This window comes from Notothenia rossii, assembly GCF_949606895.1.
Source record: "Notothenia rossii genome assembly, chromosome: 1".
NCBI classification, from domain to species: Eukaryota; Metazoa; Chordata; class Actinopteri; order Perciformes; family Nototheniidae; genus Notothenia; species Notothenia rossii.
The window spans coordinates 55697875-55769963 of NC_136912.1; the positions used below are offsets into that span (position 1 = coordinate 55697875).

Genomic DNA, 72089 nt, shown 5'->3' on the forward strand with positions numbered 1-72089 from the left:
ATTACCAACAGATGGACATTAGAGTTCATAGAGCTAAGATGTAAACCATGAATGGAACACAGCCGATGGTGAAGCAGTTCACAGCTGCATGAGGCTGGTTTCAGTTTGCAGCAGGTCACTTTCGCCCATGACATTTGTCAGGGTCATGGAAAGATAACGTCTTAGAAACTAGAAACAAGGAATGGCGTCACTTCCTCAGGCATTTCTCTTGAAAATAAATACAAATCAAAACATGTTCAGCTGTTTATGTCACTACAAATGAATGAATGCAAACTGCTCCCCCCCTCCCCAATTCCTTAGCGTATCCCAGAATGCTCCTGTGTCATAGATTCAAATCAGTTGTTGCACATGGTTTTAGCTTGATTCTCTTTTTCGAACATTGACATATTAACACAGCATTTAATGTGAGCTCATCACGTCACAAGTCCCACCTTGAGGAACAGAACTGTGCACCACAGCTCTGATCTGAGCCTCTCATTGCATAACACTGACGGAGCCAGGCAGCCGGGTGTGTGTTTCAGGGGACGTCTGCAAACTAATTAAACGAGACCATCATGCCCTCATTAGCCATGAATGAACAAGGAATGTTCTCAAGTTTTATAAAACACAAAGTGGACATCAAAGCGAACACGCAGGGAGAGCATCAGTGGGCCGAATACCAACAAGACCACGTTCTTCCAAGAATGTTGTTATTATTTTTGGGCTAAGAGCGTTATGGTTCTGGACTGTTTAAGAATGGGGAGTGAATTTAAAATTCATCCTATATAATTAAAGGCACAACAAATGAGCATATTGTAAACACAAGTGCTGCCCAGCTACATTCAAACGAAAGAAAAATGTGCACAAAACACTGTTGTCCTCAGTGGCTTCCACAGCCTTTCATAGTCAGAGCTTTGCTGCATTAATGTGTATGCTGCATTGGACTGCTTTAATGCTGAAGGTGAATCTACAGCAGTGTGTCATGTGCTATAAGATCATCATGTTTGTGGCCAAGCTGTCCTCTCAGTTTGTCACCTCTGGACATCTGGAGGAGCCCCAGAGGACTAAGTGCTGACGTTAGTTTGTAAATTAGATCATTGGAAACCGTTCAGCTCTTGGTAACCATGGGTACCATTAATATCTGATAAGCTGTTTAATTACATTTATCTTCATAATGTGTTTTCGTGACTTCGTCTCCTCCTAGATAGAAAGTGTCAGGCCTCCGACCTACAACCTGCAACCAGCACCTTAAGGGAAATACATATATATACTCAGACGAAGCCGTTATCTTTAGGATATAAAGGTTTCGTTCAGATTCAACAAAGTCACACATTAACAAACAAAATGATCAAAGCAGTTTAGTAGATATAACAGTTTTAGTTCCCCGTTGGGAAGAGCAAAGTAAAACAGGAAACATTTTTTAAACATAGCGAACAATTGAACAAATATTGATTTTCATAGGTGGCTATACAGTAAGGTTTGCTGCTGCCCCTATCCATTGGCTCCACAGCAGCTTCTGTGCTGCTCTCCTGTCAGTTTCTCCCCATTGGGGGAGAGCCAACCTCCATCTACTGTAGGTGATGCTCTCACTATGTACCTTCAACAACTCCACAATCAGAACTATCTATTCAACAATGCGATGGTTTAATATGTAAAACCTCTCTTTTCTCAGCATCCGGCCACAGAGTCCCAGCTCTCGTATCATCCTCAGTTTAACCTGAGCCTCCACCTACTGTACAGTCTTGAGCTTCCATGAGGTTGAACACCTCTTTGAGGCGTTCAGTAGTGAATGTGAGAGTATTTCAGTGTGTGTGTTCGAGGTTAGTTTGAATTTTGGCCTACATGGCCCGTCATAGTTTTCCTCTTGACCTCTCCGGCACAGTTCCCGTGGCACGAAGCACTAAGTGGGGCTGATAAGAAAACCCCCCCGTCTCTGTCCTGAGTCCGACTGCCCGAAACCGGTCCAGCCAACGTGCACCCATCCCCCAAAACCCCACCCTGACTCAACCACACTGAGACGTTCGCATAATGTAAGAGACCTGGCTGGAGCTGGAAGTGGGACAAGGACGCACGCTCAGCATGTTCTCGGAGGAATGGAATGTGCAACAAAGAATGCATGCAGGCTGCAACAATAGTGGGAAAAGTCGCCTCATCTTGTTTAGGAAGTTCAGCAATTCATAAAGAAACGATTATCATTTCCCTAAAGGAGCAACAACCTGAGGTTGCAATTAGGTCACATCTCAGTAGGGTTGAAAGAGGTACTTCCATAGACTGTGTATTAATCAGTCGAGCCAGTTTGGAGAAGCATCTTTTGTTGTAACAATGTGTGAGTGCCAGCACAAGAAAAGCAGTGCTGTGCACGTCACCTGAAAACAAGAAACAGCCCAAAATCTAAATCAGTTTAAGTTTACACAATATTTAGAATATTTTCAGCACTTTACCTGCCATAAGACAGCCCAACAAGGCACTGAAGGCTCTCTTCTAAAACACAAAACTCTTTTGACAAAACCAGTAAATATACCTTACCAGTGTCACAAAAACCACAGAGGCAGCAGTACACCAGCAACCTGTGATCTGTATGATACAAAATACTCTTGTAATGGAGTCTGCTGTTTAATGGGAGAATATATGAATGTAATATCTCAAATTCCCTTTTTGAAACGGCTGTCTGAAAGCAAGGTTAAGCAATGAAAATTCCAACTACAGCATAGACTTAACTATTTTAGAGAGTACAATGCTTATTTTCGGTGCTGTACGTGTCTGTTGTCTTCAAACTGGGGGCAGACCTTTTACGACTGTACACACTGACTTTGGATATGTACCTCATACAACCCCACTTCCAAAAATCTCCATGCAGTCCCGGTTCCAAAAATCCCCCCCAACCTTCATCGCCAGTCTGTATTCTGCAGAGATAAGTCCTCCACACAAACAAGCTTTCTACAGTATATCCTTTTAATCTTTATTCCCATGACAAGTGTTGATCCCACAGATAAGGAACATTCCGCCATTCAATAACTCACATATTTACTCCAAGATGGGTTCATAATGTGAAGCTATACCCATCGACTTTTCACACACACTATGCACAATAATTATCTCTAGGATCCAGGAGCAAATGTAAATAAGTCACAAACCTAAGTATTCAAGCTCAAACATATTTAGCTTAATAGTATCTTGCTTTATGATTATTTGCAGTTATTTTGGCACCTTCCTCTTAAAACCTTGACATATCCTTAAACTGTTTAGTTTTCACAGGTTTTATTTTCCATATTTGGGTCAATGTCAAATGGAAGAAATTCTTGGAGCTTTTTGGTCTCTTTAACGAACGTTAAAAACACTGAACCAGCCTTAACTAATATCCCCCCCCCCCCAACTCAAACGTATGGTTTTACCACAGAATCATTTACTGCTACCTGTTAAACACTGGCTGAGTCTCACTTTAAATTTGAGTTGAAGACGCGTACATACAAACATGATTATGGGATGTCTCTACCAGTTTGGAAGCCTGCAGGGGTCAAACATTCACATTTCAGTGTAATGTGAAAAAGTCACCGGTGCCCATTCACTGAGGATGGACTTACAGGGGAAGATTAAGACATCTTGTATCTACAAGTTATACATCAGAAAATACAAATATTTGCCATTTTATATATTCGTCATGGATTTTTTAGTGAGGTAGGAGTATTCTTTTTTTTTTTCAAGGTCATTTAACTACTTTGTAGATCCAAGTTTAATCAAAAGCTGATATTTTATGTCTTAAAATACGATATTTTATATTTATAAATACACATTTCACAAGAAAAATGTCTTGGAACAGGACACATGTTTAACATTCCTCCTCGGACAAAAAGACTAACTAGCTAACTTAATAACTAAATAACTGTGACTGAGCACATTATCTACTAAGAAAGGCTAAGAAGGTGGGTGGAAAGCTTTGGAAAAATCAGTTAGTGGACTTATTTTGATTAGAAAACAAAATCTGATGTGTTATAAATCGAATTGAATATCGAATTGTGCAAACATTTTAAGGCTTTTCAAGATTTGGTTTAGGTAAATATACTCGATTTATTTGGAGATACAGAATGAGCATTTAGGCAGGGTCCAACTAAAGATACTGATGAAGTGCATCATAGGAAATGTATGATAGTGTTTTTTTGGACTTGACCAATACTTGAGACTTAAAGACAGAGTATCTTGGCCTCTGCAGGCCAATGTTGACAGTTCCTTTTTTAATATGTCTCCTGCAAGGTTGCAAAGGTAAGGAGAAGGTCACACTCAATTGCTGAAATGCCCCTTCAAAAGCATAATGTAATCATCAAACACAAAAAGAATAAGAAGAATGAATATGCCAGAGAATGTCCACATTTGCACACGTAACAATTATCCTGATAGAGCGTAATGCATTAAAAAATCAAGGGTGGCAATTACTCAATCATCCTGTAGCCTTAGGCCAATTTTTCCATAGACAAGGTTATCCAATGCCTTCTGGACTCAAACCTCCCTCACTCCCTTCCACTAGGCCCCCTAAAAAAATCTCCACATATAAAACCTTTCACCTCCCTCCAGAGAAAGCCAGAGGAATGCCTGCCAAATTCCTCTGTGCTGTTTGTTGGGGCTCACAGTGTTAGCAACACGGCTCAGAACCAAAGTGAGAAGTCACTGGACGAGCAGAGCAGAACTTCTGTGCTGTCGTTGAACAAGTATGACGGCAAAAATGAAGAACACATTTTTCTTCAGAATCTTTCCACTTTATTTCCATTCCATCAGTGTGCTTTATTAGGAAGCAGTAAAATAAAGTATTCTACCCTGGCTAGGGTTGAGTGCCCCACATGGTTGATATTAACATTCCATCAGCTTTCTAATGATGAGGACAAAGCAGGGGGGGGGGGATGCTCATGACAGCATTGGCATGGTGCACACATTCCTGCACCAGACTGGCCAGAGGGCCTCTGCAGGGTGGTGGGGGGTCGGCGGCTGACATGCACATATGTGGTATTCTCCCAGTTTTGCAGGAAGGACGGACCCTCCTTTGGCTCTCACAACAGTCTTTTCTCTGGATGTTAATGAAAATGTTTAATGCTGCATTCCAGGGAACTTGGACAAATTTAAAAAATGATGCAGCGTCCAACAAGAAAAAATGCAAAGGAACTCTCTTAATGTCAGAATCTCAACAAGTAATCCAAGAGGAACGCAGCAAGCTTCGTGAGGTCACATACATACGACAGAATAAGCCAGAATACATCAAACACAGCTGAGGCACATTTCCTCTAAGTTCTGATAATAAAACATTACTTGCAGAGACAGGTGTGTGGCAACATGGCGGGATCAACATTTTTTAATGTGAGTTCAGATTTGCATACTCCCATTCAGAACACACAGAGGCATGGACGGAATGCACATTATAAAAAATGTGTTGTGCACAAGAGCCCACAAATCCGAAATATTTACAGTTTAAATACTAGAGATTAGGGTTCCTGGAAATATTTGGCTAAACTCTAATTATAAAATGTGAAAGTCGTGAGCAGTCACTACATGTTAGAGCCTATAGTGATCTGCCACTACTCCTTCATAGAGAGCAGTGTTCATTTATCAAACTTGTATTTATTGTTCTTTTCCAGAAAATGGCAGTCTGATCAGAGCTGAAAGAGTTATTTGAATAATTGAATAGATTAGGGATATCACAAGAACCGATGCCACTTCCATGCCAGGATTTATTATTCGTTTTTTTTAAATTAAATTAAATTTCACAAAAACTATTTGGGGTTTTTAAAATGTCGGTCTAGTTTGTCTTTCCTTAATCTTTAGTTTTTTTGGATAACATATATATAGTGGAGGCTCTCTGAACAGGACATGTTCAGAGAGCCTGAAGCTGCTGAGGACCAGAGGAAAGGGTTCAGGCAGCCTTAGCTTGTTGTTTAGGATGAGCTGGAAGTGGCAGGACAAAACAATTTCAAGAGACAGATAAAAGAAAAATGAGACAGAAAACCCCCCCCCAAAAAACAGGTAACAATCAGAGCTCATTAGCAACGCAACACTGTCAATGTGACCTCAAAACAACTCTGTCTTCACTGTGGGGACAGAGGAGGGGACAGTGTGGGGACAGAGGGGGAGGGACAGTGTGGGGACAGAGGGGGAGGGAGAGGGACAGAGGGGGAGGGAGAGGGACAGAGAGGGAGGGAGAGGGACAGAGGGGGAGGGAGAGGGACAGAGGGGGAGGGAGAGAGGGGGACAGAGGAGTCTGGGCTGTATGAGGTCACAGCTTATTTGTTTCTTCTTTGATAGTGTTTAAGAAATCACTTTTGGGAATTCCAACTCTTCCTTGCCAATCTGAGTTAAATTGTGCAAGAATCCAGAAGGGCTCTGACAGGGAGGAACTTCACAAAGACCAATGATGCATTCAGGTGCTCCTCCGCTGCTGTTTCCTGAGTTTGTTCATGATCTTTAAAATGCCATGTGGAGACAGACCCTAAAAAGAGGATCTGTTGTAGTAAGTTGTTTATAGCCATCAACCCAACACCACAGTTATAGTTTGGTCTGCCATGTTTCTGCGTCATATCAACTAAGCAAGTCCTGCAACAAAGGGTCTGAAAACCACGAGTTGGATTTATTGCAACTCACTCCATCTCTAACCACTCTGCTGCCTGCAGTCGGTGGACGTGTGGGGGGACCCTGAGCCCCCTGGCAGGTACTTGGAGAGAATCCTTGCGTTGGTTTCTCTCATCCCCTGGATGTGGGAGTCCAGCTTCTGGACCAGCTCCTTAGCCAGGAAGCTCTCTTCCTGCAAGAAACGAGAGACTGTTTCGTCCCCTGGAGAAACCGACAGAGGCTCCTGAGAGGGAAGAAGAAAAAAATCTGTAGGATTCTCAAAATGATCTTTACGACAACTGTGGCTTATTCATTGTGATAAACATCACCATGGCAGAGGGAGACGGTATGGGCTTCTCTCTGGACTCAGAGTGTTCAGAGCTGGATCTTTGTTCCTCAGAGTCATTTGGACTTGGCACAGAGTTTCTCCTGGTGAGTCTGGTGGAGGAAGAGGACGATGCTGAAGAAGCAGGCCTGCTGTCTGGGAGACAGGAGGCCTGGGACAGGGTGTGCAGCTGCTGGAAGAGGCTCTGGATCTCTCCTGGGCAGAGACCACTGGTCTGCAGCTCAGCCTTTGTTGCTGTCTCTTGCCTGTGGTGACAGATAAAGCAAAAGTTGGATAAAAGTTTAATTTCCTTGATCTTTTGAGCATGTGTTTCTTTGTGTGGCGGGCACCTGTCCTGAGCAGGCTGTGGGGGGGCGGTCTTAGCGTGATGGAGCAGAGCTTGTTGGTATTGGTCAGGACAGGTCCTGCTGGAGGCCTGGAGTCGGGTTCGCAGCTCAGAGAGGTCCTTCCTCAGCCGCACGTTCTCTTGCTCCAGGCTGCACAGAGACGACAGATAACTGTCCCCGAGGGGCGCAGGCGAGGACTCCCCCCTCTGAGGAGACAGTTCATTAGAGAGAGAGCAGAGGCAGGTTTCAAAACAATCACTGAAGCCATGTTGAAGGGAGACACTACCGGAGAATACCTTCCATACTAATTACTTTAGGACAATTATTTTAGTATTGCATGCTTTCTGTTCAAATACATTTCCGAAACAATAATCTGAACAGTGGCAAGGCAAAAAGTTAAATTGTTAATGTTTGGGGAATAAAATGTGATATAGATTGGTCTATTAATGATAAATGAACGTAGCCCTTTGTAAGAACCTAAGAAAATATGTCGGAATAAACTTCAAAGTTTGGTGTTTGATAGTACTGTTGGTGCATATTTCTCGCTAAGCAAATACAAATAAAATGTTTGAGGAAAACAACCTTAAAAGATACATATTGTAAAATGTAAAGACACTGAAAATGGTAAAAACTAAACTTACTTTACTTTGGTTAACTAAAAAGATCTAGATTCATGAAGACAAAGCGACACAAACACCTACATTAATGTTTTCCTTCCAGTACTCTGAAAGACCAAACTGTCGAAATGGACATGATGCTGCATCATGTTATCGCCTGTAGTGTCTCGCTTTAATAATAGAATGCCGTGTCATGAGTGAATAACTACATCATCACCATTAATATGGTAGATTTACTAAGTTAGACATTTCTATAAGTTCTACACATGTCTGAATTAAAAGATGTAACATAATGTACATGCAACAGTAGCGACATCAAAAGTTACATTTGCACAGACCCCGCATTTCAGCAAGCAGGAGAGAAGACTGTTTTAAGACTGCAGTGAAAGGTTGTTTTTGAAATGCTAAAATAATGGATTGTAGCAGAATATTTCATTAGAAAACTACACATTTTGACTTTTGGAAAATATTTATTTAGTAAAATAATGAATGTAGGCCTATTATTTATATATTAAAACTAAATTTTTGGCCTTTAAACTAGCCCACCTTGACCCGCCATTCTAATCTAAATCTAGAAAATAGTATAATAGTTAAAATATTAATGTAATCTTATCTGAAACTCTGCAGAAAACAACACATACATACAGAATAAATATGAGTGGCTCTTTCTGTAAAAGTCCTATCATGTCTGAATAAAGACATCAAAAACACACTTTGTCAGAATAACAAAGAAGTTCACTTATGATACACATTGAGAAGAAGGCTCATGTTCCCTTACATGGGTTCATTGTGATCGTTGTGATGGAACTATGGAAGGATAATGTGTGTGTGTTTGTGTGTGTGCTCACTGTTAGCTGGGCTTCTTTCTGTGCTGCTCGCCCCACCCCCCCACAGTGCTGCCTGATGCTGGATGGAGAGCCCTTCAGTGTGCAGATGGTGGCGTCTTGTTGGTGCAGCTCTGAGGTCAGTTTGGACACCTCACTCCTCATCCCCTCCACCTCCCCACTGTGAGTCTGCCGCGCCCTGAGGAGCTCCTCGTTGACCTGTGGAAGGAATCCAGAGAAATCACAATACATAAGACAGCGTAGGGCAAGGCATGTGTTTGGGTTGTCACTATTGGTTAAAGTTGGTGTGTGTGTGCGGTGTGGAGGTGTGTGTGTGTGTGTGAGTATCTCACAACATTAGGTGACACACAATGTGGAAGTGTGCTGTTAATGACTATTTTTAACTGTTACAGCGGGAGGAAGAATAGGGAGTATTCATTTCTTCTGACGCCAACGCAATCGCAACACAACTGCTGATTTAAGATTTTGCTATTGCAAGAGCATCATGTACAAAAATGACTTTTACCACAATATACAATATTTACATGAAATTAAAAGGAACGCAACTAAAGAATCTTGTTCTTTTTGTTTGGATACAGAGTCCTCTCAGCGGCTTAAGTGATTTTTGCTACAATACACACAACTACAGTTTGGCCATCAAAAACTCCAAACTGCCACAACACGAGCAGACAGAGGAGATCACTGACCCTTTTCCTTTCTGCCACAGAGGAATCATATTGTGCCTTGATGCTCCTCAGCTCAGATTGGTCAGCTTTCTGCCGGCTCACCCTCTCCAGACTGAGCAAATCAGAAAGACATTGATGGCACCAAACAAAGAAATAGTCACATTACTGTCTGGAGAAAGAGTAATGTGGCCAGCTCTCACCTCTCTTTGAGACACGCCACTTGAGCCTTGAGATGATCCTCACATGCTTCAGCGCAGTAAAGCTTGGTGGCCGTCTTCTCCAGATCTTGTCTGAGGGTTTCCACTTCGGCACAGCCCTGAGCTGCCAGGCAGTCCTCCAGAGAGCTGAGGAGACACACAGTTCTGTTCAACCTTCTATAAAACTATATGTTATACTATATAACAGTACAGCTATAGACTACGATCTCAAAAAGACATCACTCCGTCCGTCCCCTCAGTACGCACGGTGCTTGGGAAAAAAGCCATATCATACTCTGCCCCCTCGACCTGGAACACACTTCAGCAGGAGCTGACCAGTTTGATACCCATCACGGATTTTAAACTCATTTAAAAAAGCTGGAGAAGTCATCTGTGGGTGTTTGCATCTGCTATATCTGACTGTATATGGATTTCGATGACTACTTTTTTTACGATGTTTTATTTGAGTGTTGCCTCTGTGTTTAGTATCCTGTCTGTCTGTAACTTTGTGTGGTAGTGTTACCACTGAACAGGTCTCTCTTGAAAATGAAACCTTGTGTCTCAATGAGATTTTACACCTGTATAAATAAAGGCTAAATAAAAAAAAATATATATATTCTATTGAAGCCCTGAGAGACAGCGCAGAAAAATAAATCTGGTGATCCACTTTCTATTCTTTTCTCTCCTGTATTTAAGGCGGATGGAGTTCACCACTACCCCGGTCCCAGTCGCGTGTTGCTTGATATGTTTATTAGAAATTGCATATAGTTTGAGTTTGGTGTCTAGGCTCGGGCCTCATCACTCCACAGATGTACACAGAACATTGAGAGATGATTAATTAACTATCCCCCCGAGCCTACAGGTGGAAGCTGGGGTGGTGGGGGGGCCGACCTGGCAGCTTAAATAGAGCGGCAGGTTTAGCAGCATGTGTTTGGTTGGTTGTAAGAGGGACGTCACGTGTAAATTAGGGATGTGTATCTCCATCACTGAAGCCGATGCAATGTGCATCTCGATACGTTGCCACGATACGATACATTAACGATACATTTGAAACACCAGGCCATGCGATAGATACGATTCACCCCTGTTGCGATACAGTTCGATACGATTTGATTCAACATTATGCGATACGGGGCGATACGATTCAACACGATGCAAAATAATGATACTTCAATATGGTACGACAGAGGATTTAGCTTTGTTCCTTATATGCAGCAAATCATACATTAACAAAAAAGTGCTTTACATATTTTGTTCTCTCTACTAGTACTGCACATCCCATCATGCTGTTTCTTTTTTACCGTACAGTACAATTGTATAACACCTCACAGTTAAACAATTTAAGGATGCATTGCCCATGATTAACAATGTGCAAATAACAACTACCATAGTGCAATGCCCATACAGCTGCCAGCCTGATGTGCTTAACACTCATAGGCCAACTCACCAGTGAGCAGAAAGCACTGGTTTCTATATGAACAATAAAGAATACAAATAACCTTTCACAAACAGCTCTTTCATAACTGCTTACAGTAAGGAAGACATTTAAACTATTATTGGCAGTCACAGGCTGCTGTAAACTAAACACCACTCTCTCTGACAGAACACCTCACTGAGTGATTTCACTCATATGTCTAACTTTCAGGTTTCTCTTTTCAGCCGCAGACCCCATGTCGCCTCTTTATGTGCGTCGCTAAGTTCCTCGTACTACTTGTGTACTTTAAAGCGGGTCGGCATCGTTAACAATTTGTGAACGATTTTTCAAGTTGACCGTCTTTCTTGAACAATCCGAAGTGTTGCCAAACGTTTGATTTGTAGGTATTGTTCGGTGCGCTGTGTTTCTCTTTCTCCTCGACTTCCGTGTGTGTTGATAACTGAGCCTCTCGTATGGAGTCAGATTCGGGTCAATATTCTAGCGCGCAAAACAAGCTACTCACGAGCGGAAAATGTGCTTTTACATGCACATGAAATGACCCTCGCGCGCAGATTAAACCCCCGCGAGCAGAGACAGCCCTCTTGCTCGCTCGCGGGAGTGTCAGCTTCACTCGCTCGCGGAGTCTGTCTGCGCGCACGTGAAAAGTTTCGGACACTTTGGGGCGGAGCCACTGGACTTTGATTGACAGCTGCCAGGAAGCCCAGAGTTGCCAGGTTTGATAAATGCCTGAACTACCAAGAGCCGAGGAGCGACAGCAGCAAGATCAGTTGGCCAAGATTGAATGGTAAAGATGTCCATAAAAAAAACATTACATTCGTAAAGTGTACAGCTAATTAATTTTATATAAAAAACAATATATTTTTGAGTGGGCTGTATCTGTCAAAAACTGCTAGCTACTGTCTGCTGTATGCACCTCTTACGAAAGGAACTATAAATGAACTATAGTATTACTATAGTATACTGTAAGAGTTGTATAGTGTCCTATAGTAAGTAGACAGACTCCGCGAGCGAGTGAGGCTGACACTCCCGCGAGCGAGCAAGAGGGCTATCTCTGCTCGCGGGGGTTTAATCTGCGCGAGGGTCATTTCATGCGCGTGTAAAAGCAAATTTCCCGCTCGTGAGTAGCTTGTTTTGCGCGCTAGAATATTGACCCAAATCTGACTCCATACTCTCGGCCTCCGTAGTGCAAAGCAAAGATCAGAGATTGTCTCTGCTGAGTGCTGACAGGATGAGAGGATATTATATGAATCAATCGTTTTTTTACCGATGCAAAGACGCTACAATCGATGCATCGCGAGTTCAACCCAAACAGTAGCCGATGTGCACTCTTTCAACCGGTGCACTCGCATCTTGAACGTATATGCCGGTGCACCGATGCGGATCGGTGAATCTTAACATCTCTAGTGTAAATGTATCATTGGTGCTCCTGTTGACTGCCTGAACTAGCTCGCAGGCTGAGCCCCATTTCTGAGGGATGATAACCCACAAAATAATTTACCCTGTGTTTAGTATTATTTTGAACATGCTGTTACACATTTAACACTAGAACCGCCAGAGGTCGCTGTATACCTAAAACCGCCAACGGCTAAAATGTACCCGCTATTGATTTGCAAGGTACAATGTTATTTTATTTATCATACAGAACAGTGAGTTCTAATCGCACAGGGATGACATTTATACCAATATAATCTGTGGACTCTCAGCTTTTCATATGACATAGTTTGTGCAGATAGCATGAAGTATAAAATATCGCTAAGAGTGCTGATTTAAACGCTTGGTGTTAGACTTGTGTTTTGTTTAGGTACAAATCTCTCAATCTCTCTCTATCTATCTATAACTATCTATCGATCCATCTGTAATGTTCTGTTCTATGGACATATTGTCTACACAAACAGACGACGCGGACTACTTCTCTCATTCCGAGTGTCCATCTTTATTCAACTGGCACGTAACCTGCACACATGCATTACGTCCTCAACGTGAGCTCAGTCATCCAAGATCTTGTATTCTCCAAGATGTTACACTATCTATAACTATATATCTATCTCTCTCTTTCTATCTATCTATTTATCTATCAATATATCTATCTATCTATCTCTCTATCTATAAGGAACCGCAGTAGACAAAAGGCGTTGTTATAGCAACACATCATGTTTACGCTGCATTTTCTATTAGGTAAATATTACCCGCTGGCGGATATGGGTATAAATGGCAATTTATTTGGCGATTTTTTTCAATCTGACTTCCTATTGACAATTTTTAACAACAGAGGGTGCTATATAACACACTCTCAGGAAAAGTCACAGACTGGGAGACTTTAATATGTTATGGAAAAAAAGTTACATACAATAAAAAAACAGCTGCGGGTAAAATTTACCCGTTGGCGGTTATAGTGTTAAGAAAGATTCTATGGCAAAACTTTTTTTGATATGTTCAATCAATGATTCAAGATTAGAAAATGATCTTGGCCAAATTAATTTACCCATCTGTTTCAGAAGGAGTTTTTAAAGGAACTTAGAAACATTAACCTGGCCAAACCTTTTATTTTCACCAGAGCATAAGAAGAAACTGGAGAAGTTAGTAAATGGATCACCTGGGGCATCATGTATAACGCCGTGCGTAGGATTCACGTGGGAAGGTTGCTTACGTAGTAGAAATCCGAAAAATAGGTCAACTCAAAATGCGGTGCAGCTTTTGCGGGCTTCACGTAACGCCCATATTTGCCTATAAATAGTCAAAAAAACGCCCATTCATTCATTCATTTTGACTGACTTTGTGAAGAAGATCGCAGGAAATGACGACAGAACAGCTAAAAAAGACATCTCACACCGTGTCAGATTTTGGTTATTTTGGGGAGGTGGAGATAAATCTATAGGTTACTTACGTAACCCCAGTTCTCAGAGTAACATGTAGTGAGATGTCTCACTATGAGATGCGCCTCATCGCGGAGCAAACAGAAGGCTGGTGATCTTGACGTCAGCGTCAGGGAATCCACCCACCCTATAAGTAGCTTGCGCCACGTCGCAGCGTCATTCAAAATAAGCACCTCTTCTTGCTTCACCTTAGCAAGGAGGGCCGTCTGGTGAGACATCTCACTACATGTTACTCTGAGAACTGGGGTTACGTAAGTAACCTATAGTTCTCATTCATAATACTCCGTTCGATGTCTCACTATGGGATATTGAAGCTCCCGTATTGCCAGACGAGCTTATCTCGAAAATCACCAAACCAACCAGAACTTAACAGGTAGAGCTCTGACTCAACACGGGGCTCAGCACTGCTCGGGCCACACTAGGAGCAGAGAGGTCTAACCTGTAAAAGCGGACAAAAGTGAGCGGCGAGGACCAGCTCGCTGCTGCACAAATGTCTTGGATGGAAACACCCTTGAACAAAGCCCAGGATGTAGCCAGACCACGAGTCGAATGAGCACGCAGACCCGTAGGTGCCTGAAAACCCTGACTCGTATAGGCCAAAGCAATCGCTTCCACAATCCACTGGGAGAGCCATTGCTTGGTAACGGGCTTGCCCTTCTGAGGGTTAGCCCAGGATATGAAGAGTTGGTCACTACAACAAAACTCTTTTAACCTGTCCTTATAAGTGCGTAAAGCACTAACTGGACACCGCAAATTCGGCCGCTGTTCCCCGGAGGAACACAGCGGCGGAGGATAGGCCTCAATGTCAATTGGGGTACATGAACCAACCACCTTAGGTATAAAGGTAGGGTTGGGCTTCAGCAACACTCTCGTTTGCCCCGGGGCAAACTGAGTGCACGAAGGATGTACAGAGAGTGCATGAATATCACTGACTCGCTTGGCGGATGCCAGGGCCAGTAACAGCACTGTCTTCAGTGACAGGTGCTTCATGTCAGCTCCTTCCAGGGGTTCAAATGGGGTTCGAGTGAGCCCATTTAAAACCACTGTCAAGTCCCATAAGGGCACCAGTGACCTGGAAACAGGGAGGAGCCTGCGAGCTCCCTTTATAAAACGGCAGACCAAAGGATGTTGGCTAGCCGTCTTACCCTCAAAGCCCACATGGCATGCAGCAATAGCAGCCAGGTATACTTTGATCGTAGAAAAAGCTCTGGGTTTATCAATCAGGTCCTGTAGAAATGATAAAATCACCCCAACAGGAAATTGAAAAGAGGTGTGCCCTTTTTGAAGGCACCATTCCTCAAACACCCTCCACTTATAGTCATAGAGAGACCTAGTGGAGGAAGCTCTTGCACTCTGAATAGTGTTTATCACCTTCTGCGGGAGACCCACTGTATTCAGATTGTACCACTCACGGGCCAGGCCCATAGGGCCAGGCGCTCCGGGTGTGGGTGAAAGATCGTCCCCCCCGCCTGAGACAGTATGTCCCGGCGTAGGGGGAGCTGCCACGGCTGTCCGCACAGCAGCAGATAAATCTCCGCAAGCCAGTACACTGCAGGCCAGTGCGGAGCTATCAGGATCAGTGTGTGGCGCTGTTCTCACACTCTGGCCAGAGTTGGGGGTATCAGAGACAGGGGTGGGAACGTGTACAGGAGGACCGGAGGCCAAACGTGCGCGAGCGCGTCCACGCCTAACGGTGCGTTTAGATTGCGCATTGAAAAGAACAGCTGACAATGAGCATTTTCTTTTGATGCGAACAAATCTACCGCGGCTCGGCCGTAACGCACCCACAGCTGACTCACAACCATTGGATGTAGAGTCCAGTCTGCATATAGTAGTACACCTCTGGACAGCAGGTCTGCCCCGAGGTTCATCACTCCTGGTACGTGCGTCGCTCTCAGAGAGAGGAGACGACCGCAGCTCCACAAGATCAGTTTGCGTGCCAGCATGTGTAACTCGAGAGAACGCAAACCCCCTTGGCGGTTTATATACGATATTGTATTATTATATCCTCACGAGGACATGGTGTCCTCTGAGAAAAGGCAGAAAGCTCCAGGTAATTTATGTGCGACCGTTGGAGGTCTCTGCTCCAGAGACCCCTCACCGGCCGACCTTTGTAAATACCTCCCCAGCCCATCAGAAATGCGTCGGTGGTGACCACCTTCCGCGATAGGACAGCACCCATAGGCACGCCCCATACTAGAAAAGTCGAGTGCAGCCAGTGGCGCAGTGCCATTACGCATTTCACAGTGACCATCACTCTCCGCGCGCCATGACGCGCAGGGTTTAGTCTGAGGGCGGCTACCCAGCGCTGAAACTCCCTCATGTGTAAGCGTCCCAGTCGTACCACCAGGATGGCTGACGCCATGAGCCCCAGTAACCGCAGACATGATCTGAAGAGAACATATTTGCGCAGCCGGAAATGAGCGAGACAAGCTCTGAAAGCTTTCACTCTTTCTGCTGACAGGCGGGCTGTACAGGGCACCGAGTTCAGGTGTAGACCCAGGAAGAGTACAGTCTGGGCTGGGGACAACATGCTCTTTTCTGTGTTTATTATGAAAACCAGGTCGAGCAGGTGTTTTACGAGGACATTCGTCTGCGTAATAGCCTCCTGTTCCGACTGTGCGAGAAGCAGCCAGTCGTCCAGGTAGGTTGCCAGGCGAATACCCTTAACGGGGCTATCGCGGCTTCCGTACATCGTACAAACACTCTTGGACTGAGAGACAGACCGAAGGGAAGTACTCTGTACTCGTAACAGACACCCTGAAATGCGAACCTCAGATATTTCTTGTGTGGGTAATATACTGGGATGTGGAAATACGCATCTTTCAGATCGACTGATGTGAACCAGTCGTTTTGTCGCACGAGACGTAGCAGAGATGTGTGAGTGAGCATTCTGAATTTGTATCTTTTGAGATATTTGTTCAGAGCTCTCAAATCTAGTATTGGCCGAATTCCGTTCCTTCCCCGTTTGGGAACAAGGAAATACTTGGAATAAAAGCCGCTCTGACTCTGATCGGCGGGTATTATAGATATAGCCTTCTTTTCTAGTAGCGAGAGAATCTCTCGCTCCAGAATAAGGGCTGACTCTCCCCAGGCTTATGAATACAGAATGCCCGAGAAGCGAGGGGGGGTGAAAGCGAATTGGAGCCTGTAGCCCTGTGTTACTGTCTTGAAAACCCAAGCAGAAGCTGTGAGCATCTTCCACCTTTCGCTCCTTAAAGCGAGCGGAGATGTCACGTCTCTTTCCCTCTGAGTCTCTATTTGTTGTGTTATGGGGCCCTCTAGTGTCTGAACACGGTGGTACCCCAGGTTGACAACCCCAGGTTGACAACCCCAGCCGACACTGCGCATGCGCGTGGCGGTGGTGCCTTCACGGCCCCAGCCGGCACTGCGGATGCGCGTGGTGGTGGTGGTGCCTTCATAGACCCGTCTATTATCCGCCTTTTGAGATAGGCCGTAGCTGCTCTCAACAGAGGGACAGGTGACAGACTGTTTATTGTTTTTCTTTTCATTTTTTTGGACTGCGCCCTCGACTTGAAGCCTGGATGCGACAGTGGAAAATGGTTTATTTGAAAACAATGGTATTTGTAACACGTGTTTTTGTGACTTAGGCAGATAGCAGAACTCGCTGTCTCTGGTACTAAGTCCGTTTCCCTTCTGGCGCAAACTTGAGGATGACGTTCTGGCATCACTCGAGATGGCGGGAAGATGGGGGCATGGTGGCACCCCGAAAATACATCTGGAGCTGGGGAACAGGGAACTTCCAGCTCTGTCACCGAGGAGAGCAGGCTGTCAGGCCGCCCGCTTCTTCTTCCTCGTCTGGTGGCCGAAAACCTGGGTCGGCTGTGCCTGAACGGCTGCTGCCGGAACCGGAGATTTTCTCGGCCAGCTCGCCCTCGTCTCCTGCCTGGGCTGGGCACTCGGGGCAGGCTGTGGCCTCTGCTGCCTCGGTATCTTGAACCGGGCAGGACGTGAGGCAACTTGGGCGAAGGACTGCCGCGAGACCGTTGCAGGTCGCGGCTGGACCCTTCGGGGGAGACAGCGGTGGAGGGCCTCGTCTTCCTTCTTTTTCGACTCACATCTCCTCTGCATCGAGACTAGAGCGGAGCCGAAAATACCCTCGGGAACGATAGGCATGTCGAGAACATTCTCCTTTTCCCGGTCTGGGAGGTTGGTCAGGTTGAGCCACCTGGCTCTCTCCTGTACCACCATTATGCCCATTACTTTGCCCGTGGCCTGGACTGCACAGCGCTGCATACGGAGGCAAATGTCCGTGATCGCTCCAATCTCGTCCCACACGGCCGGCCCAGGTTTGCTCGACAGGTCCTCGCAGAGCTCCGCCTGGTCCTCGCAGAGCTCCGCCTGGTCCTTCAGCAGTGAGGATATGTTGAGTGACCTGGCGGACAACGCTGCGGCTTTATAGGCCCATTCCGTCATCGCTGACTGGAACCGGTCTGCCTTTACCGGTAGCGTGGGGTTCCTGCTCGGTGTCGGAGCCAGCCTCGGTTGGAGGTGGGCTGCCACCAGCGGTTCCATGGGCGGTATGCGGAGCAGGCCGAGCCTCTCCATACCGTCACAGTCCAGGGAGGAGGCAGCCTGGATTGGGGCCTTATTACTGAAGGGGCGGTCTCTCCACGAGACCGACACCTCGTCCAGCATCTCCGGGAAGACTGGAAGGAGCTGCCTCTTTGTCCTCGCTGCTTGGGGCAAATTCTTCCCCTCGTAGCGAGACCTGGAGGTCTCCTTGGCCATTTCAGGCCATGGGATGTCCAGCCTGGACGCGGCGCGTTGACAAACGGCCTGCAGGTCCATGCTCAGACAGGGCGAAGCTGGTGTGCCGGGAGAGCAGCCATCGCTCCCGGCTTTGCAGCCTGAGCTGACGACACGAAGATATCATCTTCTTGCTCATCCGAGTCGGACAGGAGGAACTCAGAGGCATCCTCTTCGTCCTCCATGTAGTCCAACTCCAGGACATCCTCCGCGGGCGAGACCATGGTGAGGTCCAGTTGGGAGCCCCAGCTTGACACAGCGCGGGGCTCCGCTCTCGGCCGGCGAATCAGCGGACATGAGGGGGTCCTGTCCCGACAAGCTAGCTTGTCGATAGCCTCCTGGGCGTGTTCCAGCCCGAGGCATGACGAGCAGACCTGGTGTGAGTCTGTGCCTGATATCTTCAACCTGCGGCCGCAGAGCCGAGCCTCCGAGTCCCTGACTCCTCTGGTGTGAGTGAGAGAAGCGCCCATCTTGTTTGCCGTGGTGACGGCGTGGAGAGGACCCGCTCGTAACAGGTACGTTGCTGAGAAAACATTTTTTTTACAACCTGTCGTTAATCCGGAGAAAAAGCGACGGTGTAGATTTTTATTCTCAAAGAATATTAACTGTTGTGTTAATACCTTTTTATCTTCTTCTCCTCTGGTGTGAGAGAGAAAAAAGAAAAAAGGTCCTCGCTACCGTGGTGTCGGTAGTGAGGGAAGGCAAGCTAGCAACAGGTGTGTTACTAGCTTGAAAAATCAAAACCTTACCTTTATTTGCGAAGAAAGAAACGGCGAGGTAGATTAACAGTCTTCTTGCGAAGCAGAAAAGTAGCCGGCGAGCGCCCGTCGACCGAAAGTTAGCTTTGGGTTCAGTCTGTGGACTGTTAAGCTAGCCCGGCTCCCGATCTATCGAGATGTGCTCTGAAGCGAGAAGAGGTGTTTGAATGACGCTGCGACGTGGCACAAGCTACTTATAGGGTGGGTGGATTCCCTGACGCTGACGTAAAGATCACCAGCCAATCAGGATTGGCGTAATGAGATTGATGCTTCTGTTTGCTCCGCGATGAGGCGCATCCCATAGTGAGACATCGAACGGAGTGTTATGAATGAGAACATATTGTTTGGTGGATGCAGTTTGAACCAGAGTAGCAGCATGGAGGTCGGATCGTCACCAAAATAAATAAATAAGTGGTCCGAAAAAGGTTCATGACAAAAACAATACACATAGCCTTCCTCAGGCAGTGTGTTTGTACCGGGGACAGGAGACCCCCCCCCTTGATGAGAAACTGTAAGAAATGATCGGGGAATCCCTCCGGAGTGGAGTCATGACGACTGGATCTAAATGATGTTTTTGTATTTGGTGGTTTGTGACCCAGCTGTTGATCAGCAACTATATATCCATAATCCACCAGTTAAAGGAAATACAACTAATGTGTTGTGTTATATTAGCTGTACAATTTACCACATATGGTGTTCTTAGTTTCCATACCGCCTGTGTTTTACGAGCGACTTATCAAGTCTTAGCAAACGGCATAAAACATGATTAAACGTGATAGTATATAAAAGCATGCTCGTATCTACAACCTATAGAAATGCACAACGGCGTCAGTTTACACGTAATTCTGTCCTGCTTACCGCATAATTTATGAGAATACATTTCATAACATTAACACAACATATGTTTGTGTCTTTTATTTTAAATGTATTTATTTTATGTTGTGTGAGTTTATCTCTCTGTACAGCACTTTGGTCTGAAGGTTTTAAAGTGCTATATAAATAAAGTTGGATTGGATTGGATATTCGAGGTGGTTTTAAATAACATATCCGTATTTATTTATTTCTCCAAGTTATGTTTTTGTGTGCACTGAGGAGTCTCAAACAGGCATTTGTTAACTCATTTTAAGATTGGCTTTAATCAATGTTTGAAAATGAATTCTTCATATATGATAAATGAGAGGTAACATTTTATTTATGGTATTATTTCCACATATTTCTCACCATTCTTCCTTCTGCCAACGGTGTCGCAGTTTCTCCTCTCTCCCGTTGTTGTGCTTAGTGCGTACGCATGGGTTAGAGTTTGCGTGGAGGACTGCACGTTTTCCCGTCAAGTTAGTATTTTATAAATCGCAAACATTGCGTAGAAACTGGCATACGCCATTTTTTGAGCGTATATCCCTTTATAAATGAGACCCCAGAACATTTCTTCTAAATTGCCTCTCAGGACTAAAGCATTATCCATACAGCAGAGATTGGCCCTCATCAGTGCAGCTGCCGTGTGAGGAGAGACTGCCCTCTTGTGTATCGTTGCTGTACTACATCATACACATGAGCAATCCACCCACCGGATTACTTGATTTTTAGCCTGCAGGGCTTGGGTCAGTCTGGCAGTTTCGTTGGACAGCCTCTGGCGTTCCAGACCAGATGTTTGCACAAATGAATCCTGGGAGTCCAGCGTGGCGTGGAGCTCCTGCCTCTCCTCTGAAAGCACCTGTGGAAAGCAGCAGTGGATCCTCAGCTGAGAAAATCCCATTCTAACCTCCTACACTGCACTACATTTACACATTATATTACATGACATACATTTACATGATATATTATCTCACACAAACATTATAGATGGATTCATAGATATACAGGTTAAAGGGTGTTAGAGCTACACAGTCTTTTGCATATAGTAATTGTAGTTTGTCATTTAATTTGTTTATTATGATTTTGCTCACATTAGAAGTATATATTTGTGGTAATATTCTGTTAAGTTAATAATAATTTGTTTAGTTAATTTCTTTGCTTTATATGTTAGTCTTTATTTGGGTTAATTTATTTAGTGTGATTTTTGGTTTAGGCACCTGGGGGTAGTGGTGAGCACAGGTAAGGGTGTATATAGGCAGGAAGTGGCAGACCACCTGTTTTTGCACCTGGGTAATGGGCACATGGTTTTTTACCAGCACGAGAGAGGATTGTTTGTACAAGGAGAAAGAATTGTTTGTGACCGAGAAAACAATAAAACCAGCCTCAACGACAGAACCCATGCCTGGAAATTGGTTGACTTTCTACACTGCGTACATTACCTGCCCAAGGTGCCAGAAGTGATCCGTTTGAAGGTTTTAACTTATTTTGAGTTTAAGTTTAGGACAAACGGCCACTACAACAAGTAAAAAACCCGCTCATGGATTAAAGAAAGAAGAACTTTCCTTGGAATACGATCCTGCGGACCTGCTATTGGAGTGGGCTTTCCGATGGGAAAGGAACTTGGATTGTTTTAATCATTTTTCATGGAGCATCTGCTGTTGAGAGACAAAGACCTGGTCCAGATCTAAGAAATCTCCACATGGTATGTACACTGTTTTAAAACGCCATATAGGAAGATGGTGAAAATCAGTATTTTATGAAAAGACTCAGTTATAAACTTGGACTGCTTTAATTCGCTGTGCGCTTTGTTGGATTATTGACGCAAGAGACGGCCTTCATTCATGAGAAGATAAAGCCTTGTGTAGGCCCAGCTTGTGACTTATGTGGATGAAAAAGAACTGTTCGTTTTAAACCAAGTTGTTTTCGATAGTGTTGCCACCTTTTGCTCGACTTATTGCCTGATTGCGGGACCGCAGTGTTATCCGCAAGTGTATAAGATGAGTGACGAGTCAGCGGCATCCGATGAGGAAAGGCCAGCATCAAGACGGTCAATTAAACTGACCGCAAAAGGAATATGCTTTTACATACAAAATTGTCAAGAGAAACGCACTGCAAAAACTAAGCAGGCTAAAAAGCTAATGGATAAAATACGTCCTCTACTAGAATTAAACGACAATGCCGATGCAGTGTTACGAAGATGCATGCAGTTTGCACGAAGTGTTTATGGAAATGCCTCTACCAGAAGATGATCAAACACTTCAGGCAAAAACTACGAACTTTGAGAAAAAGATGAAATCATGTCGTGAATTTATTGAAGAGGTAAAGCAGTGGCTGTCTAAAATCGGTCGTCCATATTCGAAGCCAATTGAACCTCAACCTTCCGACGTAGAATGTGTTGATGAAATAAGACCTGAGGATAGTATTTCTAACATCTCAAGTGTAAAAGGAAGTTCTGTAAAATCACGTGCAACTGGTGTATCAAAGACGTCTGCAACATCCACAGCGCGCATTAAGGCGGAGGCCGAAAAAGCAGTTCTTCTCAAACGCTCTGAAGGTTTAAAAAAGATGCATCACATTGAAGCACAAGAGGAAAGTCTCCGCAGGGAAGAGAAAAGGCTCCGTAGGGAAAAGGAGCAATTGGCGCTTGAAACTGATTTAGCGGCAACTAATGCAAAGATTCAAGTTTTAGAAAGGAACTCTTCACGGTGTGGGTCGGCTCGATCTGATGGAATGAACTCCTATTTGGAGAGAAGCAAAGCTCAAAGGTCCATCAGTTTAAATCCCCAAGCCAACACTTTTGTCCCACATGAAAATCATGTCCGAGCCCCCCTTGATCCTGCACTAGTTGTAAGGCAAAAAGAAAGATCTGCATATGCTGCACAAATGGATGAAAGGCCTGCTAAGCCAGAAGCTCCATATCTAGAAAGACAGACTGCTGGTAACAATCAGAATGACATGATGAGCATTATGCACAAACAAAACGAAATCACTGCATTGTTGGTTCAGCAAAATATGTACTCTGCTCTCCCTACAAGAAATCTCCCTGTTTTTGATGGAGACCCTATTCAATATGACTCCTTCATTAGAGCTTTCGAAAATGCAGTAGAGAAGAAAACCAACAATCAGAGCGACTGTTTGCACTTCCTGGAGCAGTACACTAGGGGGCAGCCTAAAGACCTTGTGCATAGTTGTCAGCATCTACCTCCAGATCAAGGCTATCAAAGAGCCAAAAGTCTTCTCGCACAGCACTTTGGAGATGAACATAAAGTTGCATATGCTTATATGGAGAAAATATTTAACTGGACCCCTATTAAAAGTGAAGATGTCAAAGGATTACAATCATTCGCTCTGTTTCTCCGAGGATGTACAAATCTAACAGAACAAGTGAGGTATATGAGGGAACTGGACTTACCATCTAACATGAGAAGCATCATTTTAAAACTTCCTTACAAACTGAGAGAAAAATGGAGGAATGTTGCATGTGATCTGAAGGAAAGAAGGGGGGAGAGGGCTACATTCATCGATCTCGTAAATTGTATTGAGAAACAAGTGAAAGTTGCCTCAGATCCAGTTTTTGGAAACATCCAAGACTCTCAACATAATATCCCCAAAGTCATCAAAAGCAGCCAGCCAGGAGACAGAAGGAAGGGAAGCAGCTACGCTACAAATGTCACTCCTATGAGGGAAGACGCTATGGCACGGCCTGCAGGATATACTAATAAAATCACCTCCACTCATTGCTGTCTGTTCTGCCTGCAGAGGAGCCACACACTGGATCAGTGCTGGCAGTTTAAGGCCAAAGTACAGCGGGAAAAGATCAGCTTCATCAAGGACAAGGGCATTTGTTTCGGTTGCCTAAAGGTAGGCCATACAAGCAAAGACTGCAGGAGTCGATTGGATTGTTATGTATGTCACCAGAAACACCCTGGAGTCCTCCACATTGAGAGACCGGATAAAGGCACATCCGAAAAACAAGCCAAACCTTCTCTGAGTCCTCCAAATGAGCCAAATGTAACCTCTCAGACGTGTGGCCACATTGGGGCCGGTGTGGAAGATGATTCCACCTTTTCAATTGTTGCAGTAAAGGTCAGAAGTAAACTGACAAACAAGACCATGCATACATATGCTTTCTTGGATCCGGGCAGTTCCGGCACATTTTGTACTGAAGCCATGGCAAAAAGACTGGATTTGCGGGGTAAGAAGACAAGCATCCTGTTAAAAACAATGGGACAACGAAAAGTTGTGGATACTCACGTTTTGTCGGGTCTTGAAGTGTCTGGTATGGGTGCTGAAGATTTTATAGAGCTTCCTGATGTTTTAACTCAAAGAACTATGCCTGTGTCTACTCTTAACATTCCACGACAAGCAGATCTTGATCCATGGCTGTATTTGAAGGATGTAAAACTCTATGACATTCATGCAAGTGTTGACCTGCTTATTGGAACTGACGCCCCGAAGGTCTTGGAGCCGTGGGAGGTGATAAACAGCCAGAATGAAGGGCCTTATGCTGTCAGAACCAGAGTTGGCTGGGTCCTTAATGGTCCTCTTCATGGTGGAGGCTGCAGAAGTAAGAGTGGCTATTCTTCCGTATCAGCAAACCATATCTCTGTTGAACACCTGCAAGAAATGCTTGTACAACAATATAACCATGACTTCAATGAGAGGTCGTCAGAAGAGCAGTTGGAAATGTCCAGAGAAGACATTAAGTTCATGGATATTGTTAGTAGCACAGCAAAACTAATTGGAGGCCATTATTGCATTGACCTGCCATTCAGAAAAGAAAATGTAACTCTGCCAGATAATCGTTATGTTACAGAACAGCGCTTGGGTAGCCTGAAAAGAAAGTTTGATAGGAACAGTCTGTTTAAGGAAGAATATACTACGTTCCTAAGTGAAATGATAACACAGCGACATGCTGAACCAGTGCCTCTTGACCAGCTGACACAGAACAATGGGAACGTTTGGTACATCCCTCACCATGGGGTGTATCATCCTCAGAAGGGCAAGCTCAGAGTTGTGTTTGACTGTGCAGCCTCATACAAAGGAACATCACTCAACAGCCAGCTTTTGCAAGGCCCTGATCTTACTAACAGCCTCATTGGAGTTCTTGTCCGATTTAGGCAGGAGCCTATTGCAATTGTGGCCGACATCCAATCCATGTTTCATCAGGTTCATGTCTCAGATAAGCACACCAACTTTCTCCGCTTCCTTTGGTGGCCAAATGGTGACACCGCACAGGCACCACAGGAATACCGCATGAAGGTGCATTTATTTGGAGCTGCATCATCGCCAGGCTGTGCCAACTATGCCTTGAGGAGGACTGCAGAGGACAACGCAGAACACTTCCCTCCAGAGGTTGTGAGTACAGTGAAAACCAACTTTTATGTCGATGACTGCCTCCGTTCAGTGGCCTCAGAAGAGGAAGCTAGGAAAATGATTCATGATTTAACTGCACTCTTGCACAAAGGAGGATTCACTCTGTCAAAGTGGGCCAGTAACAGTCGTGCAGTGCTACGCTCTGTCAGCGAAGACCAAAGAGCAAAGGACATGATGGACCTGGATTTGGATACAGATCAACTTCCTGTTGAGCGTACATTAGGACTAAAGTGGCACGTTGAAACGGACCAATTTGGATTTAAGGCCTCTCTACAAGAGCGACCGCAGACGAGAAGAGGAATTCTTTCAGTGGTCAGCTCCCTCTACGACCCATTAGGCTTCCTTGCTCCATTCAGCATGATGGCTAAGATGTTACTGCAAGAATTGTGCAGAAAAAATCTTGGATGGGATGAAGCTATTCCCCATGTTCTCTCCAAGCAATGGGCTGGCTGGTTGGAAGATCTCCACAAGGTGGCGGAGTTCAAGATTGATCGCTGTGTCAAGCCTAAAGACTTTAGCAACCCTGTCACTGTTCGGCTTCATCACTTCTCTGATGCCAGTGAGGTCGGGTATGGAACTGTATCGTATTTAAGACTGGAAAAGGACAATAAAGTGCATGTTGCTTTTACTCTGGGGAAGGCCAGAGTTGCTCCACTGAAGCAAATGACAATTCCTCGTTTGGAGCTCACAGCTGCAGTGCTCGCTGTTAGAGTAGACCGCATGCTACGAAAGGAATTGCAGATTAAGCTGGAGAAATCTGTTTTTTGGACCGACAGCACAACAGTCCTGAAATACATATGCAATGAAAGCCGGCGATTCCATACTTTTGTGGCCAATCGAATTGCAGTCATCAGAGAGGCAACTGATGTTGACCAGTGGAGGTATGTAGGGACTAAGGAGAACCCTGCAGATGAGGCGTCAAGAGGAATGAGGGCAGAGGACCTCCTGAATGGAAGGAGATGGATGATGGGACCTGATTTCCTCTACAAGTCCGAGGATGAATGGCCTAAATTGGACGTAGATGTTCAGATGATCCCTGGTGCTGACCCTGAGATGAAAAGGGACTTGACTGTGAATGCTGTTGTTAAAGACACAGACAATGCTATGAGCCACCTGATTCATCACTTTTCATCTTGGAAGAGACTGCAAGTAGCTGTTGCTTGGCTTCTTAAGTTCAAGGAGACTCTTGTGTTATTGGGACATAAGAGAAAGGAGCTTTGTGCTTCTGCTGAACTCAGTCAACAACAGGTTAAAAGCCAAATGAAGAGCTTTAAGTCTACACTTAAAGGACAGAGTCTGATACCTCAAGATGTGACCAGAGCAGAGCTGACAATCATCCAGTATGTGCAACATCAACGGTTCAAGGAGGAAATCACCTCGCTGCAGAGTGGTGTGAAAACCATATCCAAAGACAGTCCCCTGTACAGATTGGACCCAGTGATGGAAGGTGAGATCCTCAGAGTTGGCGGTCGGCTTAGCAAGTCCTCGCTGCCAGTTGAATCTAAACGTCCTGCTATTCTGTCCAAAGACCTGCATGTATCCACATTGATTCTGCGCCACATTCATCAGCAGCTAGGTCATGCTGGAAGAAACTACATATTGTCCAGATTAATGCGGAAGTATTGGATTATAAATGCAAACTCTGCTGCCAGAAAAGTCATATCAGATTGTGTAGTTTGCCGACGCCAAAGAGGAAGACTCCTTGAACAAAAAATGTCTGACTTACCTGTCGAGAGAGTGTTGCCTGATGAAGCTCCCTTCACTCATGTTGGCGTTGATTATTTTGGGCCCATTGAAGTTAAAAGAGGCAGGGGTCTTCTCAAAAGATATGGAGTGCTCTTCACATGTATGACCAGCCGCGCTGTACACTTGGAAGTAGCACACACGCTGGATACGGACTCCTGTATAAATTCAGTGAGAAGATTCATCTGCAGACGAGGCCCAGTCTCCACTCTCAGGTCTGACAATGGAACCAACTTTATTGGAGCTAGCCGTGAGCTCAAGGAGAATATGATTGCTCTGAATCATGACAAAATCCAAGGAGCCCTTCTTCAGGACGGCATAGAATGGAGATTCAACACCCCATCAGCTTCACATCAAGGTGGTGTTTGGGAGCGCCTGATTCGCTCAGTGAAGAATGTGCTTAACTCAGTCCTTAAACAGCAAACCTTGGACGATGAAGGACTCCAAACAATGTTTTGTGAAGTTGAGGCAATATTGAATGATAGACCTATCACAAAGGCCTCAGATGATGCGAATGACTTGGAAGCCCTTACTCCGAATCATGTTCTGTTGTTGAAAAACAAACCAGTTATGCCACCAGGACTGTTTGACAGAAATGATTTGTATGTTAGGAGAAGATGGAAGCAGATACAGTACATGGCGCAACTCTTCTGGAAGAGGTGGGTTTCTGAGTACCTGCCATTGATGCAACAGAGACAAAAATGGACAGCACTAAGAAGAAACCTCATACCTGGAGATGTTGTTCTTGTGGCAGACGCTACAGCCCCAAGAGGATCTTGGATGATGGGGAGAGTTTTAGAAGTCAGAGCAGATGTGAATGGCCATGTGCGCTCTGTGCGTCTCCAAACAAAGACCAGTATCCTGGAGAGGCCTTTGACGAAGCTGTGCCTGCTGCTGGAGGCAACACTGTGACCGCATGGACTCTCTATCTTTCTCTTTGCCTCTCTCTCTGTCTCTTTCCATCAATAACACCTTTCCTTCATAGGTTTGCCAGAGAAGACATCAGTGCCTGAGAATGCATGTTTAGTGTGTAGCTCCATGTTTTTTAAGTCTAGTAATTGTGATAAATGCCCAATTAGGGGCCGGAGTGTTAGAGCTACACAGTCTTTTGCATATAGTAATTGTAGTTTGTCATTTAATTTGTTTATTATGATTTTGCTCACATTAGAAGTATATATTTGTGGTAATATTCTGTTAAGTTAATAATAATTTGTTTAGTTAATTTCTTTGCTTTATATGTTAGTCTTTATTTGGGTTAATTTATTTAGTGTGATTTTTGGTTTAGACACCTGGGGGTAGTGGTGAGCACAGGTAAGGGTGTATATAGGCAGGAAGTGGCAGACCACCTGTTTTTGCACCTGGGTAATGGGCACATGGTTTTTTACCAGCACGAGAGAGGATTGTTTGTACAAGGAGAAAGAATTGTTTGTGACCGAGAAAACAATAAAACCAGCCTCAACGACAGAACCCATGCCTGGAAATTGGTTGACTTTCTACACTGCGTACATTACCTGCCCAGGGTGCCAGAAGTGATCCGTTTGAAGGTTTTAACTTATTTTGAGTTTAAGTTTAGGACAAACGGCCACTACAAAGGGAAAATATAAACTCTAGATTTTGGCTTGGACTATCCCTTTATCAATCTCTTTATCAAGCACCTGATAAAGCGCTTTATAAATAGAATGTATTATTATCATTATTATTATTTAAGTCGTGGACACAAATAACAATGATGAATCTGATTTGGGCATGTCAACTGAGAGGGACGGTTTGGACCTAGTACGTCTAGTATGTTGGTCTTATCAGGTGTCCTCTTAAGTCTTCAGATGCAGATTTTTTAACACCTGTGATATTATATATGCGTGATGGCCGACTGGCCTTCCGGTTTGTTCAGATCTTTAATCTCAGACTGCTCGTGTTGCTCCTACCCCTGAGCTGAGATGCTCTCTCTGTCCCAGCCACAGCTCCAGCGGGCGGAGGCGCTCCAGCTCCAGCTCCTGAGAGTGCAGGCTGCCCTGAGCCTTCTGCAGCTGCAAACACACACGCTCCCGCTCCTTCTGACACAGCGCCCCCTGGGACTGGAATAACAGAAAAGATGTGTAAAAGTAACTGGCCTCCACTTCACTTCAGCGTTAAAGTCTGACTTGGCATTACATTAGTTTTATTTTACCTTCATGAGTGTGAGCTCATCAGTCAGGCTCTGGTTCTGGGCCTCCAGCTCTGTCACTTGTTTTTTGGACTGGATTTGTTGCTGCTCTCAACCAGCAGGGGTAGTAAGTGCAATCAGTAAGTGACAGGTAATGTTAGAAAATAAGCGTTTACAGAGAGTTGGACTGATGTTGTTGTACCTGGAGCTTTTCACTGAGGCCAGCCATCTCTGATGCTTTGCTATTTGCTCCTCCACTGGACTCCTTCAGCTGTTTGCGTTGTAGCTTGAGATAACTTCTCTTTAACTTATCCAACTGCAGGAAAAGATAGTCAAATTCAAATTTTAATCGGACACTTTTTAATAACTTTTGATTCAGCAGACATTTACTAAGAAATAAGATAAGAAAAAGATTGACCAATACAATTCTCATTAAACAAAAAGAAACATAACGGAAAAGGAGAAGGAAGAAACATTGTAGATATCTTCAATAATACTCAAAATGAATATAGTATTTTTGGGTGACATATTTTAAATGGTTCGTTGATATGTTAGATACAGTGGGGCAAAAAAGTATTTAGTCAGCCACCAATTGTGCAAGTTCTCCCACTTAAAAGATGAGAGAGGCCTGTAATTTTCATCCTAGATATACCTCGACTATGAGAGACAAAATGAGAAAACATTTTTTCCAGAAAATCACATTGTCTGATTTTTAAAGAATTTATTTGCAAATTATGGTGGAAAATAAGTATTTGGTCACCTACAAACAAACACGATTTCTGGCCCTCACAGCTCTCTGCAAATAAAGTCTTTAAAGATCAGACAGTGATTTTCTGGATTTTTTTTTCTCATTCTGTCTCTCATAGTTTAGGTATACCTAGGATGACAATTACAGGCCTCTCTCATCTTTTTAAGTGAGAGAACTTGCAAAATTGGTGGCTGACTAAATACTTTTTTTCCCCACTGTATACCGGAAATGCAATTGTTGATATCAGTAATTGTTATTGTAACTAGAAAAAGAGGAATTACTGATATCTATTATTACATCAAATGTATACTCAGGGTTCCTGCAGGTTTCACCAATTCAAATGTAAGACTTTTTAAGACCTTTTTAAGACCACTTTGAATAGAATTTAAGACCTACAGTGGGGCAAAAAAGTATTTAGTCAGCCACCAATTTTGCAAGTTCTCCCACTTAAAAAGATGAGAGTCCTGTAATTTTCATCCTAGATTCACTTCAACTATGAGAGACAGAATGGGGGGAAAGAATCCAGGAAATCACATTGTAGGATTGTTAATGAATTAATTGGTCAATTCCTCGGTAAAATAAGTATTTGGTCACCTACAAACAAACAAGATTTCTGGCTCTCACAGACCTGTCACTTCTTCTTTAAGAGCCTCCTCTGTCCTCCACTTGTTAACTGTATTAATGGCACCTGTTTGAACTCGTTATCAGTATAAAAGACACCTGTCCACAACCTCAAACAGTCACACTCCAAACTCCACTATGGGCAAGACCAAAAAGCTATCAAAGGACACCAGAAACAAAATTGCAGACCTGCATCAGGCTGGGAAGACTGAATCTGCAATAGGTAAGCAGCTTGGTGTGAAGAAATCAACTGTGGGAGCAATTATTAGAAAATGGAAGACATACAAGACCACTGATAATCTCCCTCGATCTGGGGCTCCACGCAAGATCTCACCCCGTGGGGTCAAAATGATCACAAGAACGGTGAGCAAAAATCCCAGAACCACACAGGGGGACCTAGTCAATGACCTGCAGAGAGCTGGGACCAAAGTAACAAAGGCTACCATCAGTAACACACTACGCCGCCAGGGACTCAAATCCTGCAGTGCCAGACGTGTCCCCTTGCTGCTTAAGCCAGTACATGTCCAGGCCCGTCTGAAGTTTGCTAGAGAGCATTTAGATTATCCAGAAGAGGATTGGGAGAATGTCATATGGTCAGATGAAACCAAAATAGAACTTTTTGGTAAAAACTCAACTAGACGTGTTTGGAGGAGAAAGAATGCTGAGTTGCATCCAAAGAACACCATACCTACTGTGCAACATGGGGGTGGAAACATCATGCTTTGGGGCTGTTTTTCTGCAAAGGGACCAGGACGACTGATCCGTGTAAAGGAAAGAATGAATGGGGCCATGTATATTGAGATTTTGAGTGACAACCTCCTTCCATCAGCAAGGGCATTGAAGATGAAACGTGGCTGGGTCTTTCAGCATGACAATGATCCCAAACACACCGCCCGGGCAACGAAGGAGTGGCTTCGTAAGAAGCATTTCAAGGTCCTGGAGTGGCCTAGCCAGTCTCCAGATCTCAACCCCATAGAAAATCTTTGGAGGGAATTGAAAGTCCGTGTTGCCCAGCGACAGCCCCAAAACATCACTGCTCTAGAGGAGATCTGCATGGAGGAATGGGCCAAAATACCAGCAACAGTGTGTGAAAACCTTGTGAAGACTTACAGAAAACGTTTGACCTCTGTCATTGCCAAAAAAGGGTATATAACAAAGTATTGAGATGAACTTTTGTTATTGACCAAATACTTATTTTCCACCATAATTTGCAAATAAATTCTTTAAAAATCAGACAATGTGATTTTCTGGATTTTTTTTTCCTCATTTTGTCTCGTCATAGTTGAGGTATACCTAGGATGAAAAATGCAGGCCTCTCTCATCTTTTTGAGTGGGAGAACTTGCACAATTGGTGGCTGACTAAACACTTTTTTGCCCCACTGTATTTCACGGCAAGAAAGTATGAAGGAAAATTGCTATGAAAGAAGAAATACGTCCCATAATTACTTACAAAGTAAAGTAAAGTTATTGATTGATGCATCAGTGTTTCTTAGGGTCAAAAACACTAAACTCACAACTTACAATGCAAGCGTTTAGTTTATTTAATAAATGAGAACATTGTCAATGTGAAAAGTGACACTAGATAGATTAGTTACAATTTGCTCAATATATATATATATATATATATATTATATATATTTTTATATATATATATATATATAAAAAATAAATCAATTAAACACCTTGAATTTCAGGGGGGGCGCGGGGCACCGTTGGCGGGGCACAGCGTACACTGAGTACACAGAACTGTGATAGCGTGTTAGTCAAAAAGTGTGTTTGTGTCTCTGTGTGGGTGTGTGTGTGTGAGTGAGTGACAAGAGCTATATTCAGAGCTCTGCTGCCTTCATGCTGTTATAGGATTGGTGTTTAGCTCCCAGGGTATATGCAGGAATCCTGAAGTCAAATGTAATACCTTTTAAGACCATTTTTAAGACCCTTTCCATACATTTTAAGACCTCATCGCCACTTTGAGTTTTAACCGTTACATTGGCGACACACTTGACCTCACATTTACTATATACAGTATTGATTGTCCTTCCTCCTTATCTTCCAACCATTTGGACGCAGACTTGCATTTCCCCATAACGATGTTGTTCAACAACCGGCGTAAACGGACCTTCGTGCGCTATCAAGCAGTGAGCGTGCGATGTCCTGTTCAGATGACGTCAAATCCAACGGGATGCCATAAATAAACTACACAGAATCACACTACACACCTACGCAATGATTACATTCAGGCAGACTGTAGAATACAACCTCTTTGGACCATTTATATACTTTATGAAAACAAGCTACAAAATGTAATACCTTGGAAAATGCTGTTTAATACTTTTTAATAGCCTTAATTTTCGCTAAATTTATTTATCAACTTTTAATAATTTTTAAGACCCCGTGGACACCCTGAAACTGTATGGTAATACGATTTGACGAGCCAAAATGTGATTTCTACCTATGATACTTGTACAATAGATTTACAGATACTATTTTGCAGTGATCAAAATGAAATGTCATCACATTTTTCCGCAAACTAAGATTGTTCAGTTTTTAAAGATAGAAAATGATGTAGCTGCTCTACAATTGATTTATTTGATTAAACTGGAGTTGGACATACATACCTCAATAAATTAGAATATCGTGGAAAAGTTAATTTATTTCATTAATTAAATCCAAAAAGTGAAACTCATATATTATATGAATTCATTACACACAAAGTGAAATATTTAAAGTCTTTTTTTTTTTTTTAATCTTGATGATTAAGGCTTACAGCTAATGAAAACCCCAAGTTCAGTACTCAGAAAATTTGAATATTACATAAGACCAATACAAAAAAAAGATTTTTAATACAGAAAGGTTGGCGTGTGTATGCACTCAGTACTTGGGCCTCCTTTTATTACTGCATGGAGGTGGCCAGCCTGTGGCACTGCTGAGGTGTGATGGAAGCCCAGGTTGCTTTGATAGCGGCCTTCAGCTCGTCTGCATTGTTGGGTCTCGTGTCTCTCATCTTCCTCTTGACAATACCCCATAGATACTCTATAGGGTTCAGGTCAGGCCAGTTTGCTGGCCAATCAAGCGCAGTAATTTTCCATGGTCACTAAATCAGGTCTTAGTACTGCTGACGTTGCCTCTGGTTCAGGAGTGGCTTGACACGAGGAAGTTTCAGCCCATGTCCTGGATACGTCTGTGCGTGGTGGCTCTTGATGCACTGACTCCAGCCTCAGTCCACTCCTTGTGAAGATCCCCCAAATGTTTGAGTGGCCTTTGCTTGACAATCCTCTCAAGGCTGCGGTTATCCGTGTTGCTGTGCACCTTTTCCTACCACACCCTCCTTCCACTCAACTTTCTATGAATATGCTTGGATACAGCCATACCTTTTGAGGCTTACCCTCCTTGTGGAGGGCGTCAGTCACTGTCTTCTGGACAACTGTCAAGTCAGTAGTCTTCCTCATGATTGTGAAGCCTACTGAACCAGATTGAGAGACCATTTAAAGGCTCAGGAAATCTTCACAGGTGTTTTGAGTTCATTAGCTGATTAGAGTGACACCGTGAGTCCACAACATTGAACTTTTTCACAATATTCAAATTTTCTGAGATAATGATTTTGGGGTTTTCATTAGCTGTAAGCTGTAATCATCAAGATTAAAACAAATAAAGCCGTGAAATATTTCACTTTGTGTGTAATGAATCCATATAATATGAGTTTCATTTTTTGAATTGAATTAATGAAATAAATTAACTTTCCACAATATTCTAATTTATTGAGATGCACCTGTAGAAGAGCTGTTAATGAGAGACGTCTTAATAAATGTTGACCTAGATCATCAGTCAAATGAAAGCAAATTGAAATTGTTTAAACTGTGTGATGGACCAAACCTCACCTCCTCGCGGAGCCGCTGCAGCTGCTTCTCGTTCTGGGTAACCATCTCATGTCGGCCCGGCTGCACCTCCTCCAGCTGCTGGCGGAGCAGTCCGATCTGCAGGCAGAGTTTTCACAGGAATGGTGTCGGAAAAACGTGGCTACAATTCCAACATGATGATAACACATGGGACATCCAGATTCAAACTTAATATAATAATAATAATAATAATAATAATAATAATAATAATAATAATAATAATAATAATAATAATAATAATAATAATAATTGCGCTGAAATACCGCACAACACTATTCTTCAAAATGACATCGGAGATGAATGATTGAAGTGGAGACGGTCAGTTTCCAGATTTCTGCCTCACGAAAAAGAACACTAAGAATTTTAGGAAGGATCTGCTGCTTTACCTCCAGGTCCCTCCGTTCAACCAGGTTCCTGGAAGCCAACAGCTCATCTTCGCCTCTCTCCAGCCGGAGCTCCACGGCCTGAGTCTCAGCCTCCCACTCCCTCCTCTGATGGTCGATCATTATATCGATCTGTCTCATCAGCTCCTGAAGCTCCGGCTCGCATGACGACAGCACAGAGCTGGAATAGAATACATATATTACACATTTAGATGTAGGCTAGACCTTCGAGGATACCACATCATTAAGAGCTAACCATCACTGCGTGATTTTAGTATTATCTCAATTTAATAAGAAATGAACTGGCTTTAGCCACCCTACCTTAGGTCAGGGTTCTGCAGACATCCCAGAGAAGCCTCCATCTGCTGGGAAATGACACGCTCAGCGTTAAACTTCACTTTAACTTGACTCAAGTTAGCTACATGCAAAGATAACTAACCTAGCAACCTCTGTGACAGCATTGTCGTTACTACCTAATACAACCAAACTGAGCTGTAACCACGCCAGTTACGTACGTTGCGTGGGTTGAAATGGGTAACTAACGTTAAATCAACTAAAATTGGACTGTGGAAAAGTCTAAGTACAGCAAGAAAATCCTTAGTAAACGTTTACAAGTTTTAGAGCGACAAATTACTTTTGTTTACAATGTTATCTGAACTACACAGCAGCCAGCACAAACTCGATTTCCTGATGTAAGGCGGTAACTCCGCCTCCAACCTGTGTCCTCAGCACGCTGTACGTACGTCTAGTGTTAGGGGACTCTGCCTCTGGCTGCAGGTATGGCTAATCATAGGCTAAATTAACAGGCTGTTGTATTAAATACACATAATAAACCAAGTGTCTAGCGAGTTAGATTACAATAACTATAACTATTTTCCACATTCCATATTTTGAATGCCTGTGGACAAACTGTTACTGGGACTTCAATGAACATTGAGACGATGTGTATTCCACACTATGATAGTTACACAAAAGCTAAACTAATTTGCAAATCAAAAGGCTCATCCTGTTAGGTGAGTTGATTAAGTTCTATGGTATCGGTCTTCGTGAACACGTGGCTCGTTGGTCTAGGGGTATGATTCTCGCTTCGGGTGCGAGAGGTCCCGGGTTCAAATCCCGGACGAGCCCACACTTTTGATTGATTGATTGATGGTGGCCACCCTTTTGATTAATGGTGGATGCCGCTCCCACATGAATAATGTTAATGTGAAGCTAAACGTTTAGCGTTAGCGGTAGTTTACAACACAGCCACTGCAGTACAATGCGATTTACCTGCAGACAGGGGCGGACTGGCCATTGGGAATACCGGGAGTTTTCCCGGTGGGCCGGTACCGAAGTGGGCCGTTCGGACAATTCCCTAGCACCCCTAGACTTTAATCATTATAGCCAACACAAAAAGGTACAATGTAATCAGCAAACCAGTTAGCTATATATTAGCAATGATGTAGTTAGTACATACGGCTCGTTGGTCTAGGGGTATGATTCTCGCTTTGGGTGCGAGAGGTCCCGGGTTCAAATCCCGGACGAGCCCTACATTTTTCTGCATTGCGTTTGGTCGTTCATCTATTCATTTAATTTAATATACCCTTTGTCATTAATTAATGCATTTTAATATACCCACATGTATAATGACGTGATAGACGTGTTGAACAGGGGAGTGGCTACAGATGAGATATCACGGTTTGATGAATTCCCCTTCCAAGCCGCCTTCTTTAACCCGCACCAGTTTCTCCACCTGCCCTCCCACACTAAACAAAGATCGTCACCACCACCCAGCTGTTGTGCTGTTTGTCTGGGCCGTGAGAAGAGATAGGGCTGTTTCCCACACACACAGCAGACCCTAACAGAAGAGCTGCCTCTCCATTCACTGCAGTGCTGCTCCGCTGTGCACTACGAAGGGACAATACTCTGTGTTCGGTCTGAAGCAGCACTGAGGAGTAACGTTTTACATTGGCTTCCCCATACTGTAAGTAGGCTTTACAGACAATATTTTATTATTTTTAGCTTAACTTGTTTCCATCAAAATAATGTTTAGGGTTGGATGCTGTTTTTTTATGGTAGCCTAATCAATTTCTGTTTTATTTAACTGTATTTAACACTCTTTTTGGCTATATTTAAAACATACACGTTTGTTATCCCCTAATACCTAAATAATGATAGCTGAAGTCATATTATAGAATTACCTATACATCTTTTAATAAGTATTTTCAATCAAATTTAAACTTAAATTTATTTAAGTATCCTTTTATTTGTATACTTCTCTCTTTTGTACTTTGCACATTCCTTGAACAATTTTGCATATTTCTGCTCTACAATATACTAACTATACTAATACCAGTGCTATAAACTGCACATTTGATTCAGATATATGTTTATATATATATATATATATATATATATTTTAATATTCTTTACTGAAATATGTTTGTGTCAGCTTTCATTTTAATATAGACTTTTGATTTGTTAGTATTTCAAACATATATATATATATATTTCTCTTAACAGAGAGGAGAAAACTGGACCCCTGCAGGAACCATCTACTTCAACAAGCCCTGATCATCAGGTGCCTGATATTTCTCCTGGACAAACAGGATCCACATCATCGCGTCACTTTGATCCTGCAGCCGGACCATGGTTCTGTGTGAGGACGGAGAGTGCAGCGTGTGCCTGCTGCCCTACTCTCGGACGGACAGGGTCCCCAGGGTGCTGCACTGCAGGCACACCTTCTGCCAGCTGTGCCTGGAGACCATGTCCCAGGCCCAGAGCGGGCTGCTCACCGTGGGCTGCCCTCTGTGTCGACGGGTCACCGGCGTAGGACGGGGCCTCGGCCTGCAGGAAGCTCTGTGGGTCGACAGCAAGCTGTGGGAGCAGATACCGGAGGAAGAGGACGCTGAGGCAAAGGAGGAGGAGGAGGAGGAGGAGGAGGAGGAGGAGGAGGAGGATGAACTGAAAGCAGAAGCTGAGGAGGAGAGGACGGAGTCCAAACAGGAGTCCTCGCTGCGGGCAGAGTGGTGGGTTTAAAAGTGTAAACAGACATGTATGTGGTCATTAGCACAAGTAATAACCGATACTTATTTTTGGGCTTTCACAACTATTTACACGTATCTATAAACTTTGTGACATCTTGAGTTATTTTCCCCAAACAATGCTTTTCCAGAATGCCTTAAAGGTAGGGTAGGTAAGAATGGAGAAACCAGCTCGAGTAAGCTAGAATTTGAAAGTACACAACCGAAAAAAATGTTTCTGAAGTGAATTACCTTTAACTTTTCCAAACGAAAAACATGCAAATTGAGTATAGTATGAGAATAATATCCCTTTAAAACCAGTGTTGAATTTGAAGAATTGGAGAAGATTCCTGCCATAGCTCCCCCATTCACACGTTGGTGTTAATCTGCACGTTTGTCCACAAAGCTTCTCATTAGCGCCTCGGCTCTGCAGGACCACATTTTGTTGTAGAAGTAACCCTATTCAACTGTTGCTTTTCAGTGCTTCCTCCAGGTCTGCCAGAACAAAGCTCAAACTTCCTGGCTTCTTCAGGAAGTTCAGTTTAACGAAGCAACACCAAGAGAGGATTGTGCCCTGCAGTAATGTGTAAGTCCTGACTTTGGGAAAAATAACATAAAGAAAAACGGAAGGGAAAATAAGTACTAACTAAAATGTGTGTTTTTTCTTGTTTTTAAGGGAAGTGAAATCGTGGCGCAGGCTTTCAACTGAAGAGACTGTTTAAGAAGGGAGGAGGTGATGTGGCAGATCCTCTTAGGATGTTATTAGCAGATGCTAGACGCCACAAGAAGACAACTCGCCCCTCTGAAGGGAGAGAGTCCAGGCCGTTAGAGCCAGGAATCCATTTGTGTTGCTGTCAGGACTTTGTTTGTCTACAGCCAAAGGTGCCCCGTGTCCCCATTATTTATTCTAGGCCTAATTCCCCCAGCTGGTGCGTTTGGTTCAGCTGTCCCAGGGGGACTCACACCCGGAGACCCGTGACAGATGGTCTCTGAGTACCTTCCCTTCTGAACGTTGAACATAACTTATTGTTTTTTATTTTATTTATGATAGCTAGTAGGCAAAGTATTAAATAAAACTGTTTTTGAAAGAAAAAGTGTTTTTATTTACTTGTGGAGAGAAAAGAATCATGAGCAATTCTGTACTTTACAAAATGCATCATTTATGACATTACGTATGTTTTTAAGTGACTGAAAAAAAGTGAATGTGAAAATGAGTTTTGTGGGCTAGAAACAACAAAAGCATCTCACAAAAGACTTGTTCAGCCATGAAATTGGATTATAAACTCCATTCAGTGAGCATCTGGCAGTATTCCATGCTGCAGATATAAGAATAGTGGATCATCACTGTCATGGAAATTGACTTTATTCTCTTGTGCTACCTTATGTGCACACACCAGTTCAGAAATATACAGCATTCTGAGATACATGAAATCTCACTGAGGTATTACAGGGTTTGGCTTCTCACTCATTTTAAGGTCATGTGATTTGGCTCCAAGAAATCCGTTAGTAGTCCCACTGGTTTGATTCCAAAGTGGTTGGAGCAGGTTTCTCAACTGTAATCCTTGATTGTGTGTTAGTTTTCCTCTCTGCACTATTTAAGTTTTCCCACGGTTGAATACTATCCGATGACTCACCACACAGGGAGCTCCTTCCAAAGCTGTGATGATCTGGAATCAGCAGCTGGCTTTCAGTCAGGAGGACCAACACACTGAGAGTGGCTTAGTTTCAGTTTCGCAACATTCACTGACTCCCACAGCTAGTGTTGGTCTCTGGGCCTTTAAGATGGAACAGAACAGGAAACAACTCCCAGTGCAGGGAACAAGAACTCATGTTCTTCACTCAAGTGAAACAGCATTGCTACAAGGTGAAAACAATGCAAATAGAAGATCCAAAAAAGATCCTGTATTTAAAAGTTTATCAAAACAAAAGTACTCTTCTTTATCGCAATGAAAAGTCTGTACGTTGTATACAAAGTACTAATACCATAAAATTGTACTTCAGCACAGTACTTGAGAAAATGTGCAGGTTGGTGTGGTCACAAGTAATGAGGAAGTTCTCAGATCAGGTCCCACCTCAACAAATAAACATCTCTAACAGAGGGGGAGTCTTGTGGAGTGTTTGCAACAGACATTGTGCAAGACAATTTCCCAGAGCTGACCGTTACAGCAACACATTCCTGTTTGGGTACGTGTGTCCCACCGACTGTGGGTTGAGTGAGATATACTCAAATACCTTTGCAAAATTGCAAATCTGGGACTAAACTAGGACAGACTTCAATGGAATGTTAAGTTGACTTTGTGACTATAACTTTAAGTGTTACCGTTAGTTTGTCTGTCTGTTTTCACAGAGAAGAAATACCCCCCACAAGGCTCCTGTGGCCCCAGCCATACAGCAGGTATTAACTGATGACTGTCTCACAGTAGAAACCATGCGTGCCACAACATGTACAAATACTCGTTAACACTGTCACAACTATTGCTTAATTACTGGTAACTACACCAGCAGTTCCCTGTAGGTCTGTCTGACGTAGCACCATACCACCCGTCAATTTTTAAATGGGTTTATTGCTATTTATTTTCAAACAAATGTTAAGTAAAACCACAAAATAGCCAGGCAAATATGTCTCTTAATTCTGGCAAATGATAAAACATAATTCTAGAAATATACTTTTAGGTTTATTGTAAAAAATAAATGTCATGAATTAAATACAGGATTTGAGTTTTTTGTTAGAAGTGTTTGTTGTTGTAATACTAACTTTGGCAACAAGAGGCTGAGCGCCCCACATAGCGTTGTGATAAAAACGTCTCATAGCATTCATGTTTGCTTCCTGCTCACACAAGGTTCAAATATAGTGTGTGAGCAGGTTTTGCAATATATCCGTCATGGCTTGAAAATATGAAGGCTGAGTTCTGTTAACAACATGAGGGAGTGGTGCTCTTCAGCCTCATGTGCTCCACATGAGAAATACATCAAACTGAGAATGTTGCCACTCCCTTTTCTTCCACCTGTTTCACTGATGGAGAAAAGGGAACAAATATTCCTGTCAAAACTATTTTTCTTAACCACTTTTTCAAGACATAAAAATATAGGGGAAAATAATTTATGTCAGACTTCAGAAACATACACTGAACAAAAATATAAACGCAACACTTTTGTTTTTGCTCCCATTTTTCATGAGATGAACTCAAAGATCTAAAACATTTTCTATATACACAAAATAACCATTTCTCTCAAATATTGTTCACAAATCTGAAAAAATCTGTGATAGTGAACACTTCTCCTTTGCCGAGATAATCCATCCCACCTCACAGATATGGCATATCAAGATGCTGATTAGACAGCATGATTATTGCACAGGTGTGCCTTAGGCTGGCCACAATAAAAGGCCACTCTGAAACGTGCATTTTTGCTTTATTGGGGGGGTCTGGGGGGGTCCGAAAACCAGTCAGTATCTGGTGTGAGGGTTAGGATTAGGATTAGGGTTAGGGTTAGGGTTAGGGTTAGGGTTAGGGTAAGGGTTAGGGTTAGGGTAATGTTGTGAATCGAGTGGCCCATGGTGGTGGTGGGGTTATGGTATGGGCAGGCGTATGTTATGGACGACGAACACAGGCCACTCGATTCACAACATTACCCTAACCCTAACCCTAACCCTAATCCCAACCCTCACACCAGATACTGACTGGTTTTTGGACCCCTCCAATAAAGTAAAAATGCATGTTTCAGAATGGCCTTTTATTGTTGCCATTCTAAGGCACACCTGTGCAATAATCATGCTGTCTAATCAGCATCTTGATATGCCACACCTGTGAGCTGGGATGGATTATTTCGGCAAAGGAAAAGTGCTCACTATCACAGATTTTTTCAGATTTGTTAACAATATTTGAGAGAAATGGTTATTTTGTGTAAATAAAAAATGTTTTAGATCTTTGAGTTCATCTCATGAAAAATGGGAGCAAAAACAAAAGTGTTGCGTTTATATTTTGTTCAGTGTATATATTTTATTTTGTCTTATCTTCCTGTCCAAAAGTTGATATTGTAATTATATTATATATATTATTATTATATCATGATCAGAGAATGTAGATATTACTGTAATAATTAAATATTCACAGCTTAAAAATGTAATTTAACTTTAATTTCATGGACTGCTCAAAGTATGAGCTTCAGATTGTGTCTTTTTAACAAGAATAAACACACACACACACACAGACACAGACACACACACACACACACACACACACACACACACAGACACACACACACACACACACACACACACACACACACACACACACACACACACACACACACACACACACACACACACACACACACACACACACACACACAGAGTAAGGTGTGTGTTAATAGAAGCAGATGTGTGTACAGTGTGGAAAAGAATGTGCAGGGGAACTAAAACAATCACTTTGGTAATAAGACATCTTTATTAATCATTTGGAGAGACATGCTAGATCTCTGTACAGTGTGAATGAGAGCAGAACACACACACCCACACACCCCGGGAACCTCCGTCCTCCCCACCGACATGCAGACATCTGTCCCTCTACCGGGTCCATTTCCAGGGACTGCTGAGATGGGACTCTAAAAGGGACTCTTCTTTAATGGAAGAAATACAAAGGGACGTCTAATGAACTGATTGATCATTTGTCCTAATTAAAAAATAAATACCCATTAAGTGATTTTTAAAGTGCTCTCCTTACAAGGCTGAGTGGTGGGTAATGAGAGCAGTACATTCCTGTTTGAGATAATAAATAGGCAGCAACAGAGGCTTATATTATCACTTTCATTTTCAGCGATTATAAATTGAAAAGAAACCTTCTCATTCCCAAAACCAATCTTTCCTGCCATGTTGGATCCGTCTCTTATTATTATTTGGCTCTTTATGTGGGCTAGAAAGGTTCACCAGTTTTACAAGAGTGCTTCCTTTTTGGACAACAATGTGTGAACAATTAACGAGTCTACTCTAAAACACAGGACTCCAACTGTTCTACATTAAGATTATTTTTACCATGTGTCTAGGACTTACATCATCACTATAACTCTAAAACATGTTCTTCAAAAGTGAAGTAAGATTTCACCTCAAGTCAAATCAAAAGTAGTGTTCTCAATAGCGGCTGACTCCAGCACCAGTGTTTTATGATACCTGGCTGTAAAACAAAAGAACAAAATGAAACAACATTGCACAACGTCATTTGTCAGTTTAAACACAAGCAGCAAAGAAGTGGGACACGTGACACTCACACAGCTCTTGGATTAAGTGACTGTACATTTACTATGAAGCTTTACGCCGCTTCATATTCACCTGAAAGGTCTACATGTGCAAATAATTCTTCTGTCAGGAATGGAACTGGATTACGTGTGTGGGTGAGCAGGTGTGAGATCAGTCTGCAGCTCCTGGTCCTCTGTGATTATCCACTGTGCAGACCACCAGAATTACAACTATCACACAATGCCACGTCATGTTGTTGTGAGGGGGGGAGACCTATTATGAAGCCGTTATGTGGCAATTGACACAACTTGGCAGTGGCCCTCTATAGAGCTGCATTCTAACGTTGCCTATACAGGAAGCACACATTTACACACACACGACAAAGAGATATTCTGATGTCAAGTATACAATTCCAGTTTGACAGTTTCATCAACAAAAAGACAGTCATCATGAGAGTGCATTAAGTCACTGGTGTAAATGTACATATTGTGTTCACTGGTAGACAGTACCTATGCTCAAAGACAAGGCATGCATTAGATACTCAAGATGTTGCTGACCACTTCCTGTTTGCACAGTTATGGATCCCACAGGGGTTATGGACTGGAGGCTGAAAGGATAAAACTAGTTGTTTAAGTAAAAAGATCCTTAAGTGTATGTATACGGGGAATATTGACAATGTGTAGGGCTGCCCATTGGCACAAAAAACAATTACTAGGAAATCCTAATAGTTTGAAACATGTCCTGTTGGAACTATATTTGGATTTATATGATTTAATAGCTAAACATTTAATTTCTCACTGTTTTTGTTTATGGTAGATGTAATATTATTTAGTGTTATTATTAGTTAGTTAAAGTAGTTTTAAGCTTTTATTTTGAAGGTGTATGTGGGCACCTGGTGTAATTGTATATACTGGAGACAGGTGGTGGTGGGAGTAGAGCACCAGTTTGATTTATCAGGGTAAACACGAGGAGACCAGAGGACAGGCCCATGCAGGGAAGAGAGGTAAACCTTTGTCCGTTGTATATTGGTATAGGAATAAAATGCACAAAAAGGACTCTTGCCTGGACTTGATCGTTTTATTTGAGTTCATTTTCTTGTTTATTTGCAGTAGGCATTTTTGATTGGAGGAAAAAAATTGTGTTTTTGAAGATTGGGCCGTTGGATCATTGCGTGGCACAGCCTGGTTGGGGAATAGGACAGGATTACATTTACTGCAATAGTGTTGGGAGGAATTCTATTTTTGCCTGTAACCATAGTGGGATCCATAAACATACATCCAAAACCATCTGCTCTTATCAAGCCCTCAAAAAAGAGCTTTGTTTGCATCTTTAAAAAAACAACCTTTCCAGAGCGATCCCTGAATATACAAAAATATAAAACAGAAACTGGGGAGACTTCCTTTTTTAATAAAAAAAAAAGTATCCACATAAAATAACGTGGGGATCATTGTTTCACATCTTTGTCTTTTTTACTTTCTGTATAGCAAGTTGTAAGACTTTATGGTAGTTTCATTTACAAAGTAGACTACACTACTTTAAAACCAAATTCACATATTGTTAGTTCCAACCGGTGACTGACAGTCAGGTGAGGAGGCCAGATTCACAACGTGCAAAAGTCAACTGGAGGTTAACCAATAGGAAGCAAAATAACAAGCATGTGGTGTAGATGATTTGTTTATCCCAGGATGAGGCTGAGTATTAACAGGAGCAGCCTCCTTCAGTAGTCTGAGGCTCCTGCGGTTTGTCCAACTTGATGTCGATCACTGGAGAGAGCGTTAAGGAAGCGTTGGAAAACATCAGTATTGATTTTATTACATGCTCTGAACGGAGCAGCTGCTCTGAAAGCCTTCAGGGAGGAAATGCAGGTGAAACATGATGGAGTCTTTTATAATATCCCACCAGACTGCCTAATAGAAGACTGTAGTAGCACTTATCTACCACTAGATGGTAATATTTCCCATGCAACCCTTCCATTTGCAGTCAACTATACTAACAGCCAAAATACCTACATTATGTCAAAAAATAAATAGATATAGTTGCTGCACATAATAATAATTAAAAACCAATTTTTTTATTATTGGTAGGTTTTATGTTTAAAACACAATTCAGCATTTTCTTCACATTGTGCAGTGAGAGGGCAGACCTGCTGTAAGGAGCATCAGTCAGTGCTGGTGTACTTTAATTCAATACAGCAGGTGAAATGTGGCAGCACAGCAGCAAACTCTTACTTACTATTCATCTTTCTGGTAAAAATGATGCATGTATAAGGAGGGGGCCCGGCCTATAAAAACGGTGGCCTACATATTGCATGCAAGTTGAAAGAGTCCCACTGCTTTCAGATGCCCCTCCCACAGTGCATGGTGCTGTATCCTCTATGTTTGTATGCAGCAGGTGATGTTTGTTCTCATGTTTTATGGAAGCGTTTCATTTCTACATGTTAACATTTGAAGGACAGCTTATATTCCAGCCTTCCCATTTGGATTGGTTCCCATCTGGAATATGGAGGCTTTACCACAGCATTACCAAACCAAATGAGCGTGTTCTGCTCAGAATATTTCACAGCTCTGATATCTGTGTGTGTGTAGGTTACAGTCTACACTACAGCATCTTGTTTGTTTCTAGCCTTTATTTAACCAGGTGAAAACCCCTTGAGATCAAAAGATCTCTTTTTCAAGGGTGACCTGCAGGACATTAGTTACACATGTAACATAAAAACAACAGAACAACAATAAGGATGACATACAACATAATGTACAGGGTACAGTTAATGTACAGGGTACTGTTACTCCTGAACAGTGAGTAATGAGTCCTCTGCCACTATAGTAGCATTTGTTTCAGACTGTAGCGTAATGCATAAGTAAGTATTCTGGTTAAATCCTCAAATAGCTTTTAAGCAATAGATGGATAGCAGTGGCGGCTGGTGAATCTTTCTCCAGGGGGGGCTCTACCAAAATGTAAGCAAACGTATACACAAACTCAAAAACATAAGTCATATTACAATGCAGGGCTAGCTCAAAGGCACACAGCACTTGATACAGTCTATTATTTTAGAAAGGACTTGTCTGTTTTTGTCAACCTCCTAATCCTTATTATGCTTACTGATCTCTATCCTGTAGCCTTCATTGGACAGCTGTGTTTACTTTCCTAAACATGGCTAGTCGCATAGCATCATCCATGTGGACTCTGGTTTGTTCATGCTTTTTTGTTTTTTCTGATATGTGCTTTAAGTCGCTCACACCTGTCTGGATCCATGCTGGGTCTGGTCCATAGACTGGTCTGATCCTGACGTTTGAAAAGGGAGGCAGGGGAAGCAAAATGTAGCACTGGTGTTGCTACAGGTAGTTAGCCTTCTTGCTAAACCAGCTCCTAGAAAAAGAGCACTTATACTGCACTGCCTTCCTCTGTCCTGCCTATGTCAGGCTGATCAGGGCCGAGCTCTTTTACTTTCAGCTTTCCCTCCAGTGTCCTCCTCTCAAAGGGTGTTTTCTTAAAAGTGATTAAACATAATTTTCCTTCTCCATATTCACTATCTAGTTTAGTGGCAATGCTGATACAGCATTCCCACTATCTGTTCTTCGACGCACAAAATTCTTTATTATTCCGCCGGGTTATTTTGCGCCTCTTCTTCTCCCACATTGAACATCGCAGAAACTCCGTTCAAACATCAAAACGTTCAGCTCGGTCGGGAATCGATGGCTATTACTTTTCTTATTCATAACTTTCATAATTCCATTAACATGGACTTTACATGGAAGTCAATGGAGAAACTCTGCAGACTTGAAAAATCTTCATGCGACTTCAACTACTAACTGCTCCTTCATACTTTCACTCAGAAACCTCATTCCAACTTTAAAATGTTACACATCTTTCTGACATTATTCGTGTAACACAACTTTTAAATCTGATTCATACTTTTAGAGATATTAAACATTGCTCAGACCTTGGTACAGAGGCCTTCTTCAGATTTTGTGGAGTAGAGGACAGATTTAATTTTGCCTTCATATTTTCTTTTAGACCTGCCATAATTCCCAAACCCTACATTCCTGAGACATAATTTTTCATGTCAAATGTAGGAAAACATCTCGTAGCTTGTAAAATAAAATAAAAATTAAGCAAAAATAATTAAACAAAATCCCTCTTGAGGGCATGAAGTGACAACAACTTTCAACAAGTCTCCATTAAACCCCATTGTAAGTTCAGCCTCATCTTTCCCCACCACAGCAGCCGCACACCTTTAGTTAATCTGCTAAAAAAGGCCACATTATTAACCCGGAAGTACACAAAAAGTACACTTCAGATGCTCAAGTTCCTTGAGATGCTTCACGCTTTGAAATTTCACAGATATCTGTTACGGTTCTTCAACAAAACGTTCACATGTAAGAGGTTTATCTCTCATTCAGAACAATGGAAATGCTCTCCTCTCACTGATTACTGCACATCACCATGGAAACCTTGAAATCTCTGGACACGTCTTTAGCTCAAATATAAACACCTGTGTCATGGAACACGATGATGTCATAACTCCAACTGACATGCTCAGAGCAGCAGATTTCGGATAATGGTTAAACAGCTCTACATGTAATCTGATGTTACGTAATGTGGTGTTACCATGGCAACGCATCCCTCGCCATAAAACAGCAGCAGACTTCAGATAATGGTTAATGGTCCTGCCCTCAACAGCTCTACGTCAATTCAACCCGGTATCACGGCAAGACGTGAACATGTGACGATTTACCACGCTGGGAGACGTGAAGATGTCACAATTTTGTCCCTTCAAACGTGACACGGTTTTGTTAACCCATGTTAACCAGTGGAGAAATAACCGGAAATGCCAAGCAAATGCTACCCCGACGTAATGATTTATTTTGTAATAGTCACACTTGATTACGCCGATTTTCTTGTTGCCCCAGCTGGTCGACACCTCTTTTAGCAGAAACAAAGGCTACATTAATGTATTAAATCGATGTTAATCCATGTGTGTGGATGTGGAATTAACGGACGTGACGTTGTGCGATTGAGTTGCCAGGCAACAGCTTCGGTTCATGTTAATTTACAAACTCTTCAACTACAACCATAGTTATATTTAAAAAATTTTTTTAGAAAGCCTCACAAAATACTTTAATTCAAATTAAAATGTAAATGTAAAGGAATGTGTGTATAACAAAATACATCGGTCATAAACGAAACTGGAAACAGACATAGGCAAGATCCTCAGCTCGATGATTGGATGGTTTAGCCGCAATGCGTGCTGGGATTTGGTGTTTATGTGATGTGAAATCTGAAAACGTTTTTTAAAAATAAAATAATAGTTTATTCCGAGTGTGCTTGAAATGTTCTCTTTGAAAGTCATCACATAACGGCATTGTAATACACGGTTCGGCTGCATTAAATATTACATATCTGCCGTAATTCTCTATTTATAGAGCCCTGCTGAGAAGACGTCTAGACAAACAGGAGAATTGCCGCCAAAACTGAAAACGTGACGTGGATCATAAATATATAAGCAATTAAACAACATCTTACATTGCTTTTCACACAATACTTCTCCTCGCAGTATCAAATTGATCCAATTGGTAGATATGCTATATTTACACCATAACGGTGCAGAGCTGATAGAAAGGGACACCGACCTGAGGGGTATACTACGAAGCAGGATTTTCGCTTAGCCGGCTAACTTCAGGGAAAACTCGGGCTGTTCGGTCCTACGAAGCTGGTTCTCTTTTTAGCAGGCTAGATCTCCATGGTAACTTACGCTGTGCGGCTAACCTGGTCGGGAGCAGGTTAGGTTGCAGGCTAAGAGATCAACTCAGTGAAAGCACTGCCTGCTGACCAATCAGAGCTCAGTGTGCGGAGTTTAAAGCGATCAAGTCATATTACAGGAGAAAGGAAATACAGAAAAGCTGCCGTTGCAGGAAAGACGGCCGGCAAAAATCACCGACTGTGTGAACGTGAACATTAATAGAATATCACCTCCCATCTTTAGAGCAATCTGACTATTATAACATTAGCGTTAAGCTTACTTAAATATCTGCCACAACATAAGTAACCGGATCAGAGTAACATTAAGTACAGTCCGCGGCATATCACATCATAATGTATCATATATCTCCTTATCTGAGTCAGCTGAGCCGTATCTGGCCGTGCAACACTCACAGTGTCACATACTGTATGCAGAAGTATTATTTTAAGCAACACATTAAGTTGACGAAACACTCGAGACAAATGTAATTAAAGTCAGATCCACTCGTGTCTTAGACGGGGCAATGATATCATAAACCTGTTAATGTACGCATTCAAACACTTTTTCTTTTACCAGCTGTATTCACCTTGCGGGTGCAGCTATGTGGCTTTTATCCTGGATAAAGTGTTTAAGTCATGGATATTTAAAGTTTAACGTCTTCATATGTGTCTAATTATATAGTTGACTTTTCATTCAGGAAGTATGATGCTGCGCTGTCAGTACGCTTGTCCATGTTTGTGATTGGTCGAATGCTCCAAATACCACCCCTTTCAAGTGAACACGCACCTAACTAGATAGGACACGGCTGGCTTGAGCGATCCACTTGATAACCCGCGTCGTAGTACCGTTTAGCGAGAGCGCCTATGTTTTGGATTAGGCCAACCGGCTAACTCAAACATATCCAGGTTAGGTTGAACCAGCTTTGTAGTATACCCCCCTGGTGGTTAAAGCACGTTATTGAATTGTATTATTTTATTATTGGATATATAGATGCGTATCTCTCGCCATAAAACATGACGTTGTCGTAATGCCTATGAAAAGGGTCAAAACAGCACCAGACTTCAGATAATGGTTAACGGTCCAGCCCTAAACAGCTCTACGTCAATTAAGGGGTGTTATCGTGTGCCGTTTCCATGGAAACGCATCCCTCGCCATAAAAGACGATGTCGCTATAACTCCTATGAAAATGTTCAAAAAGTGCTCAAACTTTAACAGTCCAGCAGTGAAGACATCTACGGGACAGTTTTGAGATTTCTTCAATAGCCGTTGCCATGGCAACACAATGCTCACCATGAAACACGGTTTTCTCATAACTTCAGTGAAAATGTTCCAAACGGCCCAAAACTTCACAGGTTTGGTAACGATGCAGCCATCAACGCATCTAAACGTATTATGGGATGTCATCAAATGCCGTTGGCACGGCGACAGATCATTCGCCATCAAGTTAGTTCAAAGGTTTGCAGTTCAAATATTCTGCTGCTTTTCCAAGCCTTTTTACTTTCTTTTCTTCTCTCATCACACATTCAAGCCCCCAGTGTTCAAGTATCATTTCAATCTAAATTCTTCACTTTCTTCTTACACATTACATTTCAGCATAGCAGTTTAGCGTCAGATTTTCCGCATAAAGCATTCCCACTAGCAATTTCTTCAGGAATTGCATTCTCTAGTTTTGTTTACACTCCGTCTCCGTCCAACTCTCTCTCACTCAACATCAACGTTAATCACTCTCTCTGGTGCTCCTGCTGCCCCCTATAGGCCTGCAGATAATTGTATATTATCAGGGCAATCTTTTACAAGTGGTTACAAGCACTAAAATTGGCACATATACTCCATGGAGGTTATTCTTTGGAAAAAGCACGTTAGCCATTCAAAAATCCAAGATGGTTGCCATTTTTCAAAATGGCCACCGCTGATGGCTCCAAAATATATATATTTCTTGCTATAAAATCACTTTCACCAGCCCTATATGAAAGATCATGGTGTCAAATCATATTTTCTGGACCACGTAGAAACTGGATTGTCTTGATTTAAAAAAAAATATTAAAGTTATTCTTATAAGTCCGGACCTGAACCTGAACCTCTGGACTTGAGTCCGGACCTGAACCTGAATGTGAGTCCAGGTACGCAGCACTAATCCCGTGAGATGTATCCGGTTTGAGACCCCTCTGATTGGCCACTGTAAATGCCACTCGTCATCTCTCTGAATAGCGCTCTTATTATTGTTGTGAGACTCCCGCAGGACAGAGCGAAGCGATCGAAGGTCTGGGAGCACTTTAAAAAATGTAGTGGCGATAGTGCAAGGTGCAATCTATGTACTCAATTAGTTGCTTGTAAAGGGGGTAACACAAGCAACTTAATGAAGCATTTGCAAACGAGACACTCATTGAATCTAAAACGGTGCAGCATATTTGACAGCCTAAATAATGTGGCTGCTAGCGATACTGCTAGTGCTAATAGTGTTAGCAGGCTTCAGCCGCGCCATGTGTAAATCTGACCTGAGCGAAGGCTCGCAGGCAGGTTAGCAGCTGGTTATGGCTAGAAAGGATCCGTCTAGTGTAAAACTCTCGCGAGAGTTTGCAAGTCACGTGGCTGAATGTTTACGTTTGGCAGGCAGCCTTTCAGTTACGATCGTTAACATCAGTGGGCCACAGCAAATGATCGTGAGAAGCTAAACTATCTATTAATTATGTCAATGACAGGGAGTGTGATTGTTGAAATAGGGTGTTAGCGGTCTTGCTGTTCAAAGAAGAATGACAACACTGTAGATCACCAACACTATGGTTTATTTTTTTTATTCACAGTCAAGTCAACTCTGTTGCAGTAAAAGTCCCAAGATAGCTCCTGGTGCAATAACATTTTCCCTTTCAGTGTTTTACTATTATCCTGCTACATTAATGTGTATGTTGCATCATGTTACTGCTGTAGATGTGTTTCCGAGCGGCTCCAACGAGAGTTACAACGAGAACTTGACGTCATATTTACTAGACCCTCCAGAAAAATGTGATTCTGCGATCGCAGAATTTACCGCATAATCAGCAAAATGGCGCAGATTTTTAAAAGGCCACATATTTATCAAAAGGCCGCATAATCCCCGCATTTTTCCACACAAAGTTGAGAAAAAAAAAAGTTGACTCGTCTTGACGTGACGTCATCAGCTCGCGCATCACATAATGTAAACAACACTGTATAGACAAGTTTACGCGCCAAACCACGGGTAGCGCCATAACCCTACACAAATGCACTTCATTTCCGCCGGAAGTCTTTTGCACAGCGTCTGTCGGTGTAAACCGGTGTAAACAGTCAGACGGGCACTGGTGTAAACACAGCGATTTCGATGCTAACAGTGATGCTAGCTTGGGAACACGATTCTACTTCTTTGACTGGAGATGGCGTTACTCTCCCCCACCCGAATTCAGTGCAAAACTGGGAGGATAACATGACGACGTGGCCCAGCATAACGTACAGCAAAATTTGCTCCTACTTCGTTCAATCCATGGCAATAGATGGAAAAGCAATGGACAGTCTGAAGGCATATCATAAGGCTGCGCACATTCTACTTTGCCCACATGCTCCCGAAAATTGTTGACGATTTTGTTGAGGGAAGGTTACAGTTCTGCAGTAAATATCTCAGCATTTTAAAACCAAAAATAAACTGCCTTATTTAGGTCATGCCCACAGGAGCCAACAGTTGTCTGTTGTTTACATAATGCACAATTTACATGATGTCTTTATGCTGTGCAATATATCATATGTGCCTGTACTGTTTGAGTGAAAATAAAGTTTGATGTAATTTAATTTCATTATTGCACTGTTATTGCATTATTGCATTTCATATGTTCCTTAGACGAGTGCTACAATTTCTTTTAACACAGTTCATCATTCATATTAAGCTCATACTGTACATAAATAACACTGAATTAATTAATTGTTGAGAGGAAACTAAAGAAATGGCTTCAACAAGAAAGATCACATGTTTAATCCTAACAGGTATTACAAATTAAAATATAAAAGCAGCCCACACAATTACATCACTATGAAAATATTCATATATAATATTAAAAAATACAATGCATGCAGTATTTGTTGTGTTTATCTGTATTTAATGAACAACATGGCTGGGTGCTGGTTTGTGGTCGTAGCACTCTCTATCTAACCACTCGTTCAGGTGCTTTCTCGAGTGATTGCAACCAACTACCGCACACGTAGTTCCCGAACCACTTTTCTTCATGTTGTAATTGTTATATCCTCTTTGTCTCTGCGATATCAGTGCTTTGTCGGCACAACGGAGCTAGCTAGCAAAACAAACCCAGTCCGCCAAAACGGAAGTGCATTGCATCGAAGGGAGGAGTTCAGGATGTAGAGCGGAAACGGCTCAATAACTTGTGTATAGAGTGAACGTGTGGAGCTCATACGATGGAGAAAACACCAAGATGAAAAAATCTAATCCATCTCATTTACCGACGAACATTTCTACTAAAGACGGGGCAAAAAAGTGGGGGGAAACTATTCTGCACCCCGTGCAACTGTGTGTTGGAGCATAAGAGAAAATCGACGGGGACGACAAACTTTGATTCATTCAAACATTCGAAAATGCTTTCTGCTGCTGCGGACAAGAAAGCCGAAAAACTCCCGTTCAGCGAGGCATCAACCTCCAAAAACCTTTCGAGGGCTACAAGAAACGAAGTGAGTAGCCTACAAGATTGAAGCTGTTCAGATAACGAACGAGTAAATGAAAACGGAATGAGGCGCATATTTCGCAACTTTCCGCATATTTTGCAACTTCCCGCAATTTCACCGCATAAAATCACATAAAAACCCCCCATGTTTAATCGCATAATCAAGGATTTTAGCCCGCATAATCAAGGAATTTAGCCCGCATAATAAAGGATTTTTGCCCGCGTTTTTCTGGAGGGTCTAATTTACACAGGACGGATCCTTTCCAGCCATAACCTCCCTTACGAAAAAACACTATAGTTTTACTATTAAGAATTACTATAGAAATACCACAAAAAACTGCTGTAGTATTTCTATGGTGTTTTGGGACACACTATAGAGAATTACTTTACTAATACTATAGAGTTGGCTGGCTATGGTGATCTTATAGTGAAGTTACAGTTATACTATAGTGTTTCCTGTAGTATTTCTATGGTTTTTCGGCCACTATAGGAAATTACTATAGCTATACTATTGAGTTTTATGTAGTATCACTATAGTGCTTTGACTGCTTTCTTCATTATTTCTATGGTTTTTTGGAACACACTACAGAAAATTACTATAGTAATACTATAGAGTTGGCTATGGTGATCTTATAGTGAATCTATAGTTAATTAGCTTTAATAATGATGTATTCATCCCTATAGTAAGTATGGTATCAACAAATAAAAGTTAGCAGGCAGAGCAGTTTCAATTTGAAAGATAGGGACTTTATTAACAAAATAAAATACATTGTTCACAGAATATGAATACGAATAACTTAAATGTAAACAAATTACAAGAACAATCTCAGGCCTGAAACAAAAATGGTTGGGCAATGAAATTAAGGGAAAAAGTGTCCCAACCTCTATATGCAGTATAAACATATTTCACATTCATATACTTACAACCCATGCCTCTCTACCAAGTCAGAGATGCAAACTCTGACAAGTTTGAGGCTGGTCTTTTCGGTAAGAATGCCATTTTGCAGTTCATCAAATACTTCTGGAATTTTCTTCTCAAGTAGATCAGTTAGGCCATTCAGAAGAACTGGTTCTTGGCTGAACAAAACAATAAGAGCAAGCACAGCACAAAGTAAAGTTCTGGCCTGTGATTTTTTGAAACACAATTTAACAAGCATGGTACATGTATACCTGAGTTTGACAGACTTCTCTTAGGACAGGCTGAAGATCCGGTGCTTCAGAAAAGTGCACTTGGAATCTGTCAAAGTTACTGATTCTCACTTCTATCAACATCTATAAACTCTTTGAAGTCTGTGTTGTATTTTAAAATCCTATCAAGGACAAATCCAAATTCACCTGTTAATTCCAGGAGATGGTTTGTGCTTTGGACACTGTAGATTTTTCTTTTAATTTACTTTTTGCTAGGACTTTAACAGATTCCTGCAGCTCATTCCCGCTTCCTGTAATTATAAGAAAAAGACAAATTCATCCTGATGTTGACTAATCATATTATGCCAGATTAAATTAAATGCCATCATCTATCATCTTCTAGTTAAACCCATTAATACACACCTTATTTAAATTATAAGCAGTATGGTAATTTTAAGTTAATTAACTTCACCCATAAAGACAACTTCTCGAGAAGCACAGAGGAGATTCTGCTCAGCCTCCAGTGGCGTTTTCTCCTGGAGGCTGGGTATTTCTTTATATTTTTTATTTGTATTTAAAAACATCTCTCCGCTGTTGTCAGTGAGTATTTTACAAAGACTGAAACAGCGCCCCTCTAAATTAATGTGTGGTGAAACACAGTATTGCACGCTACACTCACTATACTACACCCGCAGTCCGCTGTGTCAGGGACATGTCAAGGAAAGCCCGCCGGCCAATGGACCACTTTTTTACAGCAATGGCGGATCGTGGAGCCTCTCAATCGTTCCCCGGAAGTTAGCGCCAAGGCTAGCAGCGCAGTAGAGTTGCAGCATAATAGACCGTTCGTGACGGACTTTTGAAAGGTAAGAAGAAGTTTAAAGATTTATATTGCGGATATTATCAGTACATCTGATTCAAATTAACATGTGTATTAAAGGATGTCAGTGGGTTATCCCTAAATTAGTAGATTTAGGGAACGTTTATAGATAACAGATAAAGCTACCGGATCAAGTTAGCAGCACACGTTGAACAGCCTTTTAATTGTAAATTCCATTCTCTTAATGTCATTTCGTCCAACATTGTTGAATTAGAGAAGAGGGGCTTATAAACGGGATTGTATGCGGGGGTGGAGGGAGTTAAATATTAGATAAATATAAAGTTTGGTGCGTGTAAGAGTGAGTGTTTTTAGCAGAGCCATATTGTGTCCTTGTGATTATGTTGATTATTACCTGTCTGTATTATGTTGCAGCTCAGCTGATTTTGGATTGATGTCAAAGGGAGAGGGACTTAAGTGAGAGTGAAAACACAAGGTAAGTTTAATACTACTGTTTTATATAAGTAAGCATACTAAACATGTATTCTATCACTGTATTATATAAGTAATCTTGTTAGTAACCTACTGTATGGCAGGTGGAGGGGCAGTGATGTTACAGGTGGAGGAGCAAGACTGCAAACTCACAAGACAGAGAAATCAAAGTTTGTTCTCCAGAGAAGAGGCTGATTTCACTTCAATTTTTTATTTCATATTTTCTAAAGATGTAGAAATGGCACAAAAAAAAACTTGAGAGGTGTAACCAAGACAACTGTAACAACATGAGTAGAGAGCCACCAAGGTTTTTCAAGTCCCTCTCTCACTCCATTTTGCCAACCCAAACTTCCAGGTACATGACGGGACACCTTGCTTGTTTTTGTTGTTTGCGCTCCTCTGGCTGGGTGCTGGCAGGTGGAGGGCAGTGATGTTGGCAGGTGGAGGGGCAGTGATGTTACGGGTGGAGGGGCAGTGATGTTAGCTGGGTGCTGACAGGTGGAAGAGCAATGTTTAGTCCAAATATTTCCATTGCAACGACTAATGGAAATGATTGCAGCTGTGGATCTGTTTGGGGGTTGCTGGATGTGGTAGCTTGGCTGCTGTTGTTCCTTTTCACCTTTTTGGATTGGCTCTTGCTTCCAAAATGGCCATCTTTTAATTATTATTTTTTTCTGTAATTTCTGATTTGTTTGGCCTCAATTCTCAGCCTCAGCCGTATGAATCTTTTTACGAGTTTTTGTTGTACTCCACAGCATGACGGCAGCCTGCTAGAGAGGGCCTGAGCTTCTTTCTCCAAGACACCCACTGCGTTGGGGACCTGCATGAGGGAGGAACCAGTCTTGGTCCTAAATAGTTCCTCAATCTGGTGAATGAAGTCAAAGGCTTCTTGGGAGGGACGACAAAGAGCACCTGCCTTGAAGTCTTTTAAGTCCACTAACAAGCTGTTGTCACCAGAAGGACTCTCATCATGGTGCTCTGTTGCAATTTTGCATTTTTCACAGATGCTGGCAAACTTGATGATTTTGTGGACAATGTAGCCTGCAAGATGGAAGAGAATACATTTCTCAGTTTTTGTGAGGTCAGGTGCAGCTGCTCTGTTCACCGCCATCAGCTGTTCCACTCTGACTGATGGAGTGATTTTTGGCTCCCCTGTATCCAGGAAGTCTGCCAAAAAGCTACTGTGGTCTTCCTGGTAGCTCCCAGAGCTGATGGTGGTGAGGAACTGCCCCCACAGATATGATTCTCAGTGCATGATGGAATTCCACTGGAGTTGGGACAGGATTTTTAGACCTCACACAGCTGAATGTATTTTCAAGGCAGTCTTGTGTGAACCTTGACGTTAACACAAACCTGTGTCCTTGTGTAAGCATCTCCTCTTGTATGGCCACAATTGATGTTGTTGCCGTTATCACCCCTGTTTGAACAGGCTTCCAACCTCCCTTTTGACCTATCTTTATCCCACGAAACAGATGGACGATGTTCTCGAGGACGGTGATGGCCTTTTGGTACTCCTCCATCTTGAGCCTGCTCAGGGCTGTAATTGGATGGCGAGATGACATGAGATCAAACCAACGATCAACCTGCTCCAGGAACCACGCTGTCGTCAGGTAGGACAGAGGGCGGTTTTCTTGCTGCACCATGTATTTCAGCCCAGCACTTGTAGCCTTACTGAACACATTTAGAGCAAGACCAACCTTCATCTTATCAAAGTGACTTGGCTCGATGGCTGCAGCTGAAAGATGGGGAGCTATTTTTAATGCCATCCCTTCCTGAAAGGTCAATAAGTCCTTAATGGGGACCACAGAAACCTCGTTAGAGGGGAGGTTCTCTCTGTCAACAACATCCTCAGGAATTATGAAGACCTGCCCACGGACAAGGGCACTTTTTAGATTTTTTACCAGATGTGGGACATCGGGCATGAAATAAAGCTGCCTGTCTGGTTTTGCTGGATGTGGCACCGATGTTTTATTTTGGTCCACCCCAAAGGATTTCCACATGGCTCGGTTAGGGCTACCCATGTCGGTGGTGACATCAAGCACATGTAGCCCTATTGATGCTGCCCTCTGTATTATATCAATAATTATTGGCCTGTACTCTGCTCCATTGGTAGAATTGCCAGTGTAATGATATGCCACTACTTGCTTCCACCGTGTTGTGTTTCTAGCCAACATAAACACACAAGCATGTGTTGCCACCCCTGTGTGACCTGGTAAAGTCACATCACTGTACAGTTTGCCTGTAATCATGTCCAACTCCACACTTGGTGTGATTGCCATTTCATCCAAGGTCAACACACACTCCCTTTCAAGGTCTGTCAATCTATCTGCCTTCAATTTTAGGAAATCAAAGACCTCTGTCAACACACCAGGCTCAAACTTAACACATTGCATCCTTCTTTGCAGTGTCCTTATTCCTGGAAGGGGAATCTGCAATTCCTGCAGAGTTTTGTAACCCCTTGGTCCGCACGCAAAGCGAATTTTTAAAGCCTTCTTAATTGTCTCATTGCTCCATTTCATCCCCTTTGTGGTGAGTCTGCCTAATGCCTTAAGTTGGTCTTTTGAAAATGTTTTCTTATATTTCTTGTCCCTAATTTTCATTGTGTTCTTGAGAGCTACATTTTCCTTCCTGATTTTTGTTAGTGCAGCCTTTGCGTTTTTGGTGATTCCTTCTTGGCTCTTTAATTTTCTCTTTAATTTTTTTAATAGATCTGTTTGACTGGCTGCTTGTTCCCTCGTATGCTGACTGGCTGCTGGTTCCCTCGTATGCTGACTGGCTGCTGGTTCCCTCGTATGCTTACTGGCTGCTGGTTCCCTCGTATGCTTACTGGCTGCTGGTTCCCTCGTATGCTGACTGGCTGCTGGCTGAGTGGGTGGTGTCCGCCCTCCCTGTCTCTCCTCACTAGCCATGTCCTCTCTTTCTTCACCCTCACTTTCCTTTCTCTCAGTCTCCTCATCCCTTCTTCCCTCAATCTTTGAGACTAATGTAAGTAGAAGACATAGCACTGTACATTTTCGAACATTTAAAATATTATACCACTTAAAAATAAGAAATATGACTTTTGTTACTAAGAGTTCATACTTATTATACCTGTGTCACCTTTCACACTATAGCTGTGATCATGAGCTATGGGCTTTGTAGATACAGGTCCCGGGGTGAATCGTGGTGCAGGGGCCCTTCTGTTTTTGACCACAGGGCGATGCACGAAGATGGGGGTTATAGCGTCTGCTCTCAGCCTAGTCTTGCCCTTTTTTGTCTTGACAAACTGGTCTGCATCAAAATGTGCCTGCGGAGTGACTTGAGGTTACTTCACACACAGAACAACTCAGTTTTGTCTGCCCACATACATATTCCATAGTGGTTGAATACACGGTATTAGGAAACACTTTATAGTTACTGGACATGTTATACTCATTACATACTGTATATAAAATATGACCAAGAATGTGAGACAACTTTATAGAAATTAATATCACATCTGTTACTGATGCCATTTGTCATACTTTGTTAAACTCACAAATAATAAAGTTCCATAATTTCAGTTGGGAACAAAGACCACACGTTATCTCCCCAAGGCAATTTCCCATCCAATAGGTGTGCTATATAGGTGTGTATAACCCTTTCTCCTGTCTGTTACTCCCTCTTTCAGCACAAGAACCAGAGGGGGATTCAATGGAGCCTGAATACCTGCACTGAGACCCTCACCCTGCACCCTGAGTCTCAACTCTGTGTTTTTCAAGCCTTTCCCTGTTTTTTGTATTAAATAAAACATTAAGCTTTCCCAATGGTGTGGTTTTCGTTTTGTGAAAAAGTGCAAATGCAGTGTTTGTATATAATTACCTCACATATTGTTTTGCTGTTGGTCGTGAAATTGCTCCTGCTGACTTGAGCCAGCCATTTTTTCCTCCGCTCTGTGTCAGTGGGGAAGCCGTACATTCGTACTCCTTTCTCGGAGCGATTTGAGCATCCCCAGGCAGCACAGCAAACCATGGTGGCGACTAGGAGGCAGCACAGCAAACCAGGACAACACGGAGGAAAAGGCACAGACAAACTGCATGATATGCTATTCAATTTTTATTGAATTCCATGTATTTGCAATGGATGTTCCTAAAACAACACATTTAACATCATCATCATGCTGCTGCTGCTAGTCCTTTTGATAGTCACCTGTCGGTCTCCTGTCCTTTCTGAAAGCCATAAAGATGACATTAGTCATTTCGATAACTTGTGTCCTCAATTACCATGGGATTACTGAAACTACCATGAATTTAAGAAAATGGTAGAAATTAATCTAATCTGAATTTTGAAGCATTCCTTTAGATCCCCTCCCTCTAAATATATCAATAAACATTAGAAAGTGATGCTCCTGACTACTATACAAGTTTAAGAAGATAATATTGGTTTGAAAGAATTCAAAGCTATAAATAAACAGCAACAGGCTCTTTAACCAAGGCACTGTTAGCCTAACATGTAAACTAGTTGTTCACACTAATCCTAATATTATCACTTAATATTAGCGAATTCTATTTTATTTTTTAAAACATATTGATGTAAATACATACACATATCGATTTGTTGTATAAATATTGCAAATCAAAACCTTTATTCACTAATAATTACCAAAAGTCGAAGTTCTATCTCCTGTTATCAATGCATTCACATTGCCCGCCATGAACTTCCGGGGAACAATTCTCGTCTGCATGAACCACATGACGATAATCGTTTTTGGACTTCCGCTGTCGTAACTCTTCTATCTATACGGCGCTGGTCGGAAGGCCCGCCGGCCCTTCGCTTCCGACCAATCAAATCGGGAAGGCCTAACTGCCGTGCGTGACGCTGCGTCTCACATACACAGTTGCCTTAGCGACAAGAGGCAGATATGAAATCTCCCTTCTACACAATATAATATTTGCAAGTATAGAGTAGCTAGTGGCTGATGTTTTAGTCAGAAACAGGTAAACTGTAGTGTACACGTACTACTAATATATCATTTTAGTGCGAGTAAGTTATGTATTTGCACTGTAAGAGACTGTATATCAACGCAGCATCACTCGCACTTTCTCGCCACATCTGGCCGAACAATGAAACCTAGCCAAAGTAGCTAGATAGCATCAAACATATAGCTGCTAATGCTATCAATATAATGCCGATTGAAGAATGATCACAGAAAAGAGTGTAAGCTACATTAAGTTAAGATAAAATAAATATAATAAAAAAGAAGAACGGCCTGAAGGAAAATAATTGTCATCCAGGCAGCTAAACTCAAACAATAGTTAGCTGTTCAACATTGGCAAAACATATTTATTTAAGTTTAAAAATATGTATTTAGACCCCTAGCTTGCTCACATTATGACAATATATCTGCTCACTTTGTTAAAAACGTTTTGTTTCTGTTTAACTTACCTAGAGTTAGACTCTCCTCCGCTGGCTGACATCCATCCTCCACAGCAGCCAGAGGTGAAATGGCAGTTGGGACATTTGATTGACAGTTGGACAGTTGAAAAATGATACATTTGAAATAACTCAACCGTGATTGTGCAGGACAGTGTCCAATGTTAGTGCCCAATGTTAGCCCAATGTTAGCCCAGTGTTAGTCAACACTAATGTGTTGACTATGTGCATTTTTATTTTTTCTATGTACACACATGTGTGTGTAAAATAGTTCAGAAATTACACCGAATGTGTTGAATTGCCTTTGACACAGCAATGTGTTAAAACAAATGACACATTAATTCTAGGAGTGTAATACTTTTACAAACACTATGGTAATAATATGCATTCATTATGACAATATCATACTATTATAGGAGTGTTCTATAGTGTGTTCAAAAAACAACTACAGAAACACTAAATATTATACTACAGTAGTACTATTGAAAATAATATAGTCTTAATACAGAAACACCAAAAAAAACACTATGGTAATACTTTTACAAACACTATATAATAATATGCGTTCACTATGACAATATCATGCTATTACTATAGGAGTGGTCTACAGTGTGTTCAAAAAACAACTACAGAAACAGTATATATTATACTATAGTTATACTATTTAAAATAATATAGGAATACTACAAATATCTAGATACATACTGTATTACTATTGAAATATTATAGGGCTACTATAGCTAGTAAAATGGCACTAACGAAAAGACTATAGTAATACGATAGCTGGTGAAAAATACTATAGAACTCTACAAACTTACTATAGGATACTATACAACTCTTATAGTATATTATAGTAATACTATAGTTCATTTTCGTAAGGGCTAGCAGCTGCGCACGGGTAATATGTTTTGTTTACCTGAGTGCAGTCTTGCAGGCACATCACCTTGTCTTTTTTTAGTTTATTAACACTGACAGTGTATTAATGTGAGCTCCTACACCTATAATAATTTGGCCTTTCATTGAATGCTTTATAAACCAGTTAAACTTACAGCTTTCATTGTGAATTGGAAAACTGCATTTAAATGTTGTTAAAGGTCAACGTTTCAATGTATGGTTCAGCAATTGTTGGTCGTTTACTAGGAATTGATATATTTTAAGCTCAAATACTTTGTTCTATGTTTAAACCTTCAGACACATTTTGACGTGTTTCAGTTCAGCACATCATTTATTTTGTGATGATTTAAAAGTACAATACAGAATAATATAGGTACTCGCCTTTATCTTTTTGCCATCTTAGCCTTTTTTACCAATTTCTTCATATCACAGTTTTGCATGATGTCCCTGTAGGACAATGCTTTAAGGATCTCTTGTCGAGCTAGGTTGTCAGTTTGAAATGTCTGGATGAAGATGTAACTGATTGACAAATGTTAAAAAATGCCTCTTTTCATCCTCTGTCTGAGGGAAAACCCCAGAAAGCATGATAGGGCGAGCCAGGCCCCTTTAAGTTATTTTATTTATTTGTGTCTGCTTCTGAGAAGCTAATGTATAAGTTATACAGTTATTTATGCAAGAGAATTACAATAAAATGACTGTTTAATCTTCACATCTTGTATTCATGTCTATAATTTTGAGCACCAAATTATTGAAAAGTATCGATAAGAGTATCGAAAAATACCGATACCGATAAGCACTACCGGTATCGGTATCGATAAAATCCTAACGATACCCATCCCTACTCATGAATATGATGGCTTCAAAATGATTGCAACCAATGTTCCTCTGTTTTACGCCCTGAATGACCTAGTAGACCTACCCATTGATGTGGATCTTGCAAGACTGGATGAGGGTGGTGGAATAGAGAAAACATTGAGAAGGAACAAGGCAAAGTACTGCCAGAGCTGTCGCCTTCAGTTCAATAACACCAAACTCGATAGGGCGAGAAAGAGAAGAGTTGATGCACAGAGTATCGAGACAGCAGAATGCCAAACTAAGCTGCGAAGAACCAGCCATGAAGGTCAGAGTCTAAATGCTTCCTCTGTGAAAAAGAAGCTCCAGTATCTGAACTCAGACATGTCCTGACAATGTCGCTTAACAAAAGGCTGAATGAGTGTGCCAAAAAGCTTTGTGATCGAAAATGTAGTTCAACGCTAACTGCTGGAGATGCCATTGCACTGGAATTGAAGTACCATGTTAAACGCTTAGCAGACCTGTACAGCAGAGAGAGAACATACAGCAGAACAATCCAAAGAGAGGAACGGGAACAGACACCAGGACAGAATGCCTACCCACTAGCATTTTCTGAACTAATCATTTGTATCGGCAACGGTTACAGCAGCTAGGGGTTGAGGAAGCTGAAGACAACTCCAGCAGATTAAAGGACAAGCTGCTTGCTGAAATACCAGAACTGGAAGCTCACAAGCAGGGTAGGGATGTCCTTCTGGCTTTCCAAAACGATGTTGGCATAGCATTATCAAAAGCCTCTGACTACAGTGACGCAATTATCCTTGGTAAGGCAGCCAAAATATTGCAAAGGCAAATGCTTAACCACAAATCCACATTTGATGGGACTTTTCATGAGGAATGTATTGAGGAGGCCATTCCATCAAGTCTCTTACAGTTTGTGGGCATGGTTGAATATGGGGCTGATATCAAATCACAGCCAAGATTTGGTGCATCAAAGACAAACTTCACAATTGCCCAGCTGCTGCAGTATAACTGCTATGCAAGGTACAAGGAAGGTGCATCCACTCATAGGCACTCAAAAGACCACAAGACATGGGAATGTCAGTATACTGTATGCAAAGACACCCAACAAAATCAAGTACATTGTGGCATTTTTTAATCCAGGCCAGCTACCTGTAATTGCTACTGACCAGCCAATTTATGCAGTAGCCAAACAGGTGCAGTGGCACTGGCCTGAAAACTATGGTGAGGACAAGTTTGTCATCATGTTTGGAGGCCTACATATTGAAATGGCTGCACTGAGGTCAGTTGGGACCCTACTCCAGGACAGTGGTTGGACAGGAGCTCTAGTTGAAGCTGGCATTGCATCTGCCAGTACAGCAGAATCGTTTTTAACAGCTTCAAGCATCACTGGACACGACAGATGCACCAGATAACAGCATGCATCTTTTCACACCGCCCAGAGTCCGACTGGTGCTGCGTCATTGCGTCATCGTTTGCGTCATGATGTAACCGTTTGCGCGCCTGCTTCATAAAACCAAACCGCGCGGAAACCCCTCACAGCTCACACCGACAACTACAACAATGGCCGATTGTGTTGAAGCGCTACTCGTTTTGGTTTTGCTCTGTCGAAACGAAATGGAAGAAATGGGACGACTTTACTACCAACTTTACAGTCGTTAAATGCTACATTCAAAACTGCTTTACAATCGTAATCATCAACTTCAATGACGATTCCGATTCCCCCTGCCTCGACGTAAGCGTGACGTGACGGTGCTTTTGCTCTAGCTGGAAAAAAAATTGGTGCTTGAAACGAACCGGATTCCGGAGCTAAGAGGCTGCTCCGCTGCGGTGTGAACAGGAAAACCCGGTGCTTTTCAAGCTCCAGCTCCGAACCGGCCCTGAAACACAGTTGGTGTGAATGAGGTAACATTGACATTTTGGTGCTTGAAACCACTTGTGAAATATTGTTACAGCTATCTGCTGCCCCCTAGTGGTTGGTGGCGCTAACAGCTGCGCCCCGCGTTGCTCCTATCTGTTGTATTGAAGAGCTGCTCCTATCTGTTGAAGAGCTGCTCCTATCTGTTGAAGAGCTGCTCCTATCTATTGAAGAGCTGCTCCTATCTGTTGAAGAGCTGCTCCTATCTATTGAAGAGCTACTCCTATCTGTTGTATTGAACAGCTGCTCCTATCTGTTTCATTGAAGAGCTGCTCCTATCTGTTGTACTGAAGAGCTGCTCCTATCTGTTGCATTGAAGAGCTGCTCCTATCTGTTGCATTGAAGAGCTGCTCCAATCTGTTGCATTGAAGAGCTGCTCCTATCTGTTGCATTGAAGAGCTGCTCCAATCTGTTGCATTGAAGAGCTGCTCCTATCTGTTGCATTGAAGAGCTGCTCCAATCTGTTGCATTGAAGAGCTGCTCCTACAGTATCTGTTGTACTGAAGAGCTGCTCCTATCTGTTGCATTGAAGAGCTGCTCCTATCTGTTGCATTGAAGAGCTGCTCCTATCTGTTGCATTGAAGAGCTGCTCCTATCTGTTGTATTGAGGAGGTGCGGACTGCGCATGCACCACTTACAACGAGAGTCAATGGGCACAGGTTTCTGCGCCCCAAGCAAGAAACACGTGACTTATTAGTAACTTTAGACATCGTAAAACAATTGTAATCTATATTTTATTGTATATTACATTTTACTGACACCAACTATATAATATGTATCTTGTTAATACAAAAAAAAGTATAAAACTACTTCAAATGTAAGTATTTTTTTATGACAATTTAGAATGTGGGAAGAGGTTGGGCGGCGCCCCTAGCGCCCCTATGGGCCGGCCGCCACTGAGCTTAAAGCGTAATAAACATCTTATGAACATTGTCTGTTGGAAATGGCCCCCAGAGGAAACCTAAAAAAGTGAAGCCAATTTAAACCTGCATTCCCTCTAATGCCCCTTTCACACCAACGCGTTTTCAGCGCCGGCTCGGAGCTAGAGCCTGAAAAGTACCGTTTTTTCCTGTTTACACCGCAGCGGCGCCGACTCTTAGCTCCGGAATCCGGTTCACTTCAAGCTTAAAAAAATTGTCAGTGTAGAAGCAAGAGCTTCGGAGCTAAGAGGCGGCGTCGCTTACGTCTCTCTTACGTCGAGGCGTGCAGGAAACTAAACCCACCTCCCCTGAACATGGGTCGACTGAAGAGTCTCGTCATGCCTGCCTACAAGCAGTCGCGCTGAGCAAAGTGACTTACTTATAAAAAAAAACACACTTTAGAAAGTCAGGCAACACTAACCAGGCTTCGTGTGATTCTGTTTATTTGTACCTTACTTTGACCATCCATTCGCTGCTATTGATCATTGTGGAGAGCAGGCAGACGTTTTGTTTTTTATTATAGCAGCTATCGGATGGAATCCATACATGGGCTGCACAGGTTGAAAAGTATAAGGTTGGAGAAGTCGTTATTTAATTTAATCTGGCTTTGCTTTAAAAGCAACACGATCATCGACCCGACGCAGTGCCCCGTTGTTGTTGTTGTGAGCGCCGTTGGGGAGCAAATCAGCGATGTAAACGGTGACGTCATGACACAGCAGCGGCAGCACCATCCCGGCTCTGAGTGGTGTGAACAAAGCAGGAGCAGAAAAGCGAAACCGGAGCTGAACCAGAAAAGCTCTAGCTCGGAGCTAGAAAGGGAAAAGCGCTGGTGTGAAATAATAGCCAGCAGAAGTCTGATTGTCTTTAAGAAAATGACCCTACTTTTCATGTGACTTATGACCTCAGTGTACATCTTCCTAATGAGTTAATTGTCTCAATCCCTATTTTCAATTATTTTATAATACAGCATGATGTTCATTTTGTATTACATTAAACGATAAAGATGCTTTAGGGGGTGTCTATCTTGTGATTGACAGGTCCTTACAACAGTGACCTGTCAATCAGGATAGAGGCAGAGCACAGCGTATCCTTTCCCAGCACCATCCTTATAGGAGCAAAAACGTTGATTTACTATTTTGATTATTTAATAGTTTAATTATGCGTAAAATATTGAATATTGTTTATGGAATGGAATAGGTTGTTAATTAATGTCAATTAATGGTGATCCGCAGATGTGGTTAAATTAAACAGCTGATTGACGCTGTGATTGCCTCAGCTGGTACAAAAGAGTCCTGCTGACGATATTCTGCGTTTGGTTGTGAAGCCATACTTTTTTTTGACCGCTGCACTGCAGAGAAATTATGAGTTTAAGTTGTTTATTTTATGTGACGTAACTGTCTCCATCATCGTCTGGTAAGACTCTTTTATTTGTGTTAAAAGACGAGAACAGAGAAGAAAAGACATGTAAAGGATAACATGGAAATATGGGTCTGCAGCATAAAGATCGGTGACAGGACCACCACAACATCCAACTTCATTTGTCACTACAAAAAAACCCACAGAGAAAGGTAGGCTATGTGCATGTGTTGTGTTAGCTAGAAAGCTAACGTTAAGTTTAAGCTACGTTAGACTTGGTTTCAAATCGATTAAGCAAAGAGAAGACAAATCGGTAAATGAACACTAGAACCGCCAAGGGATTCATTTTGACTAACCCTGATACTGACGGGCTGTCAGGAGAGGGAGAGAGAGGAAAAGAGATGTCTCGTTTATTTCCCCTGTGTTATTATCAGCAGTTACTGTAAACTGTTGAATAATGTAGTTCATCTACTTTTAGTTGTTTGTTTACATTTTTTAATTATGTTGTTTTTGTTTGTAGAAGTGCATCATTCTTTGATTTATTGTAAAATGAATCTGAACTTTTTTATCTGTTATGACGATAAACTGAAGCAATTTCTAAATTAACCCAATTAAGTGAGTTTTGAATTGTCCTACTTAGTTTATAAGGAAGTTATGAAGAGGAACAAATGAAATGATTTGAAAATGATATCTATGTAGGTGCTGACGCTGTTGGCGGTTCTAGTGTTAACAGACATTTTTATTAAATATGTGTAATGGCAAATGCCATATATGATTTTCTTACCTGGAATTCTGCCTTTTTGAACAGACTTTTTGAGTCCTAGCTCTATTGTCTGCAGTTCTGGGGTTAATATGAATCTAATATGATTGTCATCGGTCTAAATTAGCTTTCAAATGATTAACTGTGTATGTAATGAAGATCATAGTGTGGGTTGAATCCATTTTCATAACCACTGTCTTTTAAGTGATTTAAATGTGGAAACTGGGCTTATTCATCAGGATTTTGTATGACTTGACTTGACTTGCTTGACCTGAGCAATGACTTGACTTGACTTGCTCGACTCTCACCACAGTGACTTGGGACTTGCTTGATACTTGTAGGTCAAGACTTAAGACTTGCTCATGACTTGCACATGTAGGACTTACTCCCACCTCTGGCGATTAGCATACAGTCAGTTTATCAAAGCTTCTTCTCTAAAAGCAGATTGAAAACCGATGTAATTTTCTTCGTTTAGCTGCTTCCCCTGAACTCAACACAGTAACAGCTGTGGTATCGACATAAACAAAAAGATGTCTCAAAGTTTTACCTTGAAGATGTTTTGATAAAAACTGGCACAATGTGCTGTTAGTGTTCACATAAAATACCTGAATAATCAAACTCCTGTGAAACACAATTTATTAACAAAATAACCATTTCCTCTGCTGCCTTTTTTCTGATGTGTCTGGTATGATTTCATTTTGCTTTTTGGCTTTCTCTCATTAACGATGATGACCCTAGCACTTGATCTGGGTCAAGCTTTCTCTTTACTCTCCCTCTGCAGACCTGCAGTGGTGATAATACGCAGTGAGCCTGTAGGAAATTATTTCTCAGGCAGGAAGCAGAAGACTGTGCCTGACATCCACCATAAATCAGTGTGACCTGTGTGTCCCCAATTTAAAACCGGCAATTATAGGTAACAAATAGTACACTGTCAAACTGAAAGTGGAACTAGTATGTGTACTCTAAACGAAACCCATGTGGAACCATAGAAAATGTGTTCCATGGTTTTCTATCTAATTGTTCAAATAAATGAACTAAAATGTTGTGCAACCTGGATTGTCTTCTGTACTGTGTTGTAAATTGAAGATTTTGCAATAAAAAAACGTATGATAAAAAAACAAAACAATAAAGAATCTCAGTGTAAAAATGTACATGTTTTAATTGCTTAGTATTGCTGATTAGTTAACAACTGTATGTAAATTAAGAACTGAGACCTTCCCGACATTTCTCAGTTGCCTATGACAGCATGTGGACAGATTTCTATGCAAAGGACTCGGTATTACTTAAAATATCCAAAGAAAGTTGCTTTTATTCACATTCATGAGGGTCTTGTCTCAGCTAAAGCTAGCTATAAATGCACATAGTAAAATCTAGAACAATTTTATAATTCTCCCCAGTTACCACAGAGATGGTGTGTTGACAAGAATATGAAGGACTAATGCTGTTATGGGAGAAACTGCAACATGAAATGCTGTGGAATTAATTTAAAGAAATATTTCTATAGACCTTTTTTTTGTGGCAAATAATAACTATCATGGACAAAAGCCTATGCATTAGACGATACGATAGTATTAGATATGGCTAAGTGTGATGTAGAAAATATAATATGTAAAGGTATTTTAAAGATATTCATCAGAGCCTCCTTAACTCGCACTGTTTGGGTGACAGGGTTCTCTGCTTTCTCTCTGATTGGTTTTACGTCAGCCTCCAGATCAAACTTTGTCAATAGAAAAGTTAGACCTGAAAATGGAATGGGTTCCTTTAAGGGTAGGTGCACATTTTTTTAAATGTCGTCAGTTGCCCATATGTTCATTCAAACAGGTTTTCCTTGCTGTAATCATTCCACCTGATAATACTGGCCATTAGAACATCCCTTTATAATGGATTTCAATGTGGAGGACATAATCTACTGTCTCCTTTCCTGTTCTGTGTTGTGACTCGACAGATATGTTAGGTTTAGTTATGTTTTACTCTAGTTTTGTGTTTTGATCTTGCCACTTCCTGTTTTTATTTTTAAAGTAATCTTTCCTCCCATTCCAGATCCCACATTTCCTGCCTTTGTGTGTTTCCCGCCCTTGAGATTGCTTGGCCCTGCCCTGATTGTTTTCACCTGTGCCCATCCCCCTCATCTATATATAGCCCTGGTGTTTCTTTGTTCCTTTGTCAGTTCGTTATGTTTCATGTCGTGAGAACCTGGGCCTTTTTGACTCCTGATACCTACCTTGAGATTTAAACCTTTTGCGAAGTGAGTTTTTGTGTTGCTGTACAACTTAGCTTTGGCTATTTAACTGCTTTCTATTTTTGAAAGTACGATTTAAGTTTTGTTATTAAAGAACATTCTATTTTTGGACAACTGTCTTCGATTCCTGCTTTTGGGTCCTACGTCCTGTGTCTCGGTCCATAACAGTACGAACTGACCAAAATATGGACCCAGCGGATTCAGAGACAGTGAAGATCGATCGAGACAGGGATCGAGACTAGACCAGCATGAGGAGCACCTGGGCCCCATCAACCTGGGGGTGAGGGACCTGACCGGCCGTCAGCACTGCTCGACGCCTTTTTGTCTGGTCTTTCGGATTCCATTAAAGACCAGTTAATACCTTTGGACCTCCCAGAAGACTTGGATTCTGTCATTGCACTGGCAGTTCGAATACACAATAGACTGGCCGAAAGACAAAAAGAAAGGTTCAAGAATGTGGCACGTTTTCCTTGACAAGTCCAAGGTGCCCAGTTGCTATTGGGACCTGAAGGAAGTTTTTAGTAAAGCCCGAGCCACCGCCCTGCCATCACATAGGCCTAATGACTGTGCTATAAACTTGGTACCTGGCTCCCCCATTCCCAAGGGTCGCCTCTACTTTCTTTCCGGACCTGAAAGGGAGTCCATGAACAATTATATTGAGACCTCATTGCAGGCCGGACTCATTTGCCCTTCTTCGTCACCAGCGGGAGCGGGCTTCTTTTTCGTCGACAAAAAGGATGGATCACTCCGGCCCTGTATAGACTATAGCCCTCTGAACGCAATCACCATCAAAAACAGGTACCCTCTCCCACTCATCTCCTCCGCCTTTGAACTTTTGCAAGACGCCAACATTTTCACCAAACTGGATTAAAGGAATGCTTATCATTTGGTGAGAATCAGGGAGGGGGACGAATGGAAGACTGGATTTAACACACCTAGTGGACACTATGAGTACCTAGTGATGCCTTTTGGCTTGACAAACGCACCGGCAGTGTTTCAGGCCCTCATAAATGAGGTGTTGGACTTCCTGAATAAGTTTGTGTTTGTATATCTTGATGAAATTTTGATTTTTTTTCCTGACAACATATCCCACCAGCAACATGTCCGTCAAGTCCTCGACTGCCTGGTACAGAACCAACTTTATGTTAAAGCAGAGAAGTGTGAGTTCCATGTCCAAACCACATCGTTCCTGGGTTTAATCATTGCCCCCGGTCAAATAAAGATGGACCCTGCCAAGGTCAGTGCCGTGGCCGAGTGGCCAGTTCCTGTCAACAGGAAAAAACTACAGCAGTTCCTGGGGTTTGCACATTTTTATAGACGTTTCATCAGAAATGTCAGTTCTATTGCTTCCCCGCTACATGTACTTACCTCTCCTCATGTCCCTTTTGAATGGAACTCCAAAGCTGCTAATGCTTTTCAAGCCCTAAAGGAGATGTTCACCTCTGCTCCCATCCTCACCATCCCAGATCCACTTCGACAGTTCGTGGTAGAGGTGGATGCCTCTAACTCGGTGTGGGGGCAGTACTCTCTCAGCGGGCTGCAAAGGATAATAAGCTCCATC

General features: G+C 42.2%; 2 protein-coding genes and 1 long non-coding RNA gene across 7 annotated transcripts; 1 reads left to right on the top strand and 2 right to left on the bottom strand.

The window, feature by feature from the left end:
- Positions 1–5284: 5284 nt before the first annotated feature.
- Positions 5285–35939, bottom strand: cep63 (centrosomal protein 63). 5 transcript variants are annotated; one of them, XM_079658408.1, is made up of 14 exons: positions 35800–35939; positions 35477–35520; positions 35159–35336; positions 34755–34850; positions 29713–29826; positions 29535–29615; positions 29293–29442; positions 20962–21107; positions 9564–9707; positions 9385–9475; positions 8702–8896; positions 7240–7442; positions 6894–7155; positions 5285–6808 (listed from the first exon to the last, which is right to left on the bottom strand). In XM_079658408.1, exons 2-14 carry the CDS (start codon positions 35515–35517, stop codon positions 6605–6607), a joined length of 1905 nt encoding a protein of 634 aa, XP_079514534.1. In that variant the 5' UTR covers positions 35518–35520; positions 35800–35939; the 3' UTR covers positions 5285–6604. The 5 variants fall into 5 exon arrangements, with proteins under 5 accessions (XP_079514534.1, XP_079514538.1, XP_079514535.1 ...); XM_079658412.1 differs by having other exon boundaries at positions 35477–35517; positions 35899–35914; XM_079658409.1 differs by having other exon boundaries at positions 35790–35881.
- Positions 35940–36910: 971 nt separating this feature from the next.
- Positions 36911–39254, top strand: LOC307015424 (uncharacterized protein). Its single transcript, XM_079644016.1, has 4 exons — positions 36911–37121; positions 37661–38166; positions 38642–38746; positions 38837–39254. Exons 2-4 carry the CDS (start codon positions 37787–37789, stop codon positions 38880–38882), a joined length of 531 nt encoding a protein of 176 aa, XP_079500142.1. The 5' UTR covers positions 36911–37121; positions 37661–37786; the 3' UTR covers positions 38883–39254.
- Positions 39255–54531: 15277 nt separating this feature from the next.
- LOC307041684 lies at positions 54532–55117 on the bottom strand. The gene is made up of 2 exons (XR_013808845.1): positions 54977–55117; positions 54532–54883 (listed from the first exon to the last, which is right to left on the bottom strand). It is a non-coding gene; the product is annotated as an uncharacterized lncRNA (long non-coding RNA).
- Positions 55118–72089: the final 16972 nt, after the last annotated feature.

Excerpts from the sequence above, each read along its gene's own strand:
- cep63 (XM_079658408.1), bottom strand. The coding sequence starts at position 35,517 with ATGGAGGCTTCTCTGGGATGTCTGCAGAACCCTGACCTAAG. Across the intron at positions 9,708-20,961 it reads GCTAAAAATCAAGTAATCCG|CTCTCTGGAGGACTGCCTGG; the intron begins GTGGGTGGATTG and ends GTGTCTCCTCAG. Across the intron at positions 9,476-9,563 it reads GTGGCGTGTCTCAAAGAGAG|TCTGGAGAGGGTGAGCCGGC; the intron begins GTGAGAGCTGGC and ends TGATTTGCTCAG.
- LOC307015424 (XM_079644016.1), top strand. The coding sequence starts at position 37,787 with ATGGTTCTGTGTGAGGACGGAGAGTGCAGCGTGTGCCTGCTGCCCTAC. Across the intron at positions 38,167-38,641 it reads TCCTCGCTGCGGGCAGAGTG|TGCTTCCTCCAGGTCTGCCA; the intron begins GTGGGTTTAAAA and ends GTTGCTTTTCAG. Across the intron at positions 38,747-38,836 it reads ATTGTGCCCTGCAGTAATGT|GGAAGTGAAATCGTGGCGCA; the intron begins GTAAGTCCTGAC and ends CTTGTTTTTAAG.